At 45.2% G+C, this 72,089-nt stretch overlaps 1 protein-coding gene across 1 annotated transcript; it reads left to right on the top strand.

Annotated features, from left to right (window-relative positions):
* Nucleotides 1-43,182: 43,182 nt before the first annotated feature.
* Nucleotides 43,183-71,857, top strand: LOC142198588 (cytochrome P450 2K6-like). The gene is made up of 9 exons (XM_075269617.1): nt 43,183-43,368; nt 46,447-46,609; nt 47,460-47,609; nt 49,528-49,688; nt 51,363-51,536; nt 54,014-54,155; nt 55,521-55,705; nt 69,332-69,473; nt 71,670-71,857. The coding sequence occupies exons 1-9, from the start codon at nt 43,183-43,185 to the stop codon at nt 71,855-71,857; spliced, it is 1,491 nt and encodes a 496-aa protein (XP_075125718.1).
* Nucleotides 71,858-72,089: the final 232 nt, after the last annotated feature.

The raw sequence follows: 72,089 nt of genomic DNA, 5'->3' as shown, positions 1-72,089 counted from the left end.
TTGTTGTCCTCACATTCAACTTTGTACAGAACAAAGTATTCAATGAGAATACTTCATTCCTTCAGATCTAGGAGGTGTTATTGGAGGGTTCCCTTTATTTTTTTGAGCAGTGTAAATTTCATGGTAGCAAAAGCTACAATTCACAATGCAGCCACTGGATGGCTGCAAACAGACACATAGAACAATAGACTAAACTTCTTCCCATCGCTTACTATTCTCCTAAACCATCAGTGTTTCCTTTGTAGTTCTCTAATGTATTAGCGGCCTTTTAATACTTTCCCGAAACTCAGAGAAAAATAAAACAGAAAACTCAGGAGCTATAAGTCTTCTTCAAAAAAGAAGTTTGAGAAACATCTTTAATCACTGAACAAAGATGACCAGCGCGGCTATATTCATGCATTTTTCGGAAGAGGTAAAAACATGCAAATAATCTTTGATTTACCTAGCAATGTGTTCTTTTTTCCCCTAGAGGTGCTGTGCCTATTGCAAAAATATCTACTTTGGCCAGTTTCGGATAGGCATATTATGGGTACATTCCGGACAAATGACCTAGTCTGATCATGGGTTTTTGGTCCCAAGGATGTCCCTGGCGATAAGATTATCACATGGTATCCCTCAGTAAAGACTCTCAGGAATTAGTTGTATTTAGTAGTTAAACTTCATTGTAAGTGTTTCCATTCCCAGCAGTCAGTGGCATAACTAGGAATGGCGGGGCCCCGTGGTGAACTTTTGACATGGGCCCCCCCCCCTCCAAACCGACGCTGAAGACCTTGACCGACCCCCTCCTCCGCACTCTATTATGTCCCTTAGTAAGCCCTGCACACAGTATTATGTCCCATAGTAGCCCCTGCACACAGTATTATGTCCATTAGTGGCCCCTGCACACAGTATTATGTCCCTTAGTGGCCCCTGCACACAGTATTATGCCCCATAGTGGCCCCTCCACACAGTATTATGTCCTATAGTGGCCCCTGCACACAGTATTATGTCCCTTAGTGGCCCCAGTACACAGTATTATCCCCAATTGTGGCCCCTGCACACAGTATTAAGTCCCATAGTGGCCCCTGTACACAGTATTATCCCCAATAGTGGCCCCTGTATACAGTATTACAGCCCATAGTGGACACCCATAAACAATTATTATACTCTGGGTTCTTTTCAGACCCCAGAGTATAATAATCGGAGCCGCCACTCTTGTCCTGCTTTAATGACGTCGGACGTCACATGAATGACGGAGGCCTGGCAGGATCGTGGAGAGGTAAGTAACAGTGTTTTTTACATTCCCTTACCTCTCCCTCTCTGCAAAGACCCCCGAGTATAATGATAGTGTTTGTGGGGCCCGTGGTGTCACTTGCTGATCCCGGCCCAGCCAGGATCGGCAAGTGAATAGGGCCCGTAACGGCCTAGTTAAAAAAAAAAAAAACGCAACAGTAGCGGCTGTCACCAGGCCCCCTAATGGCCCGGGCCCTGTGGCAGCTGCCTCTACGATAGTTACGCCACTGCCAGCAGTGCCACCCCAGAGGAGATGGCGTTACGTCCCTACAAATTGATAGGTTGTTTTTGTAACTGCCCTCCACCCTGAACATGTTCTATTAAGGCTGGTGCCCCATATAGATACTACAAAGTGGATGGAATTCCATCCACACATTGCAGAAAAATATGCGCAGCAGAAATGCTGTGACTTCCAAAACTGTTGCATTTTTTGGAAATCGCAGCATGTCAATTATACTTAAGAAAATGCCGGTGGTTTCCTTAAGGGTACAATGGAAGCAGAGGAAACATCTGTGGAGCTTCTGTAAAAATGGGTATGGGAAAAAACGTTATGCGTTTCCATCACAGTTGTTCCCACAATGCTTTTTTTCCTGCAGCCCGCTATGTGGGACCTTGTCCCTAGCCATTTGAATACATTGATAGGAAATGTGGTAGGAATTTTCAACCTCTTTAACAAATTTTATTACAAAATGTATGTAAAAACCCTATCTATGGGCCAATCCTATGAAAAGGTTAAAAAAAAAATCAGTGAGAAGCTGAAAAATATTTGCAATTATTTCCAGTATGGCAAAGTACAAGACTAAGGCCATCTACAACCTGTCCCCCTGCCCCCATACATCTCTGACCTACGATCCTCTCAATAACTCCTACGCTGATCTCATCTTATCCACTCATCACACAACCACCTCTAAGACTATTAGAGGTGGAGGAGGACCAGGACCTCCGCTTGACTCTGCTCTAGTGATGGGGACCTTCTACTTCCAGGATCAGGGGGTTGGAGGCAGGCCAGAGGCTATTTAGGCCTCATTCTGGCCCTGGCCCGCTGCTGGCTATATGTTTTTTCATGGGAGTCATCTCCTCTGCGTATTACCTGCCTCCTGCTCCTGTACTCCTGATATCTCCTTGTATGTGTATGACTTTGGCCTGCTGTTACGGTTCTGTGTATTTATATATAAATATTTTTAAACAACAGACCCGCTAGTCTGCAAGACACTGCAGACGAGGTCCACAGGCCCAGTGGTGGGCGGCTATATGTTTGAACTCAAAAGGAATTCAATGTGAACTGCTGCCAAGAACTGCAGCATGAAACTTAATGTGCATAACTGCAGCGATACTAGTGTGAACAGCTGCCAAGATACTGCAGCGCATACTAAGTGTGAATTACTGCAAACACTGCGGAAGTACTTTAATGTGAACTGTGTGCACTGTGTGATACTCAATGTGAACAGGGTGCAAATAACCTACCAGTTTTCTCACTGGCCAGGTGCACCAGCACAAGTGAAACACACACGGCTGCCAAGGGTTAAACACTCACCCCAGGCCAGCAAACATACACACTTACCCCTGCAACAGCTAGGGGCCACCACGGAAGTTTTAGGACATGCTCCCGCACACAGCTGGGAGCCATACGTGAAGTCAGACAGTACCATAGGCTATCTCAGTGACCATACCTGCCGCAGATCTACAAGCTGGAATGGCGTCTACCGCTCCCAGCCCTTGCGTCGATCTAGTGGTTCAGGATTTATAGGTCCTATCTAACAGCACCCATGAGAAGCAGAGGAACCCCACACAGAAGCCCAGTCTGAAACCTGCCTGCAATGCTGGAGCCTATCCCTGACACTACTGTCTTTCAAAAACACTCCGTGGACTTTGGAGTTTTTAGTCAAAGTGTGAGCCCCCGGTGGGCATCGGCTCACACTATTTAAAGGGAAGTCCCCGCCCAGTAGAGGCAGTGGTGATGACCTCACCGCTCATGCCCAGTAGGGGAGAAATGGCACTTAGTTTTTTGAGCATGCTGAGCATGCTGAGCATGCTCTGAGCATGCTCGGTAGGCCAAACGCTGGACCTTAACTGGCCTGCAGGTGGTGCTGTGCGCTATGATGACAACCTGCGGGACCCAATCCTAACACCTGCTTTACAGACAACCACTTCTTGAAACTCCTGACTTGGCATATTCCTGACCTCCTGTGCATGACCTTTGCTTTCTCCTGGCCTACCCTATATGGATCCTGTTTTGGCTACTCCACTACCTCCTGTGCATGACCTTTGCTTTCTCCTGGCCTCCCTTATATGGATCCTGTTTTGGCTACTCCGCTACCTCCTGTGTATGACCCGGTGCTCCTGACTATGCTTCTGCCTCTTCCTTCTGCTACCACGTGACCTCCTGTTACCAACTCGGCTTGATTGACTACACTTTGGCTTCCGCTGTAATCGGCTTTTACCTCTGGATTACTTGAGAGCCCTGTATGTCTGTTTCTCCATGTTGACCTGCTCTCCTGAACTTCATCCACTGAGGTCAGTGTCTGGGTTTTTCTGGGTCCTCCTTACTTGGAGTTTGCTGGGTGTGCGGTGCTCTCTGGCCGATTGCGGATCTGGGCCTCGGATTACACCAAGTCCAACTCCACCTGCTCTGGCGAAGAACTCCGGGGAGTGGTTCCGCTCCGGTTAGGAGAGCGTAGTACACTCAGGACTGTTTTTGGCTTGGTTGCCCAAGAATCACAGTGATTATTGTTGTGTCAGGTTTCTAACAAAGACTTCAACTGGATTTTCTCATAGATTCTTCCAGCTGCCATGTCTCTTGATAAAAGTAATAAATAGTAGTAGAGGGGCACATGACGCGAGGAGTCGGTTTAGATTCACTGGACAATATAATGCCGTAGTAAATGTCTACGTAGTTATTTTTATCCACCTAATAAGCAAGGGAATGTATTTTATTCTATATACTAAAAGTTTAGTTTTTACTTTTTTTTTTTAGCCTTGGTCTAAGGCTAGCTTTTATTCCAGGTCTGACTGTGCAGGGGTTTCCTAATCCTCTATTGCATCACAGTAACCTGACCTAAGTGAAGGTCCTCCTGGTCAGGTCACCACCACTCTTAGTCAAAGAGCTAAGCAGAGCAGTTAGAGCAGCCAAGATCTTGCTCCATTGTGATGTGAGATATTCATGTAGGACTCTTTCTACAGCACCATATAATCATAGATCTCTTAGAAGAAGTTTTCCACTATAGAAATTTATACCCTATCCACAATATAGAGGATACATGTCTGTTCTCTGACCATTGATTATGGTAACAAGGGCTTACATTAGCATCTGTGACTGTGATCTGTGGTACTGATTCCAGTAGTCCCATAGAAATAATGAGGTATTGGCCGAGCAAGTGCACCAGTTCTTTAATTTACATGGAAGCTCTTGGTGGCACTTGCAGATCCTTGCTCTCCTGAGCCATGGAGATCCCATCAGTCAGACTCGGGAAACTCCTTTATGTATGCATCAATCATGTCTCCTCCATGTTCCTACAGTACGCCCATTAGATGAAGTTGCTTTATTTTCAGGTTGTGGTTAAGTGGAGTTTATGAAAAGTGGAGGTGCAGAAATATAACAAACAGTTGCATCTTCTGGAGCTTCCTATGGGCCCTCTTTTGACCTCTTGGGTATAGTTACCTGTTCATGGTGGAACTGCTGAGGTCTTTTATTGGGCTTCAGCAGTCACATTGGGTATGCCAAGATCATGGCACTTTAACACAAGCATCATGACACTGGTGTGCCCTATGTGACTACTAGGGTTGAGCGATCGTGTTCGGAAAAAATCGGATTCCGGATTCCAGACCAAGAGATGCTCTTCATACACGCTCTACATGCTGGTGAATTGAAGGAGATTCTTAACTAGGAAACATCATGTATTGCTTCAGGATTGCCCAATGGGTTTTCTAAACCAGACAACCCATTTCAACCCTTAATAAATCCAGGTTGGATAACATCACCCTACTGCTAAAAGCTCACACCAAATGTACAGTTTGTGGCACCTTGGTCTACAGAATAATGGTGTGTGGCTTGTCTATCCCACACTCATTTGGACAAGAGAGAGCATGTGAGAAGAACATGATTCCCTGGTTTCCTAGTTGTTAGTCTGCCAAGCCCTATGAAACTTGGAATCTGCCCAGGATTGACTGGCGCCAACCCTGCATCACAGTGCATAGATGTATTGAAAAGCAAATACAACCTTAAAAGTAGAAGAAAACATCAAAATTTGTAGCAGAACCTATAGTATATAACACGGTGGCAACACACAGTTAGAAGATCATTTACTTGCATATCTCTCACTGACAAATTTTCTTGTAATCTACTATAAAATGTCTACCAATAAGTATTTGGACACCCGGTAAAGTTCTGCAGAGGTGGAGTTATAGTTTGGGGTTGTATCTCCTGGTATGTCCTGGGACCCTTGTACCCTTGGTCCCAGCGCATGATAAACTCTACGCCAACACCGATTGCACTATTTTAGATAACATTGGGCTCCATATATTATGGCAGTTCTATAGGTTGGACCAATGTTACTTCCAGGATGACAACGCCAGCTGTCATGTAGCGAGGTCTACCATGGTTTGGAACAGTGACAATCAGGTTAACTGACTGGATTGGCCTGCCCAGTGACCAGACTTGAACCCTATTGAGAACCTCTGGGATGAGTTGGATTGCCGAACTAAGGGGTGCAGAAGCAGACCAAAATCGATGAAAGAACTTACCTGTCTTCTCCAAGTCGAATGCAATAAAATACCACTAGCCGTCATACAAGGACTTGTGGAAAGCATACCCCGTAGGGTTGAGGGTATAATTGCCGCTTGTGCCGCTCGGACCACAGGTTTCCAAATACTTATTGGTAGACAGTGTAGGAAGAAGAGTTTGTATTGGGGAGACACTTGCAAAAGATGGAGCTGCTCCCATTCTTTACTAGTCTTGTGCAAAATAAGAAAATAGCATTTCATCCTTCTTCAGAGACAACTAACTATGTGAAAGTCATTATTTTTAACTCCTTTTCCCCAACCGAAATGTACTTCTAATTATAATAGGTGTATCTTGTCAATGGTACCAGTAATAAACAATTTGAGGGACCCATTTTAGAGGCGTCTTTTAGGACTTTACTTGTAAATACCAATCCATAAGTCATCAATAGCAAATCTATAGGGTTCTGAGTCCTGGAAACCCCACAGATCAATTGATTGAAGTGTCTACTGTGCACTGGAACCAGTTATACCGTGTATCAGCTGGCAGCATATTACCATATAGTATTGGCCATGTTATTACAAAAAGTCCCATTCAACTGAATTACAGAATAGCGAGCTGCAGGAACCAGACAACCAATGACCAGCTGTAATCCATGAGAATACGTGACAGTAATTGTTCTTGTCCCACCACAGGGAAATAAGTTGTTACATAGACATTGGATAATGCATGTTAGGACAGGTCCTCCAGAACTAGAGATGCCCTTTGTAACTACTCTCCATTGTGACTTACTCGATGGAATTCTAAATAAAGCACCCCACTACTCAGAATTTCCCAAAATGTATATGGGCAGGCCAGAGATCATGAGTGGATAAATCCACTGTAAATGGAGGACTTAGCCTACTTGGCTTAAAACTGTCCTACTAGGTTTTCCAGGTATCACATTTAATAGCCCAATAATGTAACCCCAATGATGCCATTTAGGTTTGTATACATCACCGTACCTTTTACATATGTTGATGTGGTCCCCCAACCCGAGAACACATTTTCCTAAAATTACAGAGTTTCTAAACACCCCCTTAGTTTTTGGCACATTGACAGGGATAAGTATAAATTGGTTACAAACCCCTCTTCCTTCCAATCCGTTACAAAACCTCGATTTTTCCTTGGAATTTCCACCACATGACCTCTTCCGGTGGACTGTGAAAGACCTACAATTCCTGAGAAAATTATGCAGAGATGGCAAATCCCTAAGTTTTGAGACGCTACTGAAAGATCACCAAATCCCATTGAAGGAATATTACGGCTACCTACCGCCAGGCACAGGCTCGACTCCTGTATTCAGGACTTGGAGGAGGAACTGAGAACTCTTACAGAGGCCATTTCTTGGCAACATATATTGTATAAGATCTGCACAGTTTCAAATAGTATTAAGGAGACCTCTTTACTAGATGGTAGATGATTCTTTGGTGGCTAACCAAGCTTTTCCCTACATGCCCCAAAACTGGCTTCAGAAACTAAGGTCCACATGGGGTGTTTCTAGCTATTGCCCAAGCCCGATGGAAAAGATTGGGTGGCTTGATTAAGGCCAGGGCTACATGGTGACGTGTTGTATAACAAAAGTCACACTAAAAAATTTGAAAGAATCTCTACGGAGTTGAATTCCGACACACAACATTATGTTACTGGGACGAAACAGTCACAGATGATCCAAACCCATTGAAATTTGGTTGCAGGTCGTAAGATACTTTTTGTTTTGTTTTTACCATGGGCTTTATTAGAAGCTGCATTTGACATCTCTGCAACTTCATTGCTTTCTTACAGTCAAATTGCGACTCTAAAAAAAGTCACACAACGATAAGTTGCAGAAAAGTGACTTCACACAACATGATGTAGCTCTAGCCCGATACTTAGCTCCCTAGTTGGCACAGACCCTTTAAATTCCCCTAAGAAATATAAAAAACTGATCAAACACATACTATTGGCTGCTAAGTGGCCCAATCTCAATAAACTGGAAAACACTGACTATCCCCCACTCAAAAACATTGCTCAAAATCAATGAAGTAGAACAGAGAATCCATCCAAGAGAATTATAGACATAACTGAAGATAAACAGGAAGAAAAATGGCCCCAGTGGTCCAACTAAAATAATCCATTATGACAAAATACACAGAGTAGCCATTACTTTACACCCCTCCAATGACGTTATGACTCTCGATGTACCCATGTCACCACTAAGGGCCGATCGCAGGCCTCACCATTGACCTCTAGATGTGTTTTGTAAAAGCAGAGCACCAGATGCCAGTTTCTGAGACAACATACTGGAGGAGGAAGAAGTGGATTGCCGGACGCTGCGAGGCGGCCCAAAAGAGGTGAGGGAAGGGGAGTACTTTTTAATGTTTTTTTTTTTATTTTTTACACCTTCCTTGGGCCTATTACTATTATACTTTGGGGTCTAAAGAGACCTCAGAGAATAATAATTTACTGCAAATTATTCCATCCATTTTAGTTTGCCGAATCCAAAATTGTTTGGTTTTGGTAAAAACTGAACAATCCTGTGAAAGTTTGTGTATTTGGATGTTTGAATGTTTGGATGTTTGTTCCTCAATCACGCTAAAACGGCTGGACGGATTTGCCTCCAATTTTCCACAAACATAGTTTTTCCTTGGGATTGAAACCTACGCTACTTTTCGTGCCACTAAACAACATGGCTGCTTAGCAGGACAGTCCCAAAAGTAGGACTCCTAGCCCCAGCTGTACAATCTCACACACTTCCTTGCATTTCCAGGCCCATACTACCTGCACACTCCATATTGTCGCCTCTACGGTAGCCCTAACCCCACTCCGTCACATTTACATGTATTTCCTGACCTTACACCGTCACGTTAAGCAGAGTAACAAAGGTGATGCTCTGGCACCGCCATCTTTTCCCAACAGCCGCGCGCCACCGCTTGGCCACTCACACTAAATGCACTTCACTGATGACGCCACACGCACAGTTCCCGCGTACACGTCAGACCGCACAGCGCACACACAGCCTGGCCCGTACCGCCACAACTCGGCGCCGCAATTCCACAGTCATCCCCGACCCTGCAACTTACCTTCACTGCCTGCACACTCAGCGGTAAGTTCGCAGCACACACATAAGCTGCCCTGCTCTTTCTCCTCTGTCTTCCGCCCCAGCCTTTCAACACAGCCGACCGGCCAGCCGACACATGACATTACCTCCGGCCTATAACACCACCCCCCCCTAAAAAATTTAAATAAATCGTCTAAACCTCTTCTACGCTGGGTATGCGGTGGCCCAAGGCGTACAGGACCACCAATCTTTTTGCGGCAGCACGGCCCTCCACCACATCCACCGCCACTCTCAAACTCACGGCGGCCACTTTCCTACCGTCTGGTCACCATAGCAACCAGGTCTCCACACGCAGAGGCCCGATGCTGGCAGAAAATAACAAATCCTACAATGTGGTATATAGAAGTATATTAACTTGAAAATCCACGCTCACAAATACAGTATGTACATTTCAACTTTACCATATACCACCAAACTTGATCCAAAAATAAAAACAAATTGTGTATATGACTACATATGCAATATAAAATACCACATTTGCTAGCACATCAAGATTTCTCTAATAATCTCACAGTTTCACACAGTCTCCACACAATTCTCCAAACACCGCAGACGACGTCGCGGATAAAAGCTAGTGTGGAATATTCAGGAAGAATCTGGCTTGTTGCATATGAATTTGTCCAACACTAGTACTAACAAGTAGAGATGAGCGAGTACTGTTCGGATCAGCCGATCCGAACAGCACGCTCGCATAGAAATGAATGGACGTTGCCAGCACGCGGGGGGTTAAGCGGCCGGTCGACGTCAAAGCGGAAGTACCAGGTGCATCCATTCATTTCTATGGAGCGTGCTGTTCGGATCGGCTGATCCGAACAGTACTCGCTCATCTCTACTATCAAGTAAGTGGCACTGGGTTTCTTTTTTTTCCGCTTTTTAGTAGTTTTTGAAATGTTTTATCTATATGAACTAAAGCATTCCCACACCCTTTAACCTTTCTTCTCTCGTTTCACTTCTCCCTTTCCCCACTTTACCTAGGTCTACATTTTTTAGCATACAAACTCTGAGCAGCCTTCACTAGGGTTGGGCGATCAGGATTGGAAAAGATTGGATCCCGATCGGCAATCGAGCAAATTTCATGATCACGATCGGCTGGAAAATGATCGGAGATCGGATTTTGAAATCTCAAGATCGGTTCAACGCTAAACGTGACTTTTCCAATAGAGAAGCATAGACTACGGTTGAGCGATTGGGATTGGAAAAGATCGGATTCCGATCGGTGATCAAGCAAATTTCACGATCGGGATCAGCTGGAAAATGATCGGAAATCGGATTTTAAAATTGATCCTGAAATCTCAAGATCGGCTCAACCCTAACCTTAACCTTCTGGAATAGGGTACATTTAGGGTAAATTAAGAATATTGTAGACCAGTTTTAGTAAAGGCCCAAAATGATGCCGAGAACAAGTGATTTCGAGAGATGCTCCAGCTCAGGACACTTGACAACTTACCTCCATTTCTCAGGGAATGGAATCTGTGATTCTGTCTGCTTCCTGAGGTCCTGTGATCGTTCTTCGTGCTTTCACGTAATGTACAATATTTTAGACAGTTTAGATCAGATTCACTCAAACCGCCCAGTTATGGAAATGACATACTGTAGCTCGGTGTGTTATGGTGTTTTTGTAGCTCACGTTCATTTCTATGGGGGTTACATAAACAGTGTAGCACAGCCACATCTGAGTGTTCATTTAACTCTTATCCTGGTGTAACTTTTTGCATATTTCATCTCTGGCTGAGATGTTCATACGCCTTTAATTGTTATTAAAATTCATTAAATGGATTCTATTATTAAAATCGCATTTTTTCTCGATCACACATAGGAATAGCCTTAAGAAAGGCTATTCTTCTCCTACCTTTAGATGTCTTCTCCATGCCACTGTTCGGTAGAAATCCCGGTTTTCGTTTGTACGTAAATGAGTTCTCTTGCAGCACTGGGGGCGGGCCCCAGCGCTCAAACAGCACTGGGTGCATCCCCAATGCTGCGAGAGAAATGTCCAGCACCGCCTTCATCTTCTTCAGAAACAGCCTCTCTCACGTCTTCTTCCGGAGCTGGGTTCAAACTTCTACGCATGCGCAATTAGCTCTGCCGTCGGGCCTCAGGCAGAGCCAACTGCGCATACCCACCTGGTGTAAGTGGCCATTTTCTTGTGGCTACTTAAACAGTAAGCTGGGGTAAGCAGCTCTGCTGAGTCCCAATGGCAGAGCCGACTGTGCATGCATAGAAGTTTGAACCTAGCCCTGGAAGAAGACACCGGGAGAGGTCGTTCCTGAAGAAGATGGATGTGGTGCTGCAGAATTCTCTCGCAGCATTGGGGACGCCCCCAGTGCTGTTTGAGCGCTGGGGCCTGCCCCTAGTGCTGTGAGAGAACTCATTTGCGTATAAACGAAAACCAGGATTTTTTCCGAACAGCGTCACGAAGAAGACATCTAAAGGTAGGAGAAGAATAGCCTTTCTTAAGGCTATTCCTACGTGTGATCGAGAAAAATTTGATTTTAATGGTAGAATCCCTTTAAATACTTATAAATCATCCAACAACCTACATACTATATACAAAAATGTGAATCTGGGGACATGCATCAAAATGCTTACAGAATGTCTGTACAACACAACTTATTTCCGTTCTGATAAAGATGTGTAGAAACAGGCAAATCAATCTCGTGCTATTTGACTATCATGAGCCAGTTGACGTTTTGCCCTTGACCGAGTACACATGACCTTTTACACCTTGTGTGACATTATTTATTTTGAATCAGACCCAATAAAATGGCATCAATGAATCTGAACTGTGGAGTCTGCACTTGGGAGGTAAGATAAAATGTAACTAAAAGCTGGAACAAATTTCTATTTCCTGGTAGTATTAATGCCATCAATATTGGCCCCCACTTGGCATAACCTCCCTTTTCTGGCTGAAACACAGTATAATTTCCCCCATTTACCGGCCCCAACACAGTATGATGCATCCTTTACTGGGTCCACATGGTACAATGCCCGCTTTACTGTCACTCACACAATACAATGCCACTGTACATGCCTCCACACATTATAATGCCCCCGTCACTGACTGACATACAGTATGTTGCCCCTTTTATTGGACCCAACATGGTATACTGTCTCTTTATTGGCCTCACTCAGTATAAGGCCCACTTTATTGGCCCCTACATGGTATACGGACCCTTTTATTATCCCATACACATTATATTGCCCACTTACAGTATATTGCTCTCTTTACTGATCCCACAAACAGCATACTTCCACTTTACTGGCAATAAAGTAAGTGCATCCTTTACTAGCCCCCATACAAAAATTTTCCCCTTTACTGGGAGTCATAGAGTAACTTTATGCTGCTAATGATATCTTCTAGCCTCAGTGCTCGGTCCTAGACCCCCTTCTCTTTTCTCTCTACACAGCCCCCATTGGACAAACCATCACCACATTTGGTACCATGTTTATGCTGAAGACACCCAATTATACACATCTTCCCGTGACATCACCCCTGCACTCATACAGAACACCAGCGACTGTCTCTCTGCTGTCTCAAATATCAGGTCTTCGCTCTATCTGAAGCTGAATCTCTCAAAGACTGAACTACTGCTGTTTCCACCATCTAATAGATCTGTACCTGATATATCCATTGTAGTCTCAGGCCTTACTATAACTCCTAGGCAGCATGCCCGCTGCCTCGTGGTTGTGTTTGACTCAAACCTTTCCTTCACCCCCATATCCAAAATCTTGCACACTCGTGTCACCTCCACCTCAAAAACATCTCCAGAATACACCCTTTCCTTACCAGAGATACATTAAAGACACTTATTGTCTCTCTGATTCATTCTCGCCTTGACTACTGTAACTCCTTACTAATCGGTCTTCCCCTCACTAAACTCTCCCCTCTACAATCTATTCTGAATGCAGCGGCCAGGCTCATCTATCAGTCTAGACCAGGGGTCCTCAAACTGCGGCTCGAGGGCCACATGTGGCCCGCCAAGCACTTCTGTCTGGCCCCGCCGACAACGCCGGCAGGCGTGCATTTATAATGAAGCTCCTGGGGAGCTCAGGCCAGGCCATGGAGCGCACTTCACTTTATCTATTGGAGGGCACCGCTCCCGAAGTCTGTGCGACTTGCTCTGCCTCCGGCCCACTGTTTAAAAAGTTTGAGGACCCCTGGTCTAGACACTACAGTGATGCCTCGGGTCTGTGCCAGTCACTACATTGGCTGCCTATTCATTATAGAATAAAATATAAAGTTATCCCCCTCATCCACAAGGCTCTCCATAATGCCGCACCTCCATACATTTCCTCCCTCATCTCTGTCTACCGCACAACCCATGCTCTCCGCTCACTCAATGACCTAACACTTACATCCTCCATTATCAGAACCTCCCACGCTCGTATACAAGACTTCTCCCGAGCTGCACCACTTCTCTGGAATGCTCTACCCCGGACAATCAGATTAACTCCCAATTTCTTTTTTTTTTTATTTACTTTAATTTTCAATTTTAGTTTTACAATTATACATAACAAAGATAAGTTGAAACACTTGAATGACATGAAACAAGACACAGAGTACATTGAAAAGGTATCAATCACAAAATAGCGAAAGGACAAATTTATTCTAACTAATTGGTGAATTAGTAAATCAGGCAACATTGAGGCTCAAGGAGTTTGCCAATTTAGTCATCTATAAACAATAATGAGCAATAAGGAATATGGGTGACCACCTTAGAACAAAGAAAAGAGGTTAGAAGGAAACAAAAGAAGAAAAAGAAGGGGGGAGGGGGAAGGAAAGAAAGAAATAAGGTACGTACAGTATATGTTACATTTCAATCAGACTGGAGCGCTTGTCTGAGCAATTGTATCTAGGAATAAGCACCAGGGCGACCAACTTTTTAAGAAATCATGTTGTCTGTCCATCCAACTAATAATTTCTTCAGACCTGTAGATCTGGTGCACAATGTCAAGCCACAGTTTGAGAGGAGAAGGTTCTTGTTTCAGCCAGAAGAGCGGGATTAAGGACTTTGCTGCTTCCAAAAGGAGTGTAGATAGTGAATGTTTTGAAGGTATGTATTGTCCTTGGGGCATAGATAGCAATACAAGGTCTGGTGTCAGGTCGGGGAAACCATTATTGATGAGGTCTATGTGATCTGCTACATGTTGCCAAAATTCCTTATTTTCTCGTATGTCCACCAAATTTGGAGGTAAGATCCTGGACTTTCTCCGCAACGCCAGCAGAGGTCGAGTCCGACAAATTGTGTCTATGCAGCCAGTCTGGTGATCTGCGCCATCTGGTGAGAACTTTAAAATGCAATTCCTGTAATCTGACGCAAGTCGAAAAATCGTGAGATTTAGTCAGAATGCACTTTGTTTCGTCATCATCGAACGTTACATCTAATTATTTCTCCCATGCCAATAAGTACGATGGTTTATCCATCTCAAAAGTGGACTCTATCCACTTCCTGCACGAGGATACTATCCTAGATTTAGGTAAGTCTTGTTTTAGGCCTGGAGGGGTCCCCAGTCTTCGCTATACACAGGAGGGAGTTCCGAAATTGGGCATAGTAAAGGTAGTTTAAGCTCACCAAAGGAATTAAAGTCTGCAATTGAGTCTCAGTGATCGGATTTTCGTTGGGCCTCAGGTCTGCTTAGTGTATTTCTCCAATCTGGACCATATATCTGCAGCAGGTACGTTTGGTTTTTTTTACCGTCAATGGAACTACGGTATGTTGGCCGGCAATAGTGACGAAATTATCGGAGACAATTTATCTCTCACTTTCAGCCAGGTGGATGCAATACCGTGTAATAGAGCGTCTACACAAGTAGAGCTGGTAGGATGGGGATCTGGTAGCCATATAAGTTTCTGCATATCTGGACCGTGGTGGGCGCTACGGAAGGCTAAAGTCAGTTGTAAGGCTTAGGGAAAAGCACACGAGGTCCATCGAGACAGCTGAATGGGCTCTATAATAAGACTCCATGTCTGGCCTTTTATTCTGCCATAGAAATGTGGAGAACAATCGTCTCAAAGCTAAAAAATATGAGCTTGGTAGAGCAATCGGTAGCATCTGCATTAGATGCATCTGCATACTTTGGACACAATATAAATCTGCAAAAGGTTACGATCCAAGAAATGCAGTGGAGGTCATATTGTTTAAGTAAGAGCTTAACTGAAGTCAACATGGGAACATGTCAGGTCAAAGATGTCCTCTAATGAAGAGGGTAGTTGGACACCTAGATAATTCAGGGATTGTCTTTGCCAAGTGAAAGGAAGAGATTGTTTCAATTGATCCTGAGTATGGCGAGAGATAGATACTGGGAGAATCTCCGACTTGGAAGCTTTTATCTTATAGTTTGAGATCCGACCATATTCTTGAAGAAGGTCATAAGCGTTGGAAGGCCTTTATCGGGGTTGGTTATCAAGAATAAGATATCATCCGCGAATGCAACAGAATTAAGACATTCCTCGTCTACTTGAAAACCTTTAATATCTGGGTGTTGTCTTTTTGTAGGAGGGTCTCTAATACAATAAAAAATAGGGTGGGAGATAAGGGGCATCCCTGCCGTGTTCCATCAGATATATGGAAGTAATCTGACAACGTGACATTCACCTTTAATCGTGCATGTGGACGAGAGTATAAAGTCATGATAGCCGTGAGGAATGTGTGTGTGGGGGGGGGGGTGGATACCAAATGCGCCTAATGCAGCCTCTATATAGGACCAATTTACTCTGTCAAATGCTTTTTCAGCATCGACACCTAGAAATAATAGGGGGAGTTTCTGCTTTCAAGCAATAGAGATAACATGCAATAGCTTGGTAGTGTTCTCTTTTCCCTCCCTTTTATGAAACCGACCTGTTCCTCATTCAATAAGAAGGGAGCAAGGGACTCAATCTGAACACTAGTACTTTTGCCCATATTTTTAAGTCTAGATTCAAAAGTGAAATCGGCCTATAACTGCTACACTGCTTTGGGTCTTTACCTTCTTTATGAATCAGGGTTATGTGGGCTTCCTGAGTCTGCATTTGCATCTGCTGGCCTTGGAGTAAAGAGTTACAAAATCTAGTTAAGAAAGGAGTGAGTGTAGATTGGAATGTGAGGTAGTAGAAGAGCGGTATTCAGTGGCGGAACTAGGACCAGCAGGGCCCCATGGCGGACTTTCGACATGTTCCCCCCCCCCCCCCCCGACCGACACCCGCTGGAGACCCCGACCGACCCATCTGCCCCCCACATTCCTGCACACTCTATTATGCCCCATAGTGGTCCCTGTACACAGTATTATATCCCATAGTGGCCCCTGAACACACTATTATATCCCATAGTGGCCCCTGCATACACTATTGTATCCCATAGTGGCCCCTGAACAAAATATTATATCCCAAAGTGGCCCCTGTACACAGTATTATGCCCCATAGTGACCCCTGCAAACAGTATTATAACCCATAGTAGCCCCTGCACACAGTATTATGGCCATAGTGGCCCCTACACACAGTATTATGCCCCAAGGTGGCCCCTGCACACAGAATTACTTTACTTTTTACTTTTTGGTAGAGTTGGAAGGGACCTCAAGGGCCATCGGGAATTATAACCCATAGGGGTCCCTGCACACAGTATTATGGCCATAGTGGCCCCTACACACAGTATTATGCCCCATGGTGGCCCCTGCACACAGTATTATGTCCCACTGTGAACAGCCATGAATAATTATTATACTATGAGGTCTTTTCAGACCCCAGAGTATAATAATCGGAGACTGCGAGGAGATACAAACATAAAAAACACTGTTACTTACCTATCTCCGGCTCCCCTGTAGTCCTCAGTGGCGTCGGCCTTCTTTAATGACGTCCGAGACATCACATGACCTGGGACATCACATGACCGGGCCCTGTGTCCAGGTCATGTGACGTCAGGAAGCGTCAAGAAGTAACTCCAGCCGGTAAAGGGGGAAAAAATTGTAGCTTTAGCTTCTACCGCTGGGCCCCTAATGTCCTGGGACCTGTGGCAGCCACTACCCCTACTATCCTGGTAGTTACGCCACTGGCGGTAGTCCATCTGGACCAGGGCTTTTGTTTTTGGCAAAACTTAAGCACTTATAAGAGGTCACTTCAGCTTCGGTGACTGGGGCAAGGACTTGTCTGTGTTTCAGCAGGGGTGTCATTATGGTTTTAGTTATAGAGACTTTTATAATAAAGTTGGAAGGATCTTGCTATTTGTTTAGTCTCCGTGGTATCAAGACCTTCTGGAGTACGAATGGATGAGATATGAGAGGAAGTTCTTTCTTTTTTGACCATTGCTGACATCAATTTTCCTCCCTTGATTCCATGGGCGTATAACTTTGTTCTGGAGTACAAGAGATATTTAGCAGCGGCAAAGTTAAGGAGGGTTTTAGAGATGAGCGAGTAGTACTCGATTGAGTAGGTATTTGATTGAATAAAATATATATATAAGAGGTAAGCTCACCATTCAGATGAATGTTTCCTTAGTCTCAGAAGCATTACCCAGGTGCACGACCCGTTCTCCCGATTCCACGGAGCTGTGTTGATGCAACAGTACGAACTTGGTATGGATCCGCAACACTGAGCTAAGTATAAAATCTTGTTTTATTCCATCAAATTAAAATAGGTCGAAGGGACCTCCAGAGCTATGACTAAGGGGCATTAAAAACCCCGAAACGCGTCAGACTTGCGGCATTATGTTTTTTCTCACTTTTCCTTCTTTTTGTTGCACTTTTTAATGGATTTATGTTTTGTCTGGAGGTCCCTTCGACCTATTTTAATTTGATGGAATAAAACAAAATTTTATACTTACCTCAGTGTTGCGGATCCATACCAAGTTCGTACATTTGATTGAATACTATGGTATTCAAAATACTCGTACTTGATTGAGTACCACTCGCTGTTCGAATGTAAAAGTTTGATGCAGAACCAGCATTGATTGGCCAAATGCTATACAGTTGACCAATCAATGCTGGTTCTTCTCCTACCTTTAGAAGTCTTCTCCGTGCAGCTTCCCCGCGGCGTCTTCCGGCTCTTCATTCACTCTGCCCAGGTCCGATGCCTGGCAGAGTGAATGAAGAGCCGGAAGACGCTGCGGGGACGCTGCAAGGAGAAGACTGCTCGGAGGATCCAGCCCGACCCTCACTCGTGGACTTGGTAAGTATAATTTGATCGAACGTTGCCTACCCCTGAAATGAGCATTTTCCCCCCATAGACTATAATAGGGTTCGATATTCGATTTGAGTAGTCGAATATTGAGGGTCTACTCGAAACGAATATCGAACCTCGAACATTTTACTGTTCGCTCATCTCTAGAGGGATTTTAATTTTTCTCTTAGAGTGTTGAGTTCATGTCAATTATTTCAGAGGTCTTATAATTTTTGTATGCGTTCTAATGTTGAGATTTGACCTAAGGGAGAGTCTATTTCTCTTTGGCGAGCCTTTTTAAGGGCAGTCCCTTTTGATATAAAGATACCACATATGAATGGTTTGGGGGCTTCCCATAAGAGGGAGGTGGAAATCTCTGGTGTATCATTAATGGTGTATCATTAAGTATGTAGCAAGTTTTTTATCAATATTTTTCCTAGTTGTAGGGTTATCCAGTAAGGATTCATTAAGTTTCCAGTGCCATTGGGGTTTAGAGAGGTGAGACATCAAAAAAGTAGTAGTAACCGGGGCATGGTCAGAAAGGCTAACAATCCCAATTTTAGACTCCAAGATGTGTGGCAGTAATGAGGAGAAAACAAAAACGTAATCAAGCCGATGGTACGACTGATGTGGTATTGAGAAAAAGGAGAAGTCCTTCAAGGTCGGATTGGACAGTCTCCAAGTGTCGCATAAACTAATCTGATCTAAGTCCTGGATAATCCGTCTTAAACCTCTCTGCGCCAGGGCGGATTTACCTGTTGAGGAATCTAGAAGGGGGTTAAGAGCTACATTCAGATCACCACCAGCAATTACTTCTCCTTTTGCAAATAAAGACAGGTTATGTAAGGCCGATGCCATCCATGCCACTTGGTATTGATTTGGAGCATACAATGTAGCTAAAGTAACTGGTTTAGAAGCCAGGAGGCCCTTTACAAACAGATATCTCCCTTACGGATCTCACAGCTGTTGTCGCATTACAAAAGGAACAGATTTCTTTACAGCTATGACAACTCCCTTAGAGGAAGAAGATGGATGTGAGGAATAAAACCATTGTGTATATCCTCCTTTTGGGAAAGAAGGAATTTTGCTCTGCTTATAATGTGTCTCCTGTAAAAGTAAAACATCGGTTTTGAGGTCGGGCAATTGGGCCATTGTGCAAGATGGAAGCCAGGATTGTATTTCCAAGGGCTCTATGCCCAGAGCAGACCACGTAGCATTTAAGTCGTTCGGGTATGGACAGAGATTCTCTTCCCTCCTATAGTGACTGTAAGGCCGAAGGGGTATAGGCATGTGTACTGTATATAACGTGCGCTTAATTCCTCCAATAGGGGCTTAAGAAGTCACCTTTTGGCTAGTATGGTTGGTGCAATATCTTGAAAAATGGATACTTCTGTATCACCTACTAAGATTTGTGGTTTTGCTCTGGACGCTGCAAGTCTTTCCGAAATGTCAATGAAAGACAAGAGTCCACAAGTAATAACTCGTGGTGGGTCTCCCAAATGCGTCTTGGGTCTCAATGCAAGATGAATATGTTCACTTACAATTGATTGCGCACGTTCTTGACCTAGTAGGTTTGAAAACAAATCAGTAGCCATTTTGGAATCAGCAGAAAAGACACGGAACCTCACAGCCAGAGAAAATTTCTGCAAAAGAAGACAACTTTTAACCTTCCTTGGCTTATTTAAAAAATTTATAAGTAAATAAATAAATAGCTTGAACAAACCCTTTAAGGTTAGTTCACATGTAGATTTTTGGTCTGGATTTTGACGCGGGAAGCCGTGTTAGAGTCCGGACCGAAATGCGCCTGCCGTGGCTAGCCGCGACTGTCACGGCTTCCGACAGTCCTGACTTTCCGCTCCCGATTAGGCCCAAATGAATGGGCCTAGTCTGGAGGGATTGTCTTGACGCGGACATCGCGGACGCGGAATCCGCGTTAAGAGAGGACAGGGCAATATATGGCAATGACCAACTCCCATTGAATTCAATGGGAGGTCATTTTTTGACCCAGATTTTGATGCGGATTTCCCTTGGTATAACACCTGCTTATTCTGTGATGGACTCAATCAATCAATTTCTGGGAAATAAATGACTGTGATACCTGTGGGATTGAAGTGCTCACTATTACCGTTGACAAAATTCCTTTAGTCCTCTAGTTACGAAATGGGGTCACGTTTTTGGTGCCTTCACTGTTTTGGCAACTTGGGAAATGGAAAATGGTGCCTGAAAACTAATACAAAATCTGCACTTCAGAAAATGTTCTGCAGCACTGTGTGTCCTTACAGCAGTTTACATCCCCATGGGGGGCATTTCTGTAGTCAGTAAAACATGCTTACCAAATTTTGAGTGCAATTTGCTATTTAACCACTTGTGCAAAAAAAATGGTCAAAAAATTCATATTTACCTTGGTAAATTACATCAGGGGTATCATTTACAAGGTAAAAACAAATCCAGCACGGCCAACAATGGAAAATAACATTGTCTTCTTTATTGAGGCATATCCTTAAAAGAACTTAACACACACAATAAAGTCTGTGTTAAGCGCCAGACTGACACGTTTCAGACTATATGTCCTTTCTTAAAGCCTGCACACAAATAACAAAACCGCCGACTGGTAAATCAGATTTAATTGGCAACATTTGTTTGTGTCTCATACCCTCAGTCCGGCTAAACGTCCCACAAGGGAAGTGAACAGAATAACACATCTATTATACACAAATATGAAATACCCAATTACAAACAATAGGGTTCTTTGGTGAAGAAACTAATATTATACATCCGTTATAACCTTAAACAAGTATCGGCATTTTTGTATATTACTCTTACTTTTAACGAAAAGGAGAAACAGGAAAAACAGGAAAAATCTCCTCCCGTGTTCCAACTCTTGAAGAATCCTCCCATCTTATTGCTTCATATTATCAATCAGGTCTTGTATCGCTAGTAAAGGAGCATAAACATAAAAGGATCCGTTCTAGTCTAGTGTTACGGTTCTGTGTACTATTATATAAAAATAGTGTTGTAGCCACGGAACCGCTAGACTGTAGGTCACTGCAGTGAGGTCCACAAGCCTCTGGGCAGCCGTGTGTCTGAGCAAGCTGCAGTACTGCACTAGTGCGCACAGGGGCAACACACATACATCAGCTGATTTCACTGGAGTAAAGAGGCGGTGCCGCTCCCAATGTGAACAGGGCTGCAATGAGAATACACTCCAGTTAACTTCACTAGCGAGTGTGCTTGTGCAGCATTCAATGTGGCCTGGCTGCAAGGGGAAATTCACTCCAGTTAACTTCACTGGGTGTGTACGGGCTAAATGTAGCTTAGGTGCAATAGCTGTGCACCAGTAAGGCGACTGGGAAGAATGCACCACAGATTAGGCCGCAGCCAGGCTGCCAGGGGTTAATGACACCCTTGGTCAGAAACACAAACAAGGACTCCTACACCAACTGGGAGTGACTATGGAGGTAGACAGAGCAGAAAGGCTAACTGCAAACCTTACCTGCCGCCAGGTGCCACAGGCTGAGACAACATCTGCTGCTCCCAAGCCCTAGTGTGGATCTGGTGGTTCAGGATTTACAGGTACTTGGTAAACAGTCCCCAGATAGGCAGAGGTAACTCCACACCGAGGCCTAACACTGACCACCTGCCTAAAGCTTCAACCTAGCCCTGCGCTGTCATTCCCCAGTTTGGGTTTAAGTGTGAGCGCCAGGCGGCGGAAACACAAACTATTTAAAGGGAAGTCCCCGCCCAGCAGGACGGTGCCCAAGACCTCTCCGGGCATACTCTGTGTGGTCAAAACAGGACTTAGCTTCTGAGCAGCTCCACAAAGTCTAAGCATGCTCAGTAGGGAGAAAACTGGACATATCCTCCAGTCATCTCACTGTCCGATGACGAGGGCGAGGGCTGGACCGGCCCGCAGGTGGCGCCATGCGCCTGAAACCAGACCTACTTTTGGTACCGTTCTCTCTATTAATACTTTGTAAGTGCTCCGAGACACGAACTTTTAACGCCCTTGTAGTACTTCCTATATAATGTATTTTACAAATATCACAAGAGATCATGTAAACTAGATGATTGCTATTACAGTTAATGTAATCTTTAATTTTGTACTTTTGTTCCAAATTAGTACAGATGAGCGAACAGTAAAATGTCCGAGCTTCGATATTCGTTTCGAGTAGCCCCTCAATATTCGACTACTCGAATCAAATATCGAACCCTATTATAGTCTATGGGGGGAAAATGCTCGTTTCAGGGGTAGGCAACATTCGATCAAATTATACTTACCAAGTCCACGAGTGAGGGTCGGGCTGGATTCTCCGAGATGTCTTCTCCATGCAGCGTCCCCGTGGCATCTTCTGGCTCTGAATTCACTCTGCCAGGCATCAGGCCTGGGCAGAGCCAACTGCGCATGCCTGCACTACAAGCGGACATGCGCAGTCGGCTCTGCCCAGGCCCGATGCCTTGGTAGTATTCGATCGAATACTACGGTATTCAAAATACTCGTACTCGATCAAGTACCACTCGCTATTCGAATGTAAAAGTTTGATGCAGAACCAGCATTGATTGGCTGAATGCTATACAGTTGGCCAATCAACGCTGGATCTTCTCCTACCTTTAGAAGTCTTCTCCGTGCAGCTTCCCCGCAGCGTCTTCTGGCTCTGAATTCACTCTGCCGGGCATCGGGCCTGGGCAAAGCCTACTGCGCATGTTCGCTTGTAGTGCGGGCATGCACAGTCGGCTCTGCCCAGGCCCGATGCCTGGCAGAGTGAATTCAGAGCCGGAAGATGCCGCGGGGACGTTGCACGGAGAAGACTTCTCGGAGGATCCAGCCCGACCCTCACTCGTGGACTTGGTAAGTATAATCTGATTGAATGTTGCCTACCCCTGAAACGAGCATTTTCCCCCATAGACTATAATAGGGTTCGATATTCGATTCAAGTAGTTGAATATTGAGGGGCTACTCGAAACGAATAACGAACCTCGAACATTTTACTGTTCGCTAATCTCTAGTTTTAAACATATGTTATTCTGTTCTCTTCCCTTGTGGGACGTTTAGCCGGACTGAGGGTATGAGGCACAAACAAATGTTGCCAATTAAATCTGATTTACCGGTCGGCAGACTTGCTATAAGGGGAGTGTTTTGTTATCCTTGTGCAGGCTTTTAGAAAGGACATATAGTCCGAAACGCGTCAGTCTGACGCTTAACACAGACTTCATTGTGTGTGTTAAGTGCTTTTAAGGATATGCTTCAATAAAGAAGAAAATTTTATTTTCCATGGTTGGCTGTGCTGGATTTGTTCTTACCTAAAGATTCAGCTATCAACGTCCTAAATCGAAGGAGCCAGACATCCGTGCACAGCCAAGGGATACATATAAAGGGAGAAGTGTGGCTGAATATCCAACATCACCTAGAAGTGGCTGAGTATTTCTTTTTTCCCCTTTTTCCTTGTATATTGGGTATAATTTACAAAATGGGGTCACATTTTTAAGGTTTCCATGGTTTCGGCACGTTTTGTGGGCTCTGAAAATGGGGCATGGCGCCATCCAATTGGCACTCTTTTTATTTGTTGAGCGGTGCCATGTGCACATACTTCAGTTTACCACATACTGGAAATTTTCTTGTGTCGTGAAAAATTTGGGGCCAAAATGACATTTTTTTAAAAAACAAACAAAAAAAAACAAAAACAAAAAAATTTTCATTTTCAATTCCCAATGGTAGAAAATTAAAAATAAGTAAAAAAAAAAAAAAAAAAAAAGTTTTGGGGTCAAAATACTCACTAAAACCTATTGATAAATTCCATGAGGGGTATACTTTCCAAAATTAGATTATTTTGGGGGGTGGGTTTTTTGTTCTGGTAGGTAAGGGGTTCTGAAAATGCAACCTATGGAATATGGGATGGAAATCCATGCAAACAAGGGGAGAACATACAAACTCCTTGCAGATGGATTTTTGCCCTTGGCGGGATTTGAACACCAGGGCCCAGCGCTGCAAGGCTGCAGTGCTAACCACTGAGCCACCATGTTGCCCCTATTGTTTGATTTTAATCCTTATAATATCTGAAAAAAAAATGAAAGGGGGGTTAAGGTTAGATGGTAAATTATATTTATGACGTCATTTGGGTAGAATAAGAAACTATATGAATGGCATGGAATTTCAAAGTTTGAAAATTGAATTTTTTTTTCGTAATTTCACCAAATTTGCTAATTTTTCACAATTGAAGACAAAATATATCGACTAAAATTTTTCACTGACACGAAGTACAATGTATCCTGAAAAAACATCCTGAGAATCTCTATAATAAGTTAAATTGTTCCAACTTTATTACTCCATCATTTGAAACATTTCAGATTTGAAACACAAGGCCGCGTTCTGAAGGTTGTTTTAGGCAGTGACTTTAAGGGGTTAAGTGTAATTGAATTTCATTGAATATTTTGAAGGTTTCCGAGAACAGACAGACAGTAGACAGGACAAACTTGAAAATCCTTACAAAATACTTTCTGATAAAGAAATGTAGAAACCTAGAAATCGGTCTCGTACTATTTATCTATCAGGATCCAGGTGACGCTTTGGCCTTGGCTGAGCACATATAAGATTTTACAACTTTTCTATCAGTATTTGCTTTGAATGAGTTTCAATAAAATGACATCAATGACTCTGAACTATGGAGTCTGCACTTGGGTGATGAGTTACGTTTCACGTGACAGGATGCAAAATGAAAAATTTCTGGATCTTCGTACTTCAGATATTGCACTGGCTGATGATGCTGCTGCTTTCACTGTAGCTGTGGCCAGTAGCGTAACTAAAGTCTTGTGGGCCCGGGTGCAAAGTTTTGCCTGGGGTTCCCTACTCCCTTCATAGAGCGAATTCTTGATAGTGGCAGTTACGAGGGCTGAAGCGATACCTTAGATACTTGAAAGGGTACAGCTCAAGAATACAGTGAGTGAGCAGCGCCCGGCATGCAAATGATACTGGGACAGTATTACATGCTCCATAGTTGCCCCCAAACAGTATTACATACTCCACTGTGGCCCCCACACAGTTTTACATGCTCCATAGTGGCCCCCACACAGTATTATGTGCTCCTTAGTGGACCCCAAACAGTATTACATGTGCCACAGTGTCCCCCAAAAAGTATTATGTACTCATTTGTGGCCCCCAGACAGTATTATGTTCTCACCAGTGACATCCAAACAATATTATATGCTCACAGTGGCCCCCACACTGTATTTTATGCTCACAGTGCCCACCCCCCAGAGCCTGAACCCCCCATTTGTCCCTCTTGTTCACACACAGCCTGTACCCCCACATCACCCTCTTGCACACTCTCAGCCTGCATTCCAATTCCCTCCTCTTGCTCACACAGCCTGCACCCCCATGTCCCCCTCTTGCTCACACAGCCTGCACCCCCATGTCCCCCTTTTGCTCGCATGCAGTCTACACCCCTATGTCCCCTGCTTGCTCACACATGTTCTCTTCTCTCCTCATTACCTTCCCAGAAGATTCCTCTCCCTGTGTATCACCACACTGTCCTAAACAATCCATAGTAGCTCCGCCCACACATGACATCATCAAAGCTCCTTTACCCACTAGCATCTATCGCAGGAAGAGCCCCGAAATGGATGCTCAGCCCAGGACAGGTGAGTATAAGTGGGGTTTTTTTTGTTTTGTTTTTTTATACACCTCCTCTGTGCTGGCATGCCCCTTTCCATTACCAATATGTATAGCGGCTGAGGAATAAGGCTTTCCCTACCACTGTGTGTGTGGCCATTCCCAGCTGGCTGCGGGCCCCGCACCCTTCTGGGCCCGATCGCGGTCACATTCCCTGTGGCCATGACCATTATACCACTGGCTGTGGCGCTTGTAGAGGAGGTAGAGCGCTGGCTGAGTGAGGTTGACTAGGAGAGGGCAGAGGCCACCTGGGTATGAGTGCAACTGGCCCTTTCGGTGCTCTAACTAAACATCTTGGTTAGCTGCCTATCCTGATAATGTTCTAAGTTTTCTTCTATTTGGTAGGCAGGGAAGAATTTCCTCATTTTGGCTATATAGCAATGGCCTCCATCCAGTTCTCATCCTTCTACTTGATGCTAGCATACAGCCTGCCATACTTGCCATTTTTTCCCCAAATTTTCACCAAGTTTCCAATTTTTTCCATAATTAAAGACAAAACATATTAACAAACTTCACCACTGCTATCAGTACAAGGTGTCATAGAAAAACAACCTGAGAATCATCTTCGTAACTTAAAGTGTTGCAAAGTTATTAGCACATACAGGTAGACCATAAGACCATACAGAGAGTAGACAGAATTGCAAAGGACAAATGTCAAAATCCTCACCAAATACATTTACAGTACAATGAACTTCTATCCATTCTGATAAAGATATGTAGAAACCTAGAAATCGGTCTCGTACTATTTGACTATCAGGATCCAGGTGACGCTTTGGCCTTGGCTGAACACATATAAGATTTTACAACATTTCTATCAGTATTTGCTTTGAATGAGTTTCAATTAAATGACATCAATGACTCTGAACTATGGAGTCTGCACTTGGGTGATGAGTTACGTTTCACGTGACAGGATACCGGCCATTCATAAAAGGTCATGGTAGAGTGGACGGCCCTGACGATCCGCTCTACTGAGACACATGTTGGGGAATTTGTGGAATTTACTAGTGTAGTTACAAGTTACATCAGTTTTCTGATGATAAATGTTGCAAAAATTGTGACTAGGGTTGAGCGAATGGGATAGGGAAAGATTGGATCCCGATCGGCGATCGAGCAAATTTCACGATCGCGATCAGGATCGGGATTGGCTGGAAAATGATCGAAAATCGGATTTTTAAAATGATCCTGAAATCTCAAGATCGGCTCAACCCTAATAGTGATTTTTTTTGCTAGGTTTCACTGGCGACCTTTGGGAGACAGGGAAGAATTTCCCCATTTTGGTTATATAGTAACAGTCTAAGAGTCCTGCCATCCAGTGCTCATCCCTCTACTTGTCATTACTAATAGGTTTATTACTGTGTAAGCAGCAGCATACCGCCTACTTACCAGTGTGTACTGTCACGAGCATCCAATATATATTGCAAAGTAACTTATTGTCTCTGTGGTCTGCTGCATACAAAAATCATCACCACAGGCATTCTAGTATGTTTAAGGTGAAGTTCCACCAAGTCGGAAAGGTGTTGCAGAGGTAGACCGTTTCGTCTTTGCAAAACAAGCAGGGTATTTTTTTGTGGCGTAAGAAGGGCTGAAATGTGCAGAAACTTTTCTGGTCAGTTGGAGTTGGGAAAGAGCCATCCAGTGGAATACTTGCTGCAGAGCACAGCGAAGCAACTGTAAGTGGGGTTAAGTGATCGGGATCAGAAAAGATCAGATTCCGATTGGCAATTGAGTAAATTTCACGATCGCAATCGGAATTCCAATCCCAATCTTTTCCAGAGGCATCGAGGTCAGAGGTTATCTTTAGGTCTGGGGACAAAAATGGCTTAGGGGAGGTGCAAAAACAGCTGAGAACTGATCAGAGAAGGAAAAGCCATCTACAGGCGGAAGATGGAACTACAGATGTGGGAAGGTAGAATCTCGAGGGTGTGGGACAATCTGAAGGTGATATCTGGACATAAACAAAAGGCTGGTCCTCAGATAGAAGGTGGTAGGAAGTGGCTTAACGAGCTTAATCTATTCTTCAATAGATTTGACTCCAAACCAACGCTCCCTTCACCAGCATGTCAGCCAACCCCCCCCCTTCCCTCACACACCAAGACCCAACCCCCACAGACCTGCAGTCAACTGCAATCTGACTATCTGATCCTCAAGGAGTCTCAAGTGTGTAGGGAAATCAAGAGGATTAAAGCAGACAAGGCCGGAGGACCTGATGGTTTAAGCGCAAGGGTTCTTAAAATGTGCACTGACCAGCTATGTGGTATTATTACGCACATGTACAATATGAGTCTAAAGCTGGGAGTGGTACCTCAACTGTGGAAAACATTTTGCATGGTACCAGTCCCAAAGAAAAACAACCAGATAGACTATAATGACTACCGACCTGTAGCACTGACATCCCACCTGATGAAGGTCCTAGAGAGACTGGTCCTGACACACCTACGCCCCCTAGTGAGCTCCGCTCTGGACCCCCTCCAGTTTGCCTACCGGCCGGGCATTGGGGTAGATGACGCCATCATCCACCTTCTTCACAGAGCTCTCTCTCACCTGGAGAAACCCGGGAACACTGTGAGAATAATGTTCTTTGATTTCTTCAGTGCGTTCAACACCATTCAGCCAGGGCTACTGAGGGAGAAGCTGAACCTTGGTGGAGTGGACCATCACCTGTCCAACTGGATCCTAGACTACCTAACTAACCGCCCTCAGTATGTGAGAGCCCAGGACTGTGTGTCTGACACTGTGATCTGTATGTAAACAAACATGGAATCAGGGCACATAAACATCCGTAATAAGTATATAGTACCCAAAATGAGGTCATTAAGTGAACGCACTTTCAAAACCTACTAAATAGATAAACAGAAAAACGGATAGAAAATGCTCATAATAAAATTAAAGTTTATTAAATACTAGAGATGAGCGAACACTAAAATGTTCGGGGTTCGAAATCCGATTCGAACAGCCACACACTGTTCGACTGTTCGAACGGGCTTCGAGCCCCATTATAGTCTAGGGGGGGAAATGCTCGTTTCAGGGGTAGGCAACATTCGATCAAATTCTACTTACCAAGTCCATTAGTGAGGGTCGGGCTGGATTCTTCTCCCTGCAGCGTCTCTGTGCCCTCTTCTGGCCTTGAATTCACTCTGCAAGGCATCTAGCCTGGGCAGAGCCGACTGCGCATGCCCGCACTACAAGAGGACATGCGCAGTTGGCTCTGCCCAGGCCCGATGCCTGGCAGAGTGAATTCAGAGCCAGAAGATGCCGCGGGGACGCTGCACAGGGAGAGGACTTCTAAAGGTAGGAGAACAACCAGCGTTGATTGGCTGACTGTATAGCATTATGCAAATCAATGCTGGTTCTGCATCGAATCTTAACTTTGAACAGCGAGTGGTACTCGCTCAACTCTATTAATACACAAAATGGGACAGTAAACATACATATTTAAAAGGTGACAAAACATGACACTATCATCAGGCAGATGTGAAAAGACATGGCCAGTAAGGTAAATACACAAGATGGAAGGAAGTATAGTATATGAAAGTAATATTCCATTAATCATATGTATGAATGCCTACAACACCCCTACTATATATCACAGCAATTTCACTGACACTAGCTGCAAAGGGTAAACCGATGGAAAATAATAGATAGACAGCATAGATATAAGTAAGTAGTACAAGAGAAGATAATAACCCACACTTACAGATTATAGTGGTGTAGCTTAGTTAACTTGAGTGGGCTTTGGCAGTTAATTAATACACATGTAGACAAAACCGCCTAAAGAAATGCATACAGACCATATAATATAACCAAAATCAGAAGTATATTTAAAGCATCAGGGTCATAATTTAAATACTGTCAGAGAGGTCACAAATAGAGATGAGCGAACAGTGTTTGGATCAGCCATTCCGAACAGCACGCTCCCATAGAAATGAATGGAAGCACCTGGCATGCAGACTTTGCCGGCGGCCAGCCGCTTAACCCCGCACGTGCCGGCCGCTTCCATTCATTTCTATGGGAGCGTGCTGTTCGGAACGGCTGTTCCGAATAGTGTTCGCTCATCTCTAGTCACAAATAATGTATATAAGCAGTCTATCAAAAAAATGTGTGTGTGTGTGTGTGTGTGGGGGGGGGGGGCGTGAAGTATTGTATCACCAAGTTGTTATGGTATTAAACATATTGAATCAAAGTTACATACCCATTTGTAGGGTAATACCTCACTGGAGAGTCCACACACCTGTCCCCACGTTTGAGCCTTCTTCCGGGTGGAGCGGACCATCATCTGTCCAACTGGAAAATAGACTATGAGACAAACCGCCCTCAGTATGTGAGAGCCCAGGACTGTGTGTCTGACACTGTGATCTGTAGTACGGGGGCACCACAAGGTCCAGTTCTTGGTCTGCTTCACCCAAAATGTGAGAAGGAGCTATCGGAAGTCTTTCCTTCCAACCGCAACCAGGCTGTATAATCTACATCAGACCAAACGAAGATCATCCCACACAGAAAACTAAATGATTATGACTATGAAGTCTTCCTTCTTCCTTCTTCTGTTCCTTAGCTGCTATGGACTCCTAGTATATCTTCTCTTCTCAGCATATGTGTGTCTACATCTGTAATATATTACTGTGTATTATCCTGTATCTGTATTACTATGCTGCTGTAACATACTGAAATTTCCCCACTGTGGGACTATTAGAGGATTATCTTATTATAAGATAAGATAATCCTTTAATAGTCCCACCAGTCGCAGAATGGGAATTCGGGATCTGGGGAAAGGTACACGCCACCATTAACACGTGGAGCCACAATTAACACAAGCAGCCACAGTCCAGAAATGTAACATGTAATGTTATAAGACATTACATGTTACATTTCTGGACTGTGGCTGCTTGTGTTAATTGTGGCTCCACGTATTAATGGTGGCGTGTACCTTTCCCCAGATCCCGAATTCCCATTCTGCGACTGGTGGCAATATAAAACAGGGACAGCTTTTTTACAGAAATAAGGGCAGCTAAGTATCCTCTATGGAGACTAAGTACATGCCATGAGTTGGTTAAACACAGTTGAATCCGCTATGTGGTACAGCAGTGACGGCACCACCAGCAGCTTGGCCAGGTTGGAGTTAAGTTGCTCAATTGCCGGATGATTGTGCGCATATTGCTGGACACACACTCCTTTATGGATGACTGACATTGTGGTGGAAGAGGATGAAATGAAGTAGGAGAAACAATTGAAGATGATGATGTTAATGAGGACCATATTCTATATGTAGATATGACCTGCCTACAAGGAAGTTCATAGGGAGTAGAACAGTCTTTCACTTTTCCCCTGCCAGTGCCATTGCTCAATCTACTTTTCCAAATACGATTATGAATACATAGGGATGTCATTCCTACATCCTGTCCTGCATGTCTAAGTTTCTGCTTGCAGATCTTGCACATCGCTATGAATTTATAGTTTGTCAATGTAGAAAAAAATTTCCTCAGGGAAGACGACCGTGTGTAGTTGCTGCTGCCAACAGAAGCGGAAATGTGTCTGCCATGGCCACCACCAGTGACACCATCCCCACCCTATGAGCCTCCTTAGATCTTTGGGCAGGCTTTTCAGATATAGGTCCTGTACATTGGCTGAAATCGTTGCTATCACTACTGCCACCACCCTCTTCATCTGACGTTATCTTGTTACTCTGACTCAGGTGCCAGGTCCTATCTGCAAAGAAATACTCATTATCAGCAATGTAAAACGGGAGAAGTTCATGTAGCCAGATAAGACCAATACTTTTTGGTATCAACTTGATTTGCCATGTTTGGAAGAAGAAGAAGAATGAATACAAGCCAAAGAACACCGTCCCAACCATGAAGCATGGGGGTGGAAACATCATACTTTGGGGATGCTTTCCTGCAAATTGGACAGGACGACTGCACTGTATTGAAGGGAGGATAAATGGAGCCATGAATCGCAAGATTTTGGCCAACCTACTTCCCTCAGTAAGAGCATTGAAGATGGGTCATGTCCTGCCTACCTTAGTAAGAGCATTGAAGATGGGTCGTGGCATGGGGCATAGCCAGAACAACTAAGGAGTCTCCAGACCTGAACCCAATCTAAAATCTTTGGAAGACGCTAAAACTCTATGTAGCCCTGCGACAGCCCCAAAACCTGAAAGATCTGGAGAACTCAATGTAGCCCTGCGACAGCCCCAAAACCTGAAAGATCTGGAGAAGATCTGTATGGAGGAGTGGACCAAAAACCCTGCTGCAGTGTGTGCAAACTTGGTGAAGAACTACAGGAGATGTCTGATCTCTGTATTTGCAAACAAAGATTTCTCTGCCACATATTTTTTCATGTAATATTTACTATATTAGCAGATTCATCTGAACGTTGAGTGGTACCAAACCAAGTTTGAAACAAGATAGTCTCCTCTTTAAGTAGAATTTAAAGCTACACTGTTTCCATGTTTGGCTGTTTCTGTAAGTCCCATCCCAGTAGAACATTAAACCACATATTCCATCTCCACCATGACGGGCTGAGATGTGATTACTAGAGATGAGCGAACAGTGTTCTATCGAACTCATGTTCGATCGGATATTAGGCTGTTCGATTCGAATCGAACACCGCGTGGTAAAGTGCGCCATTACTCGATTCCCCTCCCACCTTCCCTGGCGCCTTTTTTGCTCCAATAACAGCGCAGGGTAGGTGGGACAGGAACTACGACACCGGTGACGTTGAAAAAAGTAGGCAAAACCCATTGGCTGCCGAAAACATGTGACCTCTAATTTAAAAGAACAGCGCCGCCCAGGTTCGCGTCATTCTGAGCTTGCAATTCACCGGGGACGGAGGTTTCCGTCCAGTTAGCTAGGGGTTAGATTCTGGGTAGGCAGGGACAGGCTAGGATAGGAAGGAGAAGACAACCAACAGTTCTTATAAGAGCTAAATTCCAGGGAGAAGCTTGTCAGTGTAACGTGGCACTGACGGGCTCAATCGCCGCAACCCAGCTTTCCCAGGATCCTGAATGGAATACACTGTCAGTGTATTCCCGTATACCCGATATATACCCCCGATACCCGTTCCAACGGTGTGCCCCCCCACCTTCACCCCAGAAATACCCTGCAAGTCCCCTAGCAATAGAATTGGGGCTATATACACCCACTATTTTTGCTACTGCCATATAGTGCCATTGTCTGACTGGGAATTCAAAGAATATATTGGGGTTACAAATACCCTCATTTCTTGCTACTGCCATATAGTGCCAGTTTCTGACTGGGAATTCAAAGAATATATTGGGGTTACGTGCACCCACAATTTTTGCTACTGGTATATAGTGCCATTGTCTCACTGGGAATTCAAAGAATATATTGGGGTTACGTGCACCCACAATTTTTGCTACTGGTATATAGTGCCATTGTCTCACTGGGAATTCAAAGAATATATTGGGGTTACGTGCACCCACAATTTTTGCTACTGGTATATAGTGCCATTGTCTGACTGGGAATTCAAAGAATATATTGGGGTTAGAAATACCCTCATTTCTTGCTACTGCCATATAGTGCCAGTTTCTGACTGGGAATTCAAAGAATATATTGGGGTTACAAATACCCTCATTTCTTGCTACTGGTATATAGTGCTATTGTCTGACTGGGAATTCAAAGAATATATTGGGGTTACAAATACCCTCATTTCTTGCTACTGCCATATAGTGCCATTGTCTGACTGGGAATTCAAAGAATATATTGGGGTTACAAATACCCTCATTTCTTGCTACTGGTATATAGTGCCAGTTTCTGACTGGTAATTCAAAGAATATATTGGGGTTATAAATACCCTCATTTCTTGCTACTGGTATATAGTGCCATTGTCTGACTGGGAATTCAAAGAATATATTGGGGTTACAAATACCCTCATTTCTTGCTACTGGTATATAGTGCCATTGTCTGACTGGGAATTCAAAGAATATATTGGGGTTACAAATACCCTCATTTCTTGCTACTGCCATATAGTGCCAGTTTCTGACTGGTAATTCAAAGAATATATTGGGGTTACGTGCACCCACAATTTTTGCTACTGGTATATAGTGCCATTGTCTGACTGGGAATTCAAAGAATATATTGGGGTTACAAATACCCTCATTTCTTGCTACTGGTATATAGTGCCAGTTTCTGACTGGTAATTCAAAGAATATATTGGGGTTATAAATACCCTCATTTCTTGCTACTGGTATATAGTGCCATTGTCTGACTGGGAATTCAAAGAATATATTGGGGTTATAAATACCCTCATTTCTTGCTACTGGTATATAGTGCCATTGTCTGACTGGGAATTCAAAGAATATATTGGGGTTACAAATACCCTCATTTCTTGCTACTGGTATATAGTGCCATTGTCTGACTGGGAATTCAAAGAATATATTGGGGTTACAAATACCCTCATTTCTTGCTACTGGTATATAGTGCCATTGTCTGACTGGGAATTCAAAGAATATATTGGGGTTACAAATACCCTCATTTCTTGCTACTGGTATATAGTGCCATTGTCTGACTGGGAATTCAAAGAATATATTGGGGTTACAAATACCCTCATTTCTTGCTACTGGTATATAGTGCCATTGTCTGACTGGGAATTCAAAGAATATATTGGGGTTACAAATACCCTCATTTCTTGCTACTGCCATATAGTGCCATTGTCTGACTGGGAATTCAAAGAATATATTGGGGTTATAAATACCCTCATTTCTTGCTACTGCCATATAGTGCCAGTTTCTGACTGGTAATTCAAAGAATATATTGGGGTTACGTGCACCCACAATTTTTGCTACTGGTATATAGTGCCAGTTTCTAACTGAGAATTCAAAATGCGCAAGGCTCCCGGAAAGGGACGTGGACGAGGCCGTGGGCGAGGTCGGGGGAATGGTTCTGGGGAGCAAGGTAGCAGTGAAGCCACAGGGCGTCCCGTGCCTACTCCTGTGGGGCAGCAAGCATTGCGCCACTCCACAGTGCCAGGGTTGCTTGCCACATTAACTAAACTGCAGGGTACAAACCTTAGTAGGCCTGAGAACCAGGAACAGGTCTTGCAATGGCTGTCAGAGAACGCTTACAGCACATTGTCCAGCAGCCAGTCAGACTCTGCCTCCTCTCCTCCTATTACCCAACAGTCTTGTCCTCCTTCCTCCCAAAATTCCCAAGCTTCACAGAACAATAACCCCAACTGTCCCTGCTCCCCAGAGCTGTTCTCCGCTCCTTTCATTGTCCCTGAACCTGCCCCTCCACGTCACGATTCCACGAACCTAACAGAGGAGCATCTGTGTCCAGATGCTCAAACACTAGAGTCTCCTCCATATCCGTTCGATTTGGTGGTGGATGACCAGCAACCCACCCTCATCGACGATGATGTGACGCAGTTGCCGTCAGGGCATCCAGTTGACCTGCGCATTGTGCGGGAGGAGGAGATGAGACAGGAGTTGGAAGAGGAAGTGGTGGATGATGAGGACACTGACCCGACCTGGACAGGGGGGATGTCAAGCGGGGAAAGTAGTGTGGATGTTGAGGCAGGTGCAGCACCAAAAAGGGTAGCTAGAGGCAGAGGCAGAGGTCAGCAGCTTAGGCGAAGCCAGGCCACACCCGGAATCTCCCAAGATGTTCCAGTTCGTACCCAGCCCCGAAAAACTCCCACCTCGAGGGCACGTTTCTCGAAGGTGTGGAGTTTTTTCAAGGAATGCGCCGAGGACAGATATAGTGTTGTCTGCACAATTTGCCTCTCGAAATTGATTAGGGGCTCTGAGAAGAGCAACCTGTCCACCACTTCAATGCGCCGTCATTTGGAATCCAAGCACTGGAATAAGTGGCAGGCAGCAACGGCAGGACAAAGGCCGCCTGCCGTTCACGCCACTGCCACTGCCTCTGCCTCTGCCTCTGCCACTGCCACTGCTGACTGTGCTGGCGATGCACTCCAGAGGACGAGCCAGGACACCACTTCATCTGCCTCCGCCACTTTGTTGACTTCTTCCTCATCCTTCCCTGTTCCTGTCTTATCTCCTTCTCCTGCACCATCAAAGGCACCATCAGGCGCTTCTTTACAACAACCCACCATCTCTCAGACATTGGAGCGGCGGCAGAAATACACTGCTAACCACCCACACGCGCAAGCCTTGAACGCCAACATCGCTAAACTGCTGGCCCAGGAGATGTTGGCGTTCCGGCTTGTTGAAACTCCCGCCTTCCTGGACCTGATGGCAACTGCGGCACCTCGCTATGCTGTCCCTAGCCGTCACTACTTCTCCCGGTGTGCCGTCCCCGCCTTGCACCAGCACGTGTCACTCAACATCAGGCGGGCCCTTAGTTCCGTGCTTTGCACAAAGGTCCACTTGACCACCGACGCGTGGACAAGTGCATGCGGACAGGGACGCTACATTTCACTGACGGCACACTGGGTGAATGTAGTTGAGGCTGGGACTGCTTCCCAAACTGGCCCGGTGTACCTCGTCTCCCCGCCTAACATTCCTGGCAGGGACACGAGAAGAACACCCCCCTCCTCCTCCTCCTCCACCGCCTCCTCCTCCGCCACCGCCTCCTCCTCCGCCACCGCCTCCTCCTCCGCTGTTAGATTGTCCCCAGCTACGAGTTGGAAACGTTGCAGCACTGGCGTTGGTAGACGTCAGCAGGCCGTGCTGAAGCTGATCAGCTTGGGGGACAGACAGCACACTGCCTCCGAGGTGAGGGATGCCCTCCTCGATGAGACGGCAATATGGTTTGAGCCGCTGCACCTGGGCCCAGGCATGGTCGTTTGTGATAACGGCCGGAACCTGGTAGCAGCTCTGGAGCTTGCCGGACTCCAACATGTTCCATGCCTGGCCCATGTCTTCAACCTAGTGGTGCAACGTTTCCTAAAGAGCTACCCCAATGTTCCAGAGCTACTGGTGAAAGTGCGGCGCATGTGCGCCCACTTTCGCAAGTCGACAGTAGCCGCTGCTAGCTTAAAATCTCTCCAGCAACGCCTGCATGTGCCACAACACCGGCTTTTGTGCGACGTCCCCACACGCTGGAACTCAACGTTTCAGTTGTTGAATAGAGTGGTTGAGCAGCAGAGACCTTTGATGGAATACCAGCTACAAAACCCTAGGGTGCCACAAAGTCAGCTGCCTCAGTTTCTCATCCATGAGTGGCCATGGATGAGAGACCTTTGTGACATCCTACGGGTGTTTGAGGAGTCCACAAGGAGGGTGAGCTCTGAGGATGCGATGGTGAGCCTTACAATCCCGCTCTTGTGTGTTCTGAGAGAATCCCTGATTGACATCAGGGATAACTCAGATCACACAGAGGAGTTAGGGATAGCATCTGATCCGTCACAGCTGGAGAGTAGGTCCACACATCTGTCCGCTTCATCGCGTTTAATGGAGGAGGAGGAGGAGGAGGAGGGGGAGGAGGAAGAAGAGTTGTCCGATGATGTGATGGTGATACAGGAGGCTTCCGGGCAACTTCGAATCGTCCCATTGTTGCAGCGCGGATGGGTACACATGGAGGATGAGGAGGAAATGGAGATTGAACTTTCCGGTGGGGCCAGAGGAGTCATGCCAACTAACACTGTGGCAGACATGGCTGAGTTCATGTTGGGGTGCTTTACAACCGACAAGCGTATTGTCAAAATCATGGAGGACAACCAGTACTGGATCTTTGCTATCCTTGACCCCCGGTATAAAAACAACATCTCGTCTTTTATTCCGGTAGAGGGGAGGGCCAATCGCATCAATGCTTGCCACAGGCAATTGGTGCAGAATATGATGGAGATGTTTCCAGCATGTGACGTTGGCGGCAGGGAGGGCAGTTCCTCCAGTAGGCGACCAAGTTCTCACCGGTCCACACAAACGAGGGGCACACTGTCTAAGGTCTGGGACACCTTAATGGCACCCCCTCGCCAAAGTGCCGCCACGGAGGGTCCTAGTGTCACCAGGCGTGAGAAGTATAAACGCATGTTGCGGGAATACCTTTCCGACCACAGCCCTGTCCTCTCCGACCCCTCTGCGCCCTACACGTATTGGGTGTCGAAGTTGGACCTGTGGCTTGAACTTGCCCTATATGCCTTGGAGGTGCTGTCCTGTCCTGCCGCCAGCATCCTATCTGAGAGGGTGTTCAGTGCAGCCGGTGGCATCATCACTGACAAGCGCACCCGTCTGTCAGCTGAGAGTGCCGACCGGCTCACTTTGATAAAAATGAACCACCACTGGATAGAGCCTTCATTTTTGTGCCCACCTGTGTAAAGCACCCCAACATGAAACTCCATGTCTGTACTCAACCTCTCCAATTCCTCCGCATCCTCATACTCATCCACGATAAGCGTTGCACAATTCTGCTAATACTAGGCTCCCTCCATCCTGATTTCCCCCAACTCTGCTGGTTAGAGGCTCCCTCCACCCTACTTTCCCACAACTCTGCTGATTAGAGGCTCCCTCCACCCTGATTTCCACCAACTCTGCTGGTTAGAGGCTCCCTCCACCCTGCTTTCCCACAACTCTGCTGGTTAGAGGCTCCCTCCACCCTGCTTTCCCACAACTCTGCTGGTTAGAGGCTCCCTCCACCATGAATTGGTCCAAACTGGGCTGTTTAGAGGCTCCCTCCACCATGAATTGGTCCAAACTGGGGTTTTTAGAGGCTCCCTCCACCATGAATTGGTCCAAACTGGGCTGTTTAGAGGCTCCCTCCACCATGAATTGGTCCAAACTGGGGTTTTTAGAGGCTCCCTCCACCATGAATTTGCCCAAACTGGGCTGGTTAGAGGCTCCCTCCATCATGAATTTGCCCAAACTGGGCTGTTTAGAGGCTCCCTCCATCATGAATTGGTCCAAACTGGGCTGGTTAGAGACTCCCTCCACCATGAATTGGTCCAAACTGGGCTGTTTAGAGGCTCCCTCCACCATGAATTGGTCCAAACTGGGGTTTTTAGAGGCTCCCTCCACCATGAATTTGCCCAAACTGGGCTGTTTAGAGGCTCCCTCCATCATGAATTGGTCCAAACTGGGCTGTTTAGAGGCTCCCTCCACCATGAATTGGTCCAAACTGGGGTTTTTAGAGGCTCCCTCCACCATGAATTTGCCCAAACTGGGCTGGTTAGAGGCTCCCTCCACCATGAATTGGTCCAAAATGGGCTGTTTAGAGGCTCCCTCCACCATGAATTGGTCCAAACTGGGGTTTTTAGAGGCTCCCTCCACCATGAATTTGCCCAAACTGGGCTGGTTAGAGGCTTCCTCCACCATGAATTGGTCCAAACTGGGCTGGTTAGAGGCTCCCTCCACCATGAATTGGTCCAAACTGGGCTGTTTAGAGGCTCCCTCCACCATGAATTGGTCCAAACTGGGGTTTTTAGAGGCTCCCTCCACCATGATTTTGCCCAAACTGGGCTGGTTAGAGGCTCCCTCCACCATGAATTGATCCAAACTGGGCTGGTTAGAGGCTCCCTCCACCATGAATTGGTCCAAACTGGGTTTTTTAGAGACTCCCTCCACCATGAATTTGCCCAAACTGGGCTGGTTAGAGGCTCCCTCCACCATTAATTGGTCCAAACTGGGCTGGTTAGAGGCTCCCTCCACCATGAATTTGCCAAAACTGGGCTGTTTAGAGGCTCCCTCCACCATGAATTGGTCCAAACTGGGTTTTTTAGAGGCTCCCTCCACCATGAATTGGTCCAAACTGGGCTGGTTAGAGGCTCCCTCCACCATGAATTTCCCAAAACTTGGCTGTTTAGAGGCTCCCTCCACCATGAATTGGTCCAAACTGGGCTGGTTAGAGGCTCCCTCCACCATGAATTTCCCAAAACTTGGCTGTTTAGAGGCTCCCTCCACCATGAATTGGTCCAAACTGGGCTGGTTAGAGGCTCCCTCCACCATTAATTGGTCCAAACTGGGCTGGTTAGAGGCTCCCTCCACCATGAATTGGTCCAAACTGGGGTTTTTAGAGGCTCCCTCCACCATGAATTTGCCCAAACTGGGGTGTTTAGAGGCTCCCTCCACCATGAATTTGCCCAAACTCTGCTGGTTAGAGGCTCAATCCACCCTGATTTTCAAAACAAATGTTGGTGCCAACCTCAACTTACTACAAGGGCCAAATTCACTGCTGGTGACAAGCTCTCCTCACTGCAAGTGCCAAATACACATGTTTCAAGGTGTTTTCCTACTGTCAGAGAGGTGGTATTGAGTGTGTAAAGTGTGTAGTTGTTAGGCTGTGATGTTGGGGTAATAGAGGGTCTTTGGTGTGTTAGATGCCCCCAGACATGCTTCCCCTGCTGTCCCAGTGTCATTCCAGAGGTGTTGGCATCATTTCCTGGGGTGTCATAGTGGACTTGGTGACCCTCCAGACACGGATTTGGGTTTCCCCCTTAACGAGTATCTGTTCCCCATAGACTATAATGGGGTTCGAAACCCGTTCGAACACACGAACATTGAGCGGCTGTTCGAATCGAATTTCGAACCTCGAACATTTTAGTGTTCGCTCATCTCTAGTGATTACCCCTTTAAATGTTATTAAATTTCATAGAATATTTAAGAAGCATCCAAAAGCAGTATACAAAAATTACAAAAATGTACATCTGAGAAAAATCTTCATAAGTGTTTGCGAAATTCTTATACAACACAATGAAGTTATTTCCCATGCTGATAAAGATATGTAGAAACCTAAAAATCAATCTCGTACTATTTGACTATCATGATCCGGTTGACGTTTTGTCCTTGACAGGGCACACATGATCTTTTACACCTTCCGTGTCAGTATTTGTTTTGAATGAGGTACAATAAAATGACGGCAGAGGCTTCTCTCGGGTAGTGAGTCCAAGTCGATGCTACAGGACAGCGGCCATTCATGAAAATATTATGGTACAATGGACAGCCCTTTCCATCGGCTCTACTATGACACACGTTTGGAATTTCAATAATGTAGTTACATCAGTTAAATGTTTCAAAAATGTCAACATCTTCGCTTACTACAACCTGTGCATCACTTTTCCAAAAAGTGAGCATATCAATGAGGTATGGCGTCTTTCAGAAAGGCGGATTTATTATCATTTGAGATTCTGGAGCTTGAAGGGGAAGAAAATACGCCAAGTTTATTAAAAGGGCTCTACGACAAAACTATTTATCCTTTCTCCATAGGCTAGCTTAGCAGTAGGGTTCTGACCACTGAGACCCCCACCAATCCTGAAAAAAGAAGGGTATTTCCCCCTCATTGCACATTTGGCCTGACTGCATCCAGGCTGAATGTAGGTGTGTTGAAAGAACCTGCGCTGCCAAGTTCAATGGGGGCACTGGATATAGCTAAGTGTTTACTTTGCCTATTGCTGGCACTCCCATTGAAGTGAATGCTGACACACCTGCGTTTACCCTGGCTGCCGTTAGACCTAATGTGCAATGGAAGGAAAATGTCCCCTTTCTCAGGATTAGTAGGGAGTTTCAGTAGTCATACTCCCACTAAGCAGGGCTTACTTTTTGTAGTATGACCTCTTTAAGCAACATGTGACTCTTAATATATCAGGATCATCTCCACTCTGGTGAACACAGGATCTAGACTGGCACAAAAAACACTAGTCTTCGTAAATTCCCAACCACAGTAAGGCCATCATGTCTGGTCATCAGGAGGAACATTACATGTATGAGAAGATAACCTGACCACAATAAGGAGATCATGGCTGGTTATCAGGAGAGACACTACATGTATGAGAAGATAACCCAACCACAATAAGCACATCATTGCTGGGCTACCAGGAGGGACACTACATGTATGAGAATATAACCTGACCTCAATAAGGACATCATGTCTGGTTATCAGGGGGACACTACATGTATGAGAAGATAACCTGACCTCAATAAGGAGATCATGGCTGGTTATCAGGAGGACACTACATGTATGAGAAGATAACCTGACCACAATAAGGACACCATGGCTGGTTATCAGGAGGACACTACATGTATGAGAAGATAACCTGACCACAATAAGGACATCATTGCTGGGCTACCAGGAGGGACACTACATGTATGAGAATATAACCTGACCTCAATAAGGACATCATGGCTGGTTATCAGGTGGACACTACATGTATGAGAAGATAACCTGACCTCAATAAGGACATCATTGCTGGTTATCAGGAGGACACTACATGTATGAGAAGATAACCTGACCACAATAAGGACATCATGACCGGTTCAGGAGGACACTACATGTATGAGAAGATAACCTGACCACAATAAGGACATCATGGCTGGTTATCAGGAGGACACTACATGTATGAGAAGATAACCTGACCACAATAAGGACATCATGACCGGTTCAGGAGGACACTACATGTATGAGAAGATAACCCAACCACAATAAGCACATCATTGCTGGGCTACCAGGAGGGACACTACATGTATGAGAATATAACCTGACCTCAATAAGGACATCATGGCTGGTTATCAGGAGCATGATACATGTATGAGAAGATAACCTGACCACAATAAGGACATTATGACTATGTTTCTGACAAGTCCCAGACCATAGAAAGTTCACACATTCATGGTCAAATCCATTGGCAATCAAAACAAAAGAAGTCACCACTGAGATGGTTAGAGAACATCTTTAAAACTTTGCAACATTTGTAATTGTCTATATTAGCAAAAAAAAAATCTAACTTTTAACTGTCTACAAATTTAAATATGGTTCTCTTCATGGGAAAATCCCTTTGGGATTATATTAATGTATATGACATGCCTGGAAAACTACTGACCTCAGCAGATCTCAATGATCTGGTTCAGTATGAGTTAATTGATGAGCAACATACAAACAAGCCCCTGTCCCCGACAAAGGGAGGTGTTATCTCAGGTCTCATCTAGGCTGGTTACGTTTTCTTTCTTGGACTACCTATACTAATGATATGCCAGTTCTAATAAACCTACTTCATTGTGTATTAATTGACACAATATGCTCTTTGTTTGATGCACAAGGTGTCCTAGTGTATTGCATAATGTAAGGGACTTGCAGAAAGTTGTAGGCAGACAGATCTATTGCTTGTGCATGGCTGAGGGTACAGGAGCTTACTGCCACAAACATTCGATGCTATAGAGTGATAGTACCAGTGACCCACGTTGGATCGTCACGTGACACTTTCACCTTAATATTTCCTCACTCGGTACCATATTTATTCTAGATGTTTGTGGACACTGTGTACTCATCGTGTAAATAAGGTACAGGTGGAGCCAAAGCCTTATAAAAGCCCCCAACAACCAGCACTGGTCATCTTCAGCTCTGGCATCAGCTCAGGTCACGATGATGGATTTGGGATTCTCTGTAGCTTCTTATTTTGTCCTAGTTTTGATTCTTTTATATATCCTGAATTTCCTGAAAACTTGGAAACAAAGTCATGTTGAGAATTTCCCTCCCGGTCCCAGATGTTTGCCGCTGATCGGGAATTTGCACCTTGTGGATTTACAGAGACCTCACCTCACTTATCTACAGGTAAGGAGACCTTTACATCCCTGTATGATATGTGGACATGTATAGCTGCCTTGTCTCTGTTGGTGAGTTTCCTATAATTTCATAAAGTCAGCTACATTTATCTAAATTCTAATATTTCTATTATTTTCTCTTATATGATAACTATAGAGATGTAATAGAAAAGTCAATGTGTGGCAAAATGGTGGCTAGGTGAATTTTTGAGACTTGGACATGACCAAGGTCACCATATGGGCAAGGTCCAGGAGAGTCCACACAGAGTTAGGGCTTATTCACTCACACGCCTAGTTGACCTGACTAGTTGGAAGTATACATCCATACTATTATACATATGCAACATTAATTGCACTTTGTAACAAATTTTTCACCCAAAGACAAACAAATTAAGTCTCTGTTCATATCCATGATACAGTTTTGGCTTTGTCTCTTGGTAGACACCCAATGGATCCCATTGACTTACTCGTACAATATGATCTGTTGAGTTTTATCACATCATGCTTTTACACTGGACATTTGTTGCAACAATTCCTCACTATAGCAATGGATATCACTGCCAGCTGTCTAACAGGGGTGAGGTACAAGTCCCAGAGCAAAACAAATGAACAGATTAATAAATGATAGCAAGTTAACGGGATTAAAACCTTCCCAGCCTATCTATCACTTATGTGTTCACTCACCTACAAGCTGTTACAGAAGTACTATACATCACCTGGAGAAGACAGCAGCTACAGGGGGCTTAGGGGGTCAGAGAGGGGGGCTTTAAGACCCAGGGGGTTGCCTATGGACGACAGCAAGACTAATGTTCACAGTTCTCAACTGTGCAATGGCATCAACCCCGGTATGAGATGTGATGACACCGGCCCTGCTTGTCTGGACACTGGAATAGTCAACATTGTTCCATGTGTGGACTGCTGCAAATATGATGCTACTCTAGTTTGGGATTTAGAGACCTGAAATCTTTTTCCTTTATCAATATGAAAAATCCCAAACCTCTTTATTAATGGTCTGAAAACAGATGGACATAAAGTATATCTCTGTTCTTTTTCCATGGATCATAGATTTGTGGAAAAAGAACGGACATGGGTTTGCATGCAGTCCATGTTTAACATGGACATCAAATATCTGCTAGATGTAGACATGTGAATAAGCCCTTACTGAAAGGGTTATTCTTATCTTATACATCGGTAGGATAAGCCATCGCGTTTTGGGACCTCCATTGACCTGGAGATTGAAAAATCTCCAACATGTATTCATGTATTGCCCATTCACTTACATGGAGCTATGCCACCGTTTCATGCTGACTCCGGAACGTAACATAACACTGTACAAAACATTTATTCATATCAGTCCAGGTCTAATGAGTTTCATCATAATCTTTTAATTGGGCCGAGACTTTAAGAACAATGGGACAAAACAAGAAAATTAATCTGAGGATGTCTTGGACATGTTGGTAGAAAACCAAACATTTCAAGACAGAAAGAAGATACAAGGTCTATTACACAAGCTCACAGCCAGTGCTCAAAGACAGCAAATCCATTGTAGATGTCTTACGATAATGGAACATATTAAAAACACAGAGACTAGAGATTGATGTAGGCAGTGGCTTAACTAGGAATGGCGGGGCCTGTGGCAAACTTTTGACATCCCCTTCCCCCCCGACCGATACCGATGACCTTGACCGACCCCCTCCTACGCATTCCTGCGTGTTCTATTATCCCCCATAGTGGGCCCTGCACACAGTATTATCCCCCATAGTGGCCCCTGCACACAGTATTATCCTCCATAGTGGCCCCTGCACACAGTATTATCTCCAATAGTGGCCCCTGCACACAGTATTATCCCCCATAGTGGCCCCTGCACACAGTATTATGTCCCCAATAGTGGCCCCTACACACAGTATTATCTCCAATAGTGTCCCCTGCACACAGTATTATCCCCCATAGTGGCCCCTGCACACAGTATTATGCTCCATAGTGACCCCTGCACACACAGTATTATCCCCCATAGCGGCCCCTGCACACAGTATTATCCCCCATAGCGGCCCCTGCACACAGTATTATGCCCCATAGTGACCCCTGCACACAGTATTATCCCCCATAGCGGCCCCTGCACACAGTATTATCCCCATAGTGGCCCCTGCACACAGTATTATCTCCAATAGTGACCCCTGCACACAGTATTATCGCCCATAGTGGCCCCTGCACACAGTATTATGTCCCTTAGTGGCCCCTGCACACAGTATTATGTCCCTTAGTGGCCCCTGCACACAGTATTATGTCCCTTAGTGGCCCCTGCACACAGTATTATGCCCCATAGTGACCCCTGCACACACAGTATTATCCCCCATAGCGGCTCCTGCGCACAGTATTATCCCCCATAGTGGCCCCTGAACACAGTATTATCCTCCATAGTGGCCCCTGCACACAGTATTATCCCCCATAGTGGCCCCTGCACACAGTATTATCCCCATAGTGGCCCTTGCACACAGTATTATCCCCATAGTGGCCCCTGTACACAATATTATCCCCAATAGTGGCCCCTGCACACAGTATTATCCCCCATAGTGGCCCCTGCACACAGTATTATGTCCCACTGTGGACACCCATAAACAATCATTATACTCAGACCCCAGAGTATAATAATCGGAGACCCGGGGAAATAAAAACATAAAAAACTACTGTTTCTTAGCTGTCTCCCGGCTCCTATGCTGTTGGCCTCCGCTGCCGTCCTTCTGCAAGGACGTCAGACGTCACATGATCCGGGACGCAGGCCGGGTTCATGTGACGTCAGAGACGTCAGACAACAAGGAAGGAGGCCTGGCAGGATCGTGGAGAGGTAAGTAACAGTGTTTTTTATGTTTCTTACCTCTCCCGGTCCGCCAATCATTATACTCGGGGGTCCGAAAAGATCCTCAAGTATAATGATAGCAGCGGTAGTGGCTGTCACCGATCCACTAATGTCCTGGGCCCTGTGGCAGCTGCCTCTGCTGCTATGGTGGTAGTTACGCCACTGCATGTAGGGTATGGAGCAGGTATAGTAGGATACAGTCTTTATGATGTGTGTTTTATTATTGTATTTAAGTTTGCAAAGAAGTATGGCCCGGTGTTTCGTGTCCAGATGGGTACGACAAAAATGGTGGTCTTAGCCGGATATGAGACTGTGAAAGAAGCTCTAGTCAATAATGCAGAAGTGTTTGGAGAAAGAGGATTACTGAAAATATTCACTAGTATGGACAATGGGATGGGTGAGTCTTTTTGGTTTTATTAATCCCATAGAGTATTACATTTGTTGCAGTTGCAGTTGCAGTTGGGGGTCCACTTCTCAGGATTTCCTCTCTGTAATGGAGAGCAACTCCATTCTGGTAGACTTGGGTCATCCATGTATGACATGAAAAAAACAGGTGCAATATTAATAATGGAGGGAATGACCAAGCTTTAAACTTGTATTATCTGTAGAATTCGTAACATTTTTAACTAATGAAGATATATTGTTATGTTACCAAAAGGGCAGACTCTTGTTGGCATCCATCGTCTGTATTATGAATGTGGTGGCCCGTCAGGAGATGAGTGGTTTCCCTAACTACCGGCCGGGGTCTCCAATGTATTACACAGCGGAGACACAATGACAAGGTCTACAATGAGAGTCCTCTCTGATCATGATGCCTCAGTAAGATGTGACAGAGACATCTGATCACAGCAGCACATGGACCCGGTCATGTTCTTCTAGCCCTCCATCCCCTGGAGTGAGATCAATGGCAATCTATGATTGCTGGGATCCTATTTAAGGCAAATTTCCAATAGAAGTGATGGATTTCTCAAAATGCTGCAATATATTGTATGGGTGATCAGGCATCTGTACAAAAATTCTAACAAACTGCTAATCAGTACAATGTAGGGGCAGCAAGGAGCCACGTTCCTTTTATTGTTTACACGGAAGTAGGGGTGTAGTCCTAGAATTAGGAGAGCAGGAGTCAGTGGATATCGCTAGGGATCCCATTAGATAATAGTGAGGAAGGAGGGATGGAAGAAGGTACTGGAATGATTGCCTATCCACCACCTATCATACTGAAGTACTGATATGTCTGAATGTTTCAGGAGTTACTTTCTCACAAGGTGAAAACTGGAAGACTATGAGACGTTTTGCAATATCCACATTACGGGACTTTGGCATGGGAAAAAGTATCATAGAAGAGAAGATTATTGAAGAATGTTCACACTTGACTAATCATTTTGCATCTTTTAAAGGTACAGTATATTTATCCTATTTCATAATTTCATGACAGACTTGAAGGAGTTGTCCAAACTGGTTCAAACCCACACTTGTCCACATGATGTGTGCAATTGCACTTCATCCCCATGTAATTCAATGTACCAGACAAAACTCACGGCAAGGGTGGTGCAGCTTCTAGAAGACATCTGCCATGTTTGGTAAAGATTAGAGAGGCCAGATTGAGATATATAGGAAATAAGTGGAGTTACACATTACATGAGTACCTACATAAGATGACTGGTAGAATTCAGGGTGGCAAATTATGAGGTATTATAAAAGAACATGCAATGTCATGTGCCACCTGTAAGAATGTGAGTGGTGGCCATCCTGTATGTAGTAGTAATAGTAGCAGGCTACAGTTGACTGGTTCCTCTAGTACAGGGGTGCTCACACTTTTTCAGCATGTGAGCTACTTTATAAACTGACCAAGGCAAAATATCTACTACCCAGTTCTTGTAGGCGGGGCTGGGGTGGGCCAAGGGTGGGCCTGTGGGACAGGGCCGGGCATGTGGGCGGGGTCGGGTGGAGCATGAGAGCAGGAGACAGTGGCATTCTGTGGCCGCCCAGGGATCCCCGGTGTCTGCTTGTTCACAGCTCAGGCTGAGAGTTATCTCTGGACACTGGAAGGCTGGAACTGCGGCAGCCCCGCCTGCCAGTGTCCGGAGATGACTCTCAGCCTGCGCTGTGAACAAGCAGCACGCCGGCTCCCTCCATCCCTAAGAGCGGGGAGTGCATCATCCCCTGGAGCTGCTGCTGCCCGGCCTGCAAGTGTCTGGAGTGCTTGTACACAGCGCAGGCTGAGAGTCGATTCTCAGCCTGCACTGTGAACAAGCAGACACCGGGGATCCCTGGCTGCATCCCGCGATCGACCCATACGTCCTTTGCAATTGACCGGTAGATCGCGATCGACGTATTGGGCACCCCTGCTCTAGTAGACATAAAATTATTATGTAAAAACCGTAAGCAGGAAAGATTGAAGATCACGTGGCACATTCATCCCAGTCACAGTATGCTTATGACAGTGACACCATGACTTTAAGCCAGTGTTCAATAGCTTCATTACATACCTTTTCCTATACTGTCCCAAAATAGATAAAGGGGGCCTACCACCTCTCCCAGGCATCTATGACTGCTACCACCATGTTGCGGAGCACATTACAGTGATGAACAACATACCTTTGTTACGTATTTCACTTTTGTGGATTGGGAAAAAAATAACACAGTTGACACACTGGAGAAGGCGCTCAGCTCTCTGGAACACTGCTTGTCAGTCCTTTTCCATACTGTCCTGTCACTATGGCTTCATACCACTAGACAACCTGATATCTCCTGTCTATTTGTCAGTGCTGTCCTGTACTGTTTGAATTGGCATAGCAAAAAGATTTGCTACATGGACCACACAGCCTGATATATCCTGTGAACCTTCCAACTCTGTTATACACTGTTTGTATTGATTATCTTATCTTATCTTATCTTATCTTATTGGCGTAATAAAATGTTCGGTTCACACTAGTGTTCAGGGACCGCGTCCCCCATTCCACATAAAATGTGCAAACAGTACTTCTCTCGCCATCAAATTCGGGCAAAACCCAGTGGACCCCATTACAGTCTATGTGGTCTACAGGTTTCTGCAGATATCCACTTTTTAATTTTCCGTTTTCAGGTCCCCAAGTGGATATGAAGAACAGAAACCTAAAGCTAGTATGAACCTAGTGTTAGTGTCATTTGCAACTTTTTAAGGCAGTATGAAATTCACTTTGGGCTGAATCAAAAATAATCAAAAAATAACCAAATTTTTTAATGGCTGCTCTTTTCTATGTGTAAACCCTCTGATTCATTCATCAACATTTTACTTTTTTGTAATTTGTTGTAATTTCTTTGCTCTCGCTTTAGGAAAGCCATTTGACAACTCTACGTTCCTACGAGCTGCTGTGGCAAATATTATAGTATCCATTTTACTAAGGGTTCGAATGGACTATGATGATTCTCAATTCCAAAGACTGCTACACCTGGCACATGAGAGCGTTAGACTTTTGGGAGCGCCAATGGTTTTGGTAATATTATTGATTCTATATTCTTATATTTATTCTTATTTACTATAAGGATGATTAGAGATTAGGGTTGAGCTGATCTTGAGATTTCAGGATCGATTTTAAAATCCAATTTCCGAACATTTTCCAGCTGATCCCGATCATGAAATTTTCTCGATCGCTGATCGGCATCCGATCTTTCCTGATCCCGATTGCTCAACCCTATTCATGATATATACATGAATAGGGTTGAGCCGATCTTGAGATAACCTCAAGATCAGGATCGGAATTCTGATCCCGATCGTGAAATTTACTTGATCGCCGATCGGAATCCAATCTTTTTCGATCCGGATCGCTCAACCCTATTAGAGATAATTGGGTTGGCTTTTTGGGTTTAAGATTTTCAATGAATAAAAATGAATCAATGGAGAAGAGAAAGTCAATTATATATTTTATTAAATAGATATGTCTGTTCCCCATTTCTCATGTTGAGTTAATTTTTACATAAAAGTCTATGGAGGGGGAGTATGGGGTTGCTGGAAAAGACACACAAATAATTGCAGCTGCTGAATTTTCCACATTGAGGTTGAAGGGACTCTTTTCACTGTTATCTTTCAATATAAGATGTTATCATTGCACACAATGAGAGAATAAATCAATGAACAGCCTCCTTCTCCCACCTCCCCTCTCCATAGACTATATGAAACTGAATACAGAAACCAATTTTATACAAATAAACAGGTTAGGATAAGGATTCTAGTTCAGGTAATAGGAGAAGGGTTCTAGTTCCAAGTGCCACCACTAGAATGTACAGACCAGAAGTGGTAGTAGCGATAGCAGTGGTGCCTGGGAACTACAACCCTTCTCCTATTCACTTGAATAAGACCAGGGCAGCTAGACGTTCCTGCATTAGCTGATCAGTGCTTGATATTGATCTGATATTGATTACCTATCCTGTGGTCATCAGTATCAATTATCATTAGGTCCTGGACAACTCCTTTAACCAATTTCAAGCTAAGTCAAGTTGGACACATCTGTAGCTTTATACCAGTAAGGATGAGTTCACAGGGGTTTTTTTTGGTCAGGAATTTGAGGCAGAGGCGGCCTCAGTTTCCGGACCAAAATACGAGTAGCCGCGACTGGATGCCGATGCAGTGCACCAGCATCCAGTCGCGCACTCCGCCACGGATTAGGCCCAAATAAATGTGCCTATTCGGGAGGAGGGAATGTCTTCAGGCGGATTTGCGAGGCAAATCCACCCAAAGAATGAGCATGAACAAACGGCTCCCGGAAAAAAGCACTGACCGTCTCCCACTGATTTCAATGGAAGCCAATTTTTTGGTCAGGATTTTGAGGCTGATTCCACCTCAAAATCCTGACCAAAATACCCAGTGTGAACTCAGTTTTTTTCTAATAAGAAACTCAAAATCCCCCTATAGGCAAAGGCATAAATCTTTCTTAAAAAGGATTCAACTCGGTGATCCTTTGATTATCAGAGATTGCTAAAGCCCCCTTTGAAGGTGGTTTATGTCATCAAATATTTATCTAAAAAGAAAAACATTTTTGCTTTCAAAAATTTTATCCAAAGGAACAATGTCTTGTTATGTCATCTCTCAGCAAGAGCGAGTGCGTCTTCTTAGCAATAAGGGAAAGAGAACATTGAGACTCATCTTTATTATTTTTTTATTGTCTTAACAGCTCTTTAACATGTTCCCGTTCATTGAAATGTTTCCCGGTAGTCACAAAACGATTGTGAAAAATGTGGATGAACTTTGTGACTTTATTACAAAAACATTCATAGAACATCTGAAGAACTTGGATGAAAATGATCAAAGAAGTTTCATTGATGCTTTCCTCGTCAGACAAAAAGAGGTGCAGTAAGGTTTTGGGTGCTCTTGGGATCCATATGTGAGATGTACATGGACTGTTCGAGAGTTGGCCAAAACAAAACCATAATCCTTCTGGGGTTTGTTGTACATCTAAGTGAACAGGTCTCTGCTTCAGTGGAATAAACATTGACCAGTAGTGGGGCCCTGTCCTAAAGTAGTTTTTCAGCCCTAATGTAAGTTTCATAGTGATGACTTATCCACAAGAAAGGTCATAGTTAGAGATGAGCGAACACTAAAATGTTCGGGGTTCGAAATCCGATTCGAACAGCCGCACACTGTTCGACTGTTCAAACGGGTTTCGAACCCCATTATAGTCTATGGGGGGAAATGCTCGTTTCAGGGGTAGGCAACATTCGATCAAATTCTACTTACCAAGTCCATGAGTGAGGGTCGGGCTGGATTCTTCTCCCTGTGCAGCGTCCCCGCGTCCTCTTCTGGCCTTGAATTCAGTCTGCTAGGCGTCGGGCCTGGGCAGAGCCAACTGTGCATGCCCGAACTACAAGCGGACATGCGCAGTTGGCTCTGCCCAGGCCTGATGCCTGGCAGAGTGAACTCAGAGCCGGAATAGGACGCGGGGACGCTGCGCAGGGAGAAGACTTCTAAAGGTAGGAGAAGAACCAGTGTTGATTGGCAATGTATAGAATTCTGCCAATCAACACTGGTTCTGCATCGAATCTTAACTTCGAACAGCTAGTAGTACTCGATCGAGTACGAGTATTTTGAATACTGTAATATTCGATCGAATACCTACTCGATCGAGTACTACTCGCTCATCTCTAGTCATAGTATCTGATGTGTGGGAGTCCAACACCTGAGTCTGCAGAAAAAAGCAGCCTCCAGGTGCCAAAAGCTGCTACAATGGATGGAGAGCTCATGTAGTCTGCTCTTATTGAAGTAATAGGCGCTGAGCTGCAGTTCCTCACTATACTGTGGATGGAGCTGCAGATCAGTGACTATTACTTGACTAGGAACAGAGAGCACAGGCTCCCCATCCACTACGGAAGACTTCCAGAAAGCGCTGATCTGTGTGGGGTCTAGGTGTTGGACCTCCACAGATCAGATAGTGATTTTGACTATGTCATCAGTATAAAACTTGCATTAGGATCTGAAAACTCTATAATTAAGTGAAAAATATTGTTTTATTTTGAAACATTTCCTGTTGAGAAGCAGTTAAGAAGTCTCTCCGGCGTCATACTGGGCAACAGTGTTTACATTAATCCTGAATAATAATAATAATAATAATAATATACATTGTATAGCACCAACATATTCCGCAGCACTGTACAATTTGTAGGGTTCAAGTACAGACAGAAAGATACATTACAAAGAAATAGTCACATCACACAATGGGACTGAGGGCCCTGCTCACAGGAGCTTACAATCTATGAGGTAGAGGTAGATGTGTCTTTAGTTTGCTCTTGAATCTATAGAAATTGGGAGTTAATCTGATTGTCCGGGGTAGAGCATTCCAGAGAAGTGGTGCAGCTCGGGAGAAGTCTTGTATATGAGCGTGGGAGGTTCTGGTAATAGAGGATGTAAGTGTTAGGTCATTGAGTGAGCGGAGAGCACGGGTTGGGCGGTAGACGGAGATGAGGGAGGAAATGTATGGAGGTGCGGCATTATGGAGAGCCTTGTGGATGAGGGGGATAACTTTATATTTTATTCTATAATGAATAGGCAGCCAATGTAACGACTGGCACAGACCAGAGGCATCGCTGTAGAGTCTAGCCTGATAGATGAGCCTGGCTGCTGCATTCAGAATAGATTGTAGAGGGGAGAGTTTAGTGAGGGGAAGACCGATTAGTAAGGAGTTACAGTAGTCAAGGCGAGAATGAATCAGAGAGACAATAAGTGTCTTTACTGTATCTCTGGTAAGGAAAGGACGTATTCTGGAGATGTTTTCGAGGTGGAGGTGACATGAACGTGCGACTGATTGCATATGGGGGGTGAAGGAAAGGTCTGCGTCAAATACAATGCTGAGACACCGAGAATACTGCCTAGGAGTTATAATAAGGCCTGAGACTGCAATGGATATATCAGGGACAGATCTATTAGATGGTGGAAACAGCAGTAGTTCAGTCTTTGAGAGATTCAGCTTCAGATAAAGCAAAGGCATGATATTAGAGACAGCAAAGAGACAGTCACTGGTGTTCTGTATTCGTGCAGGGGTGATGTCACAGGTAGATGTGTATAATTGGGTATCATCAGCATAAAGATGGTACTTGAAGGCGAATCTGGTGATGGTTTGTCCAATGAAGAGGCAGCGACAAGGAGTAAACTAGGGTCGAGCAGGGTTGTTTCTGCTACTGTTTGCTTTATGCAAATCCCTTTCTATATTTCTGTAATAATTAGCTGTAGTGTCCATGTAAATCTTTCTCTTGTCTCTTAGTGTTATATGCAGAATATTGTAAGTGGATTTCGGTGCGGGTTACTCACTCAGTCTATTGATTTATTTTCCAGGAAGCGGGAGACCCTCAATCGTATTTCCACAATGGAAATCTGACACGTGTTGTAAGAAACCTGTTCTCAGCGGGAATAGAGACAACAGCCGCTACACTGTCCTGGGGACTTCTTCTAATGGCAAAATATCCAAAAATCCAAGGTACAGATGGAGCAGAGATAAGCTTGTTATTTGACTGTTATTTGACTCAATCGTGATCACTTCACCATGTGTTCCTGTATGTCTGAATCTTTAACCGAAAATAGTAGGTCCGCACTCCTCGGGTTCCATAAAATATAACTTTTAATAAGCCATTAAAAGCTCACACAACATAGAACACTTTGTGAAAAAGTAAGAAAAAGACGCATAGTGCTTAAAATCGCCGACGCGTTTTGAAGCTTTACATCTCCTTAGTCATGGGCTAAGTCATTCAGCTGTGGAGTTGCCTTGTTCAGTCCAGAGGTTAAAGGCCGTGCACCCGGAGGGTAATCTTGGAGCATACTCATATGGTGAGATCGAGACTTTTTTTCTTTCTTTCGCATTTGTTCCTGTATGTGTCTAATGAATTGTAAAATCAATCTTATAATTTTAGGATTTCTTATCTGCTGGAAGTTACAAGCGCAAAACCGGGAGCACCCATACTTGTGTATCCCTATGAAAGCAGTTCCTTCTTTGTGCCATAGTAGTTCTTAGACTCTTTGTATGGCTCTTAAAGAGGACCTTTCATCACCTTACCCTACTCAAACTCTTTTGAATCATTCAATAGGTGCTACTCCCACTGATTCTAATGCGTCTGATTTTTTTTGTGTCTAGTCCCCATCACTTCTGAACAATCAGTGCTGCTAATTTCAGCACCCAATACACTAATTAGTCTCTCTATTGTCAGGTGGGAGATCTCTGTCCATCTGTTTGATCCTAGGACCACCTACCAGACAATAAAAGAACCTACTTAGCATATTGCATGCTGAAACTAACCACAAGTAATGGAACATCACCCATTGAGTGATGTAAAGATTTGGAGCTGGTGGAGGTGGTGAAACGTCTTCTTCAATTAGCTTCTGTATCAAAGTTCATACAAACACCCAAAAATGTGTGTCCATGTGTGACATTTCCTTTACTGTTCTCTAGTTGGTCCTATATTGTCTTAGGTGTGGATCCAAATCACCATCTTCATTAATGTTAGCTTGAAATATTTAAGATGTGTGGCACGAGATGACCAGCTTTTAAAAAAAAAACACGATTTTCCAGTTCTCCATCTCTCCTCGGTGTGTCCAGCACTGCAGTTTGCCATGAGTATTGCTGACATGGGACAATTTTGTATTCATTTGGTTTCATGAAAAATCGGAGTTCTTAACCAAATTCAATCAAAGGAAATTGGGCACAGCTGTACCTACTATTATTATTTAAGCTCATGGGATATGAAGATTGATGAAGGTGGTGACTTGGATCTACGTAATGTCTACAAGAAACACCATGAACCACTTTGGAAACATCTTGATTTTTGTTGAATTGTTCTTATCTTTTTAGAAAAAGTTCAGGAGGAGATTTCGACAGTCATTGGCTCGGCACAGCTCATGTACAGCCATCGGGGACAAATGCCCTTTACAAACGCAGTTATACATGAAATCCAGAGATTTGCTGACATTGTGCCTCTTAACTTGGGCCGTGAAACAACCAAAGATGTGAACTTTAAAGGATATTTTCTTCCAAAAGTAAGTACCATACATGACTAGAGATGAGCGAACACTAAAATGTTCGAGGTTCGAAATTCGATTCGAACAGCCGCTCAATGTTCGTGTGTTCGAACGGGTTTCGAACCCCATTATAGTCTATGGGGAACAGATACTCGTTAAGGGGGAAACCCAAATCCGTGTCTGGAGGGTCACCAAGTCCACTATGACACCCCAGGAAATGATGCCAACACCTCTGGAATGACACTGGGACAGCAGGGGAAGCATGTCTGGGGGCATCTAACACACCAAAGACCCTCTATTACCCCAACATCACAGCCTAACAACTACACACTTTACACACTCAATACCACCTCTCTGACAGTAGGAAAACACCTTGAAACATGTGTATTTGGCACTTGCAGTGAGGAGAGCTTGTCACCAGCAGTGAATTTGGCCCTTGTAGTAAGTTGAGGTTGGCACCAACATTTGTTTTGAAAATCAGGGTGGATTGAGCCTCTAACCAGCAGAGTTTGGGCAAATTCATGGTGGAGGGAGCCTCTAAAAACCCCAGTTTGGACCAATTCATGGTGGAGGGAGACTCTAAAAACCCCAGTTTGGACCAATTCATGGTGGAGGGAGACTCTAAAAACCCCAGTTTGGACCAATTCATGGTGGAGGGAGCCTCTAAAAACCCCAGTTTGGACCAATTCATGGTGGAGGGAGCCTCTAACCAGCCCAGTTTGGACCAATTAATGGTGGAGGGAGCCTCTAAACAGCCAAGTTTTGGGAAATTCATGGTGGAGGGAGCCTCTAACCAGCCCAGTTTGGACCAATTCATGGTGGAGGGAGCCTCTAAACAGCCCAGTTTGGGCAAATTCATGGTGGAGGGAGCCTCTAACCAGCCCAGTTTGGACCAATTAATGGTGGAGGGAGCCTCTAAACAGCCCAGTTTGGACCAATTAATGGTGGAGGGAGCCTCTAACCAGCCCAGTTTGGACCAATTAATGGTGGAGGGAGCCTCTAACCAGCCCAGTTTGGACCAATTAATGGTGGAGGGAGCCTCTAACCAGCCCAGTTTGGACCAATTAATGGTGGAGGGAGCCTCTAAACAGCCAAGTTTTGGGAAATTCATGGTGGAGGGAGCCTCTAACCAGCCCAGTTTGGACCAATTCATGGTGGAGGGAGCCTCTAAACAGCCCAGTTTGGGCAAATTCATGGTGGAGGGAGCCTCTAAAAAACCCAGTTTGGACCAATTCATGGTGGAGGGAGACTCTAAAAACCCCAGTTTGGACCAATTCATGGTGGAGGGAGACTCTAAAAACCCCAGTTTGGACCAATTCATGGTGGAGGGAGCCTCTAAAAACCCCAGTTTGGACCAATTCATGGTGGAGGGAGCCTCTAACCAGCCCAGTTTGGACCAATTAATGGTGGAGGGAGCCTCTAACCAGCCCAGTTTGGACCAATTAATGGTGGAGGGAGCCTCTAACCACCCCAGTTTGGACCAATTCATGGTGGAGGGAGCCTCTAACCAGCCCAGTTTGGACCAATTCATGGTGGAGGGAGCCTCTAAACAGCCAAGTTTTGGGAAATTCATGGTGGAGGGAGCCTCTAACCAGCCCAGTTTGGACCAATTCATGGTGGAGGGAGCCTCTAAACAGCCCAGTTTGGGCAAATTCATGGTGGAGGGAGCCTCTAACCAGCCCAGTTTGGACCAATTAATGGTGGAGGGAGCCTCTAAACAGCCAAGTTTTGGGAAATTCATGGTGGAGGGAGCCTCTAACCAGCCCAGTTTGGACCAATTAATGGTGGAGGGAGCCTCTAACCAGCCCAGTTTGGACCAATTAATGGTGGAGGGAGCCTCTAACCAGCCCAGTTTGGACCAATTAATGGTGGAGGGAGCCTCTAAACAGCCAAGTTTTGGGAAATTCATGGTGGAGGGAGCCTCTAACCAGCCCAGTTTGGACCAATTCATGGTGGAGGGAGCCTCTAAACAGCCCAGTTTGGGCAAATTCATGGTGGAGGGAGCCTCTAAAAAACCCAGTTTGGACCAATTCATGGTGGAGGGAGCCTCTAATTAGCCCAGTTTGGACCAATTAATTGTGGAGGGAGCCTCTAACCAGCCCAGTTTGGACCAATTAATGGTGGAGGGAGCCTCTAACCACCCCAGTTTGGACCAATTCATGGTGGAGGGAGCCTCTAACCACCCCAGTTTGGACCAATTCATGGTGGAGGGAGCCTCTAAACAGCCCAGTTTGGGCAAATTCATGGTGGAGGGAGCCTCTAACCAGCCCAGTTTGGACCAATTAATGGTGGAGGGAGCCTCTAAACAGCCCAGTTTGGGCAAATTCATGGTGGAGGGAGCCTCTAACCAGCCCAGTTTGGACCAATTAATGGTGGAGGGAGCCTCTAAACAGCCAAGTTTTGGGAAATTCATGGTGGAGGGAGCCTCTAACCAGCCCAGTTTGGACCAATTAATGGTGGAGGGAGCCTCTAACCACCCCAGTTTGGGCAAATTCATGGTGGAGGGAGCCTCTAACCAGCCCAGTTTGGACCAATTAATGGTGGAGGGAGCCTCTAAACAGCCCAGTTTGGGCAAATTCATGGTGGAGGGAGCCTCTAAACAGCCAAGTTTTGGGAAATTCATGGTGGAGGGAGCCTCTAACCAGCCCAGTTTGGACCAATTCATGGTGGAGGGAGCCTCTAAACAGCCCAGTTTGGGCAAATTCATGGTGGAGGGAGCCTCTAAAAAACCCAGTTTGGACCAATTCATGGTGGAGGGAGCCTCTAATTAGCCCAGTTTGGACCAATTAATTGTGGAGGGAGCCTCTAACCAGCCCAGTTTGGACCAATTAATGGTGGAGGGAGCCTCTAAAAAACCCAGTTTGGACCAATTCATGGTGGAGGGAGCCTCTAATTAGCCCAGTTTGGACCAATTAATTGTGGAGGGAGCCTCTAACCAGCCCAGTTTGGACCAATTAATGGTGGAGGGAGCCTCTAAAAAACCCAGTTTGGACCAATTCATGGTGGAGGGAGCCTCTAATTAGCCCAGTTTGGACCAATTAATTGTGGAGGGAGCCTCTAACCAGCCCAGTTTGGACCAATTAATGGTGGAGGGAGCCTCTAACCACCCCAGTTTGGACCAATTCATGGTGGAGGGAGCCTCTAACCACCCCAGTTTGGACCAATTCATGGTGGAGGGAGCCTCTAAACAGCCCAGTTTGGGCAAATTCATGGTGGAGGGAGCCTCTAACCAGCAGAGTTGGGGGAAATCAGGGTGGAGGGAGCCTAGTATTAGCAGAATTGTGCAACGCTTATGGTGGATGAGTATGAGGATGCGGAGGAATTGGAGAGGTTGAGTACAGACATGGAGTTTCATGTTGGGGTGCTTTACACAGGTGGGCACAAAAATGACGGCTCTACCCAGTGGTGGTTCATTTTTATCAAAGTGAGCCGGTCGGCACTCTCAGCTGACAGACGGGTGCGCTTGTCAGTGATGATGCCACCGGCTGCACTGAACACCCTCTCAGATAGGACGCTGGCGGCAGGACAGGACAGCACCTCCAAGGCATATAGGGCAAGTTCAAGCCACAGGTCCAACTTCGACACCCAATACGTGTAGGGCGCAGAGGGGTCGGAGAGGACAGGGCTGTGGTCGGAAAGGTATTCCCGCAACATGCGCCTATACTTCTCACGCCTGGTGACACTAGGACCCTCCGTGGCGGCACTTTGGCGAGGGGGTGCCATCAAGGTGTCCCAGACCTTAGACAGTGTGCCCCTCGTTTGTGTGGACCGGTGAGAACTTGGTTGCCTACTGGAGGAACTGCCCTCCCTGCCGCCAACGTCACATGCTGGAAACATCTCCATCATATTCTGCACCAATTGCCTGTGGCAAGCATTGATGCGATTGGCCCTCCCCTCTACCGGAATAAAAGACGAGATGTTGTTTTTATACCGGGGGTCAAGGATAGCAAAGATCCAGTACTGGTTGTCCTCCATGATTTTGACAATACGCTTGTCGGTTGTAAAGCACCCCAACATGAACTCAGCCATGTCTGCCACAGTGTTAGTTGGCATGACTCCTCTGGCCCCACCGGAAAGTTCAATCTCCATTTCCTCCTCATCCTCCATGTCTACCCATCCGCGCTGCAACAATGGGACGATTCGAAGTTGCCCGGAAGCCTCCTGTATCACCATCACATCATCGGACAACTCTTCTTCCTCCTCCTCCTCCTCCTCCTCCTCCATTAAACGCAGTGAAGCGGACAGATGTGTGGACCTACTCTCCAGCTGTGACGGATCGGATGCTATCCCTAACTCCTCTGTGTGATCTGAGTTATCCCTGATGTCAATCAGGGATTCTCTCAGAACACACAAGAGCGGGATTGTAAGGCTCACCATCGCATCCTCAGAGCTCACCCTCCTTGTGGACTCCTCAAAGACCCGTAGGATGTCACAAAGGTCTCTCATCCATGGCCACTCATGGATGTGAAACTGAGGCAGCTGACTTTGTGGCACCCTAGGGTTTTGTAGCTGGTATTCCATCAAAGGTCTCTGCTGCTCAACCACTCTATTCAACATCTGAAACGTTGAGTTCCAGCGTGTGGGGACGTCGCACAAAAGCCGGTGTTGTGGCACATGCAGGCGTTGCTGGAGAGATTTTAAGCTAGCAGCGGCTACTGTCGACTTGCGAAAGTGGGCGCACATGCGCCGCACTTTCACCAGTAGCTCTGGAACATTGGGGTAGCTCTTTAGGAAACGTTGCACCACTAGGTTGAAGACGTGGGCCAGGCATGGAACATGTTGGAGTCCGGCAAGCTCCAGAGCTGCTACCAGGTTCCGGCCGTTATCACAAACGACCATGCCTGGGCCCAGGTGCAGCGGCTCAAACCATATTGCCGTCTCATCGAGGAGGGCATCCCTCACCTCGGAGGCAGTGTGCTGTCTGTCCCCCAAGCTGATCAGCTTCAGCACAGCCTGCTGACGTCTACCAACGCCAGTGCTGCAACGTTTCCAACTCGTAGCTGGGGTCAATCTAACAGCGGAGGAGGAGGCGGTGGCGGAGGAGGAGGCGGTGGCGGAGGAGGAGGCGGTAGAGGAGGAGGAGGAGGAGGGGGGTGTTCTTCTCGTGTCCCTGCCAGGAATGTTAGGCGGGGAGACGAGGTACACCGGGCCAGTTTGGGAAGCAGTCCCAGCCTCAACTACATTCACCCAGTGTGCCGTCAGTGAAATGTAGCGTCCCTGTCCGCATGCACTTGTCCACGCGTCGGTGGTCAAGTGGACCTTTGTGCAAAGCGCGGAACTAAGGGCCCGCCTGATGTTGAGTGACACGTGCTGGTGCAAGGCGGGGACGGCACACCGGGAGAAGTAGTGACGGCTAGGGACGGCATAGCGAGGTGCCGCAGTTGCCATCAGGTCCAGGAAGGCGGGAGTTTCAACAAGCCGGAACGCCAACATCTCCTGGGCCAGCAGTTTAGCGATGTTGGCGTTCAAGGCTTGCGCGTGTGGGTGGTTAGCAGTGTATTTCTGCCGCCGCTCCAATGTCTGAGAGATGGTGGGTTGTTGTAAAGAAACGCCTGATGGTGCCTTTGATGGTGCAGGAGAAGGAGATAAGACAGGACCAGGGGAGGATGAGGTAGAAGTCAACAAAGTGGCGGAGGCAGATGAAGTGGTGTCCTGGCTCGTCCTCTGGAGTGCATCGCCAGCACAGTCAGCAGTGGCAGTGGCAGAGGCAGAGGCAGAGGCAGTGGCAGTGGCGTGAACGGCAGTCGGCCTTTGTCCTGCCGTTGCTGCCTGCCACTGATTCCAGTGCTTGGATTCCAAATGACGGCGCATTGAAGTGGTGGACAGGTTGCTCTTCTCAGAGCCCCTAATCAATTTCGAGAGGCAAATTGTGCAGACAACACTATATCTGTCCTCGGCGCATTCCTTGAAAAAACTCCACACCTTCGAGAAACGTGCCCTCGAGGTGGGAGTTTTTCGGGGCTGGGTACGAACTGGAACATCTTGGGAGATTCCGGGTGTGGCCTGGCTTCGCCTAAGCTGCTGACCTCTGCCTCTGCCTCTAGCTACCCTTTTTGGTGCTGCACCTGCCTCAACATCCACACTACTTTCCCCGCTTGACATCCCCCCTGTCCAGGTCGGGTCAGTGTCCTCATCATCCACCACTTCCTCTTCCAACTCCTGTCTCATCTCCTCCTCCCGCACAATGCGCCGGTCAACTGGATGCCCTGACGGCAACTGCGTCACATCATCGTCGATGAGGGTGGGTTGCTGGTCATCCACCACCAAATCGAACGGAGATGGAGGAGACTCTAGTGTTTGAGCATCTGGATACAGATGCTCCTCTGTTAGGTTCGTGGAATCGTGACGTGGAGAGGCAGGTTGAGGGACAATGAAAGGAGCGGAGAACAGCTCTGGGGAGCAGGGACAGTTTGGGTTATTGTTCTGTAAAGCTTCGGAATTTTGGGAGGAAGGAAGACAAGACTGTTGGGTAATAGGAGGAGAGGAGGCAGAGTCTGACTGGCTGCTGGACAATGTGCTGTAAGCGTTCTCTGACAGCCATTGCAAGACCTGTTCCTGGTTCTCGGGCCTACTAAGGTTTGTACCCTGCAGTTTAGTTAATGTGGCAAGCAACCCTGGCACTGTGGAGTGGCGCAATGCTTGCTGCCCCACAGGAGTAGGCACGGGACGCCCTGTGGCTTCACTGCTACCTTGCTCCCCAGAACCATTCCCCCGACCTCGCCCACGGCCTCGTCCACGTCCCTTTCCGGGAGCCTTGCGCATTTTGAATTCCTAGTTAGAAATTGGCACTGTATACCAGTAGTAAAAATTGTGGGTGCACGTAACCCCAATATATTCTTTGAATTCCCAGTCAGAAACTGGCACTATATGGCAGTAGCAAGAAATGAGGGTATTTGTATTCCCAATATACTCTTTGAATTCCCAGTCAGACAATGGCACTGTATACCAGTAGTAAAAATTGTGGGTGCACGTAACCCCAATATATTCTTTGAATTCCCAGTCAGACACTGGCACTATATGGCAGTAGCAAGAAATGAGGGTATTTGTATTCCCAATATATTCTTTGAATTCCCAGTCAGACAATGGCACTGTATACCAGTAGTAAAAATTGTGGGTGCACGTAACCCCAATATATTCTTTGAATTCCCAGTCAGAAACTGGCACTATATGGCAGTAGCAAGAAATGAGGGTATTTGTATTCCCAATATACTCTTTGAATTCCCAGTCAGACAATGGCACTGTATACCAGTAGTAAAAATTGTGGGTGCACGTAACCCCAATATATTCTTTGAATTCCCAGTCAGAAACTGGCACTATATGGCAGTAGCAAGAAATGAGGGTATTTGTATTCCCAATATACTCTTTGAATTCCCAGTCAGACAATGGCACTGTATACCAGTAGTAAAAATTGTGGGTGCACGTAACCCCAATATATTCTTTGAATTCCCAGTCAGACACTGGCACTATATGGCAGTAGCAAGAAATGAGGGTATTTGTATTCCCAATATACTCTTTGAATTCCCAGTCAGACAATGGCACTGTATACCAGTAGTAAAAATTGTGGGTGCACGTAACCCCAATATATTCTTTGAATTCCCAGTCAGAAACTGGCACTATATGGCAGTAGCAAGAAATGAGGGTATTTGTATTCCCAATATACTCTTTGAATTCCCAGTCAGACAATGGCACTGTATACCAGTAGTAAAAATTGTGGGTGCACGTAACCCCAATATATTCTTTGAATTCCCAGTCAGACACTGGCACTATATGGCAGTAGCAAGAAATGAGGGTATTTGTATTCCCAATATACTCTTTGAATTCCCAGTCAGACAATGGCACTGTATACCAGTAGTAAAAATTGTGGGTGCACGTAACCCCAATATATTCTTTGAATTACCAGTCAGACACTGGCACTATATGGCAGTAGCAAGAAATGAGGGTATTTGTATTCCCAATATATTCTTTGAATTCCCAGTCAGACAATGGCACTGTATACCAGTAGTAAAAATTGTGGGTGCACGTAACCCCAATATATTCTTTGAATTACCAGTCAGAAACTGGCACTATATGGCAGTAGCAAGAAATGAGGGTATTTATAACCCCAATATATTCTTTGAATTCCCAGTCAGACAATGGCACTGTATACCAGTAGTAAAAATTGTGGGTGCACGTAACCCCAATATATTCTTTGAATTCCCAGTCAGAAACTGGCACTATATGGCAGTAGCAAGAAATGAGGGTATTTATAACCCCAATATATTCTTTGAATTCCCAGTCAGACAATGGCACTGTATACCAGTAGTAAAAATTGTGGGTGCACGTAACCCCAATATATTCTTTGAATTCCCAGTCAGAAACTGGCACTATATGGCAGTAGCAAGAAATGAGGGTATTTGTATTCCCAATATACTCTTTGAATTCCCAGTCAGACAATGGCACTGTATACCAGTAGTAAAAATTGTGGGTGCACGTAACCCCAATATATTCTTTGAATTCCCAGTCAGAAACTGGCACTATATGGCAGTAGCAAGAAATGAGGGTATTTGTATTCCCAATATACTCTTTGAATTCCCAGTCAGACAATGGCACTGTATACCAGTAGTAAAAATTGTGGGTGCACGTAACCCCAATATATTCTTTGAATTCCCAGTCAGACACTGGCACTATATGGCAGTAGCAAGAAATGAGGGTATTTGTATTCCCAATATACTCTTTGAATTCCCAGTCAGACAATGGCACTGTATACCAGTAGTAAAAATTGTGGGTGCACGTAACCCCAATATATTCTTTGAATTACCAGTCAGAAACTGGCACTATATGGCAGTAGCAAGAAATGAGGGTATTTATAACCCCAATATATTCTTTGAATTCCCAGTCAGACAATGGCACTGTATACCAGTAGTAAAAATTGTGGGTGCACGTAACCCCAATATATTCTTTGAATTCCCAGTCAGAAACTGGCACTATATGGCAGTAGCAAGAAATGAGGGTATTTGTATTCCCAATATACTCTTTGAATTCCCAGTCAGACAATGGCACTGTATACCAGTAGTAAAAATTGTGGGTGCACGTAACCCCAATATATTCTTTGAATTCCCAGTCAGACACTGGCACTATATGGCAGTAGCAAGAAATGAGGGTATTTGTATTCCCAATATATTCTTTGAATTCCCAGTCAGACAATGGCACTGTATACCAGTAGTAAAAATTGTGGGTGCACGTAACCCCAATATATTCTTTGAATTACCAGTCAGAAACTGGCACTATATGGCAGTAGCAAGAAATGAGGGTATTTGTATTCCCAATATATTCTTTGAATTCCCAGTCAGACAATGGCACTGTATACCAGTAGTAAAAATTGTGGGTGCACGTAACCCCAATATATTCTTTGAATTCCCAGTCAGAAACTGGCACTATATGGCAGTAGCAAGAAATGAGGGTATTTATAACCCCAATATATTCTTTGAATTCCCAGTCAGACAATGGCACTGTATACCAGTAGTAAAAATTGTGGGTGCACGTAACCCCAATATATTCTTTGAATTCCCAGTCAGAAACTGGCACTATATGGCAGTAGCAAGAAATGAGGGTATTTGTATTCCCAATATACTCTTTGAATTCCCAGTCAGACAATGGCACTGTATACCAGTAGTAAAAATTGTGGGTGCACGTAACCCCAATATATTCTTTGAATTCCCAGTCAGACACTGGCACTATATGGCAGTAGCAAGAAATGAGGGTATTTGTATTCCCAATATATTCTTTGAATTCCCAGTCAGACAATGGCACTGTATACCAGTAGTAAAAATTGTGGGTGCACGTAACCCCAATATATTCTTTGAATTACCAGTCAGAAACTGGCACTATATGGCAGTAGCAAGAAATGAGGGTATTTGTATTCCCAATATATTCTTTGAATTCCCAGTCAGACAATGGCACTGTATACCAGTAGTAAAAATTGTGGGTGCACGTAACCCCAATATATTCTTTGAATTACCAGTCAGAAACTGGCACTATATGGCAGTAGCAAGAAATGAGGGTATTTATAACCCCAATATATTCTTTGAATTCCCAGTCAGACAATGGCACTGTATACCAGTAGTAAAAATTGTGGGTGCACGTAACCCCAATATATTCTTTGAATTCCCAGTCAGAAACTGGCACTATATGGCAGTAGCAAGAAATGAGGGTATTTATAACCCCAATATATTCTTTGAATTCCCAGTCAGACAATGGCACTGTATACCAGTAGTAAAAATTGTGGGTGCACGTAACCCCAATATATTCTTTGAATTCCCAGTCAGAAACTGGCACTATATGGCAGTAGCAAGAAATGAGGGTATTTGTATTCCCAATATATTCTTTGAATTCCCAGTCAGACAATGGCACTGTATACCAGTAGTAAAAATTGTGGGTGCACGTAACCCCAATATATTCTTTGAATTACCAGTCAGAAACTGGCACTATATGGCAGTAGCAAGAAATGAGGGTATTTGTATTCCCAATATATTCTTTGAATTCCCAGTCAGACAATGGCACTGTATACCAGTAGTAAAAATTGTGGGTGTATATAGCCCCAATTCTATTGCTAGGGGACTTGCAGGGTATTTCTGGGGTGAAGGTGGGGGGGCACACCGTTGGAACGGGTATCGGGGTATATATCGGGTATACGGGAATACACTGACAGTGTATTCCATTCAGGATCCTGGGAAAGCTGGGTTGCGGCGATTGAGCCCGTCAGTGCCACGTTACACTGACAAGCTTCTCCCTGGAATTTAGCTCTTACAAGAGCTGTTGGTTGTCTTCTCCTTCCTATCCTAGCCTGTCCCTGCCTACCCAGAATCTAAGCCCTAGCTAGCTGGACGGAAACCTCCGTCCTCGGTGAATTGCAAGCTCAGAATGACGCGAAGCTGGGCGTCGCTGTTCTTTTAAATTAGAGGTCACATGTTTTCGGCAGCCAATGGGTTTTGCCTACTTTTTTCAACGTCACCGGTGTCGTAGTTCCTGTCCCACCTACCCAGCGCTGTTATTGGAGCAAAAAAGGCGCCAGGGAAGGTGGGAGGGGAATCGAGTAATGGCGCACTTTACCACGCGGTGTTCGATTCGATTCGAACATGCCGAACAGCCTAATATCCGATCGAACATGAGTTCGATAGAACACTGTTCGCTCATCTCTATACATGACCTGAGCAGGTACAGTTGTGTCCTTCAGGCTAGACCAGATATGTCTATCACAAGTTAAGTAAACTTGCTAACCACAACAAGGTAAAAAATATGCAAATCTATTCTCCAGGATGTAATTAGGAGAACAGTGCACTCTGTACGCCGCCCTCTAGAGGGCAACATCCCTAACATCATGCATGACTCAGTTAAAAAGTCTATTTAATCATGATGCAGATTTAATTGCCAAATTAGTATTTCCATTCCAAAAGGAACAGATTCCCAGCTATGGACAGCGCTGTTTCGGCCTATTGGGCCATCCTCAGCATTACATCCTGGAGAATAGATTTGCATATTTTTTACCCAGAATCCCTAGCGGAGCAGGAATGACTTGTAAGTCTCCGTACTGCCTATGTAGGCACACACTCTCCCTAATGTGTATGATTATCCCCTGACCCTAACCACAACAAGGTCATAAAAGCCCATCCACAACCTGTCCCCGCTACTAGGGTTGAGCCGATCTTGAGATTTCAGGATCGATTTTAAAATCCGATTTCCGATCATTTTCCAGCCAATCCCAATCCTGATCGCGATCGTGAAATTTGCTTGATCGCCGATCGGAATCCGATCTTTTCTGATCCTGATCGCTCAACCCTAGTCAATGCTTCTCTATGGGAAAAGTCACTTTTAGGGTTGAGCCGATCTTGAGATTTTAAAATCCGATTTTTGATCATTTTCCAGCCGATCCCGATCGTGAAATTTGCTCGATTGCCGATCGGGATCCGATCTTTTCCAATCCCGATCGCTCAACCCTACCCACTACATATATCTGACCTCGTCTCCCACTACCACTCCACACATAATTGCAGATCCTCTCAAGACCTCCTTTTTCTCTCTGGTCTTGCCTACTCTTCATACAACCACCTTCTCCAGTGCATCTCCTATAATCTGGAATGTTCTACCACGATATATAAGACTGTCCCCCACAATCACTTTCATGAAGACCCTCAAGACCCACCTTATTAGGAGAGCCTGCAACCATTAATAACAGTGCTTCCACCACATCACTTGTGCTGAGCAAACATCTCAAGAGTGTCACTGAATATGTGTGGTTCATCCATAAGTTTTTGTTTCTCTCCAAACTTTTTCAGTCCAAACTTTGGAAATAAAGTATTTCACAAACCCTTGTAGTAACATATACACTCACCGGCCACTTTATTAGGTACACCATGCTAGTAACGGGTTGGACCCCCTTTTGCCTTCAGAACTGCCTCAATTCTTCGTGGCATAGATTCAACAAGGTGCTGGAAGCATTCCTCAGAGATTTTGGTCCATATTGACATGATGGCATCACACAGTTGCCGCAGATTTGTCGGCTGCACATCCATGATGCGAATCTCCCGTTCCACCACATCCCAAAGATGCTCCTCTATTGGATTGAGATCTGGTGACTGTGGAGGCCATTGGAGTACAGTGAACTCATTGTCATGTTCAAGAAACCAGTCTGAGATGATTCCAGCTTTATGACATGGCGCATTATCCTGCTGAAAGTAGCCATCAGATGTTGGGTACATTGTGGTCATAAAGGGATGGACATGGTCAGCAACAATACTCAGGTAGGCTTTGGCGTTGCAACGATGCTCAATTGGTACCAAGGGGCCCAAAGAGTGCCAAGAAAATATTCCCCACACCATGACACCACCACCACCAGCCTGAACCGTTACCGATACAAGGCAGGATGGATCCATGCTTTCATGTTGTTGACGCCAAATTCTGACCCTACCATCCGAATGTCGCAGCAGAAATCGAGACTCATCAGACCAGGCAACGTTTTTCCAATCTTCAATTGTCCAATTTCGATGAGCTTGTGCAAATTGTAGCCTCAGTTTCCTGTTCTTAGCTGAAAGGAGTGGCACCCGGTGTGGTCTTCTGCTGCTGTAGCCCATCTGCCTCAAAGTTCGACGTACTGTGCGTTCAGAGATGCTCTTCTGGTTACCTTGGTTGTAACGGGTGGCTATTTGAGTCACTGTTGCCTTTCTATCAGCTCGAACCAGTCTGGCCATTCTCCTCTGACCTCTGGCATCAACAACGCATTTCCGCCCACACAACTGCCGCTCACTGGATGTTTTTTCTTTTTCGGACCATTCTCTGTAAACCCTAGAGATGGTTGTGTGTGAAAATCCCAGTAGATCAGCAGTTTCTGAAATACTCAGACCAGCCCTTCTGGCACCAACAACCATGCCACGTTCAAAGGCACTCAAATCACCTTTCTTCCCCATACGGATGCTCGGTTTGAACTGCAGGAGATTGTCTTGACCATGTCTACATGCCTAAATGCACTGAGTTGCCGCCATGTGATTGGCTGATTAGAAATTAAGTGTTAACGAGCAGTTGGACAGGTGTACCTAATAAAGTGGCCGGTGAGTGTAATATAATAAAATAAAACTACAATCTACATTACAAATCATATTTTTGTTTACCCAGGGAACTTATGTCGTTCCATTATTGACCTCGGTATTGAGAGATAAGACTCAATTTGAGAAACCAGAAGAATTTTATCCAAATCATTTTCTTGACGCCAAGGGAAATTTCAGAAAGAATGAAGCCTTCATGCCGTTCTCTGCAGGTAGGTATATCAAAAATCTTCACCATGATCAGCAGATGTTTTATACATTGGTACATTAGGTCCATGATGATGGATCCACAAGGCTGTGAGGTCCACGTTTTACAGGTATCTGCAGGAGGAGGGATGTAGATTGTACATTGTATCCTGACTGTAGATGGTTGTATATAGAGCAGGAGGAGCAGAGCAGGTGGTGTGAAGTGTCCTATGTGCAAGCGGCAGGTTATAGAGCCGGAGGAGCGGAACAGATTATACAATGTGCTATCTGCTGGTGGAAAGTTGTAAAACAGGAAGAACTGCATAGAGTGTACCTACTGTTCTATTTGCAAAATATATAGATTATAGACCAAGAAGAGTTGAGCAGGTTATTTATCTGTGGGTGGAAGGTTATAGAGCAGGAAGAACTGAGTAGATTATACATAGTATGCATTGTTGTTAGGATAACAGATGCCAATAGTGAGAACCAGTACTAGATACACTGATCAACATGGTCAACACAGAGCTGAGTGTCCAGTAGCCCCCAGGCTGCACCAACTCCAACCCCTCAGTGGTGTTCACCAGAGCCCCAGATGGTGGGGATGGATCTGGCGGCGCTGCTGGGCAGAGCGGTTCGAGTTGGGAAATGCCAAACGCACAGCGCACCACAAATCATAGTAGAACCATACCCTGAGATCTCTTACTAGCAGATGTTTTGGGTAGCTGTGCAGGTCCAAGGATCCAGAATTCTGAGATGGGTAGTCAGCGGGTGGCAGCAGGGAATCAAGCGTAGTCGTACAATCTGGATCATCAACGAGAGGGCAGCGCAGAACAGTGGAAAATCCAAAGGTAAGGTCAGACAGGCCGAGTCGGTAATAGGAGCCGTAGAGAAGTATAAAATCAATGTTCAGGAAGCAATGATCCAAAGGTAAGCCGGGGTCATAAACAGGAGCAGTCACAATACAAAAATCAGAAGGCAAAAGGCAAGGTAAGAGGTCAAGGCAAGGGGGTCAGAAACACAAACAATCAGATATAGTCGAATACTTACTATCAGGAACCAGAGGAAAAACTGAATAGCCAACATCCTATCCTTAGATAGGCTCTGGCCTCCGTTAGGCCAAAAACCAAAAGTCCTCTGTCCTGCTCAGGAGGAGACCGGCAACCTCCACACAATGCTGTGAAGGTTTTGGCTTGTATCCCGAGACCCGGAAGCACAGGACTTGGGAGTGCAGGAAGGAGAGGGCCAGCAACCTCCGCAGTGTTGTGGAGGCTCCGGCCTTCTCCTAACAATTGTACATAGTGTCCTATTTGCAGGTGGCAGCTTATAGAGCAGGTGGATCAGAGCAGATAATACCTAATATCTTATCTGTAGCAGTTGATAGAGCAGGAGGAGTGGGGCATATAACAGGAGAGGTTGCAACCACTTGCAACCAGTTATATCCATGAAGAACATGATGTGGTGACCTACCTGACCACTTTTTCAGCTATCCTTAGACACATCCTCTTCTGGATGTAAATGTATTCAGCGCATGGATAAAAGAGATTTTTTTTCATGGACAGCGTAGGGACTGATCACTTGGGTGAACCAAATGGCGGCCTTCTTGCATATCTAGTCCATAGCTAGGGAACTAGGAGTCTTTGTCTGAGTGATGGTGTAAGTAGAGATGAGCGAACACTGTTCGGATCAGCCGTTCCGAACAGCACGCTCCCATAGAAATGAATGGAAGCAGCTGGCACGTACACTTTGCCGGCGGCCGGTCGCTTAACCCCCCGCGTGCCGGCTACGTCCATTCATTTCTATGGGAGCGTGCTGTTCGGAACGGCTGATCCGAACAGTGTTCGCTCATCTCTAATGTTTGGGGCTTTTACTAAATATTGCTTTCTGATTTGGCAGACCCCTTTGTATGTATATATAATATAGTCTTATGTTTGTGTAATGACAGTCACCTCTATTACAAAAGTGTCTGACCTCTGTATAAGCAATGCCGCCCCTGCTACCTCTTGTGTCACCCCCTCTACCTCATAGATTGTAAGCTCTTGCGAGCAGGGCCCTCAGTCCCATTGTGTGAAATGACTTTATTATTATTATATATAATATGTACACACATCTAATAGGCCATAATATCTGATTATCCTGTATCTTTGTAGGATTTGTAGCTTTGGTTTGTAAGGTTTCACATTATTACTATATATAATTTTTTTGTTATATTTTTTTCGTTTTAGGTCGTAGAGCCTGTGCCGGAGAGACACTTGCCAAAATGGAGCTCTTTATCTTTTTCACAAGCCTTCTGCAGAAATTCACCTTGTCCTTCCCCCCAGGGGTCACTGAGGTGGACATGACACCTGACATTGGAATCACAAATGCACCGAAACCCCATATGATTTGTGCTTTGCCTCGCGGTCATAGTTAAATTACTGTAAATCTTCAGATTGACTTTACCTGGGTCAGGAGGGGTACTATTTCTCTTTAAGAAGAACATCTTTGTAAGCCACCTTTTTCAGGCGTGCAGAGTCGGACAGGTCATGTTTGTTTTACTGGGAATTCTGGGAAAGAATATGCAAATAACTTCCTGTTACCCTAACGCCACCTTAGAAGGTTATTCCCTATAGATCTGGGACCTGCAATGCACCTATGGCCTATAA

The sequence above is a fragment of the Leptodactylus fuscus genome, chromosome 3 (assembly GCF_031893055.1).
Source record: "Leptodactylus fuscus isolate aLepFus1 chromosome 3, aLepFus1.hap2, whole genome shotgun sequence".
NCBI lineage: Eukaryota > Metazoa > Chordata > Amphibia > Anura > Leptodactylidae > Leptodactylus > Leptodactylus fuscus.
The sequence above is the reverse complement of the archived record's forward strand: the minus strand, read 5'-3'. Positions and strand labels throughout refer to the sequence as shown.

What these genes read in the sequence shown, in the direction of transcription:
- LOC142198588 (XM_075269617.1), top strand. Translation starts at nt 43,183, where the DNA reads ATGGATTTGGGATTCTCTGTAGCTTCTTATTTTGTCCTAGTTTTGATT. An exon ending in TCATTTTGCATCTTTTAAAG is followed by an intron (nt 47,610 to 49,527) that starts GTACAGTATATT and finishes CTCTCGCTTTAG; the next exon opens with GAAAGCCATTTGACAACTCT. An exon ending in AAGGATATTTTCTTCCAAAA is followed by an intron (nt 55,706 to 69,331) that starts GTAAGTACCATA and finishes TTGTTTACCCAG; the next exon opens with GGAACTTATGTCGTTCCATT.